The sequence below is a fragment of the Dama dama genome, chromosome X (assembly GCF_033118175.1).
Source record: "Dama dama isolate Ldn47 chromosome X, ASM3311817v1, whole genome shotgun sequence".
In the NCBI taxonomy this organism is placed as follows: domain Eukaryota; kingdom Metazoa; phylum Chordata; class Mammalia; order Artiodactyla; family Cervidae; genus Dama; species Dama dama.
In genome coordinates, this window is record NC_083714.1 from 47,707,046 (window position 1) to 47,778,713 (window position 71,668).

At 40.5% G+C, this 71,668-nt stretch overlaps 6 protein-coding genes across 6 annotated transcripts; all 6 read right to left on the minus strand.

Annotated features, from left to right (window-relative positions):
- Positions 1 to 2,737: 2,737 nt before the first annotated feature.
- Positions 2,738 to 3,251, minus strand: LOC133052075 (spermatid nuclear transition protein 3-like). The gene is made up of 2 exons (XM_061136848.1): positions 3,135 to 3,251; positions 2,738 to 2,953 (listed from the first exon to the last, which is right to left on the minus strand). Exons 1-2 carry the CDS (start codon positions 3,249 to 3,251, stop codon positions 2,738 to 2,740), a joined length of 333 nt encoding a protein of 110 aa, XP_060992831.1.
- Positions 3,252 to 17,654: 14,403 nt separating this feature from the next.
- Positions 17,655 to 18,168, minus strand: LOC133052079 (spermatid nuclear transition protein 3-like). Its single transcript, XM_061136851.1, has 2 exons — positions 18,052 to 18,168; positions 17,655 to 17,870 (listed from the first exon to the last, which is right to left on the minus strand). Exons 1-2 carry the CDS (start codon positions 18,166 to 18,168, stop codon positions 17,655 to 17,657), a joined length of 333 nt encoding a protein of 110 aa, XP_060992834.1.
- A 10,553-nt stretch (positions 18,169 to 28,721) lies between these two features.
- Positions 28,722 to 29,235, minus strand: LOC133052080 (spermatid nuclear transition protein 3-like). Its single transcript, XM_061136852.1, has 2 exons — positions 29,119 to 29,235; positions 28,722 to 28,937 (listed from the first exon to the last, which is right to left on the minus strand). Exons 1-2 carry the CDS (start codon positions 29,233 to 29,235, stop codon positions 28,722 to 28,724), a joined length of 333 nt encoding a protein of 110 aa, XP_060992835.1.
- Positions 29,236 to 39,780: 10,545 nt separating this feature from the next.
- On the minus strand, positions 39,781 to 40,294 carry LOC133052073 (spermatid nuclear transition protein 3-like). The gene is made up of 2 exons (XM_061136846.1): positions 40,178 to 40,294; positions 39,781 to 39,996 (listed from the first exon to the last, which is right to left on the minus strand). The coding sequence occupies exons 1-2, from the start codon at positions 40,292 to 40,294 to the stop codon at positions 39,781 to 39,783; spliced, it is 333 nt and encodes a 110-aa protein (XP_060992829.1).
- Positions 40,295 to 50,846: 10,552 nt separating this feature from the next.
- On the minus strand, positions 50,847 to 51,360 carry LOC133052074 (spermatid nuclear transition protein 3-like). The gene is made up of 2 exons (XM_061136847.1): positions 51,244 to 51,360; positions 50,847 to 51,062 (listed from the first exon to the last, which is right to left on the minus strand). The coding sequence occupies exons 1-2, from the start codon at positions 51,358 to 51,360 to the stop codon at positions 50,847 to 50,849; spliced, it is 333 nt and encodes a 110-aa protein (XP_060992830.1).
- A 17,321-nt stretch (positions 51,361 to 68,681) lies between these two features.
- Positions 68,682 to 69,195, minus strand: LOC133052081 (spermatid nuclear transition protein 3-like). The gene is made up of 2 exons (XM_061136853.1): positions 69,079 to 69,195; positions 68,682 to 68,897 (listed from the first exon to the last, which is right to left on the minus strand). Exons 1-2 carry the CDS (start codon positions 69,193 to 69,195, stop codon positions 68,682 to 68,684), a joined length of 333 nt encoding a protein of 110 aa, XP_060992836.1.
- Between the last annotated feature and the right edge of the window lie 2,473 nt (positions 69,196 to 71,668).

The window sequence follows — 71,668 nt, forward strand, 5'->3', positions numbered from 1 at the left end:
TAAAACTCCTAGAGGAGAACATAGGCAAAACACTCTCCAACATAAATCAAAGCAAGATCCTCTATGACCCACCTCCCAGAATATTGGAAATAAAAGCAAAACTAAACAAATGGGACCTAATGAAACTTAAAAGCTTTTGCACTACAAAGGAAACTATAAGTAAGGTGAAAAGACAGCCCTCAGATTGGGAGAAAATAATAGCAAATGAAGAAACAGACAAAGGATTAATCTCAAAAATATACAAGCAACTCCTGCAGCTCAATTCCTGAAAAATAAATGACCCAATCAAAAAATGGGCCAAAGAACTAAACAGACATTTCTCCAAAGAAGACATACAGATGGCTAACAAACACATGAAAAGATGCTCAACATCACTCATTATTAGAGAAATGCAAATCAAAACCACAATGAGGTACCATTACACGCCAGTCAGGATGGCTGCTATCCAAAAGTCTACAAGCAATAAATGCTGGAGAGGGTGTGGAGAAAAGGGAACCCTCTTACACTGTTGGTGGGAATGCAAACTAGTACAGCCGCTATGGAAAACAGTGTGGAGATTTCTTAAAAAACTGGACATAGAACTGCCATATGACCCAGCAATCCCACTTCTGGGCATACACACTAGGGACACCAGAATTGAAAGAGACGCGTGTACCCCAACATTCATCACAATACTGTGTATAATAGCCAGGACATGGAAGCAACCTAGACATCCATGGGCAGACGAATGGATAAGCAAGCCGTGCTACATATGCACAATGGAATATTACTCAGCTATTAAAAAGAATGCATTTGCATCAGTTCTAATGAGGTGGATGAAGCTGGAGCCTATTACAGAGTGAAGGAAGTCAGAAAGAAAAACACCAATACAGTATATTAACGCATATAAATGGAATTTATAAAGATGGTAACAATGACCCTATATGTGAGACAGCAACAGAGACACAAAGGTAAAAACAGACTCTTGGACTCTGTGAGAGAAGGCGAGAGTGGAACGATTTGAGCAAATAGCATTGAAACATGTATGTGAAAGAGATTTCCAGTCCAGCTTGGATGCATGAGGCAGGATGCTCAGGGCTGTTGTGGTGGGACGATCCTGAGGGATGGGATGGGGAGGGAGGTGGGAGGGGGGTACAGGATGGGGAACACATGTACACCCATGGCTTACTCATGACAATGTATGGCAAAACCACTATCATATTGTACAGTAATTAGCCTCCAATTGAAATAAATCAATTAAAATAAAAGAACTTTAAAAAAAAATAAAGGGCAGCACACCCAGGGGGGCTTTCACTCTTATAGATTTTAAATCACATTCAGTGACTGACTTTGTATCATCACTGGGGTCTCCCAGGCGTTACAGTGCCAGAAAGATTGAGTTAGGCAGCTGCAGTCCAGGTCAAAGATAACATATCTTTGAGTTAAAATTTGAACTCAACTCTTTGGATGCTGTTGGTGAAACTCTGTGTTTTGGTTGCTTCTAAAAAGTTTTCTGAAGACACACAGGATCCTCATCATCAGAGCCTCTGCCTTATATGTCTCCATATTTGTTTATTCTCCTTGGAATTTTTAAAACCTTTCAAAATGAAAGTTAACACCAAATTAAATATTTCATACTCTTTCTTTTAAACCATGATAAACTTGTAGAAGTTGGACTAACAAAAGACTTTATTGGGGAAGAATGTTTTACGACTGTAGTTGTTTAGAAATCCTAGGATATGGTGATAATTACAAGACCAATTTTCACTCAGTCTTATATTAGTATTTATGTGAAAATTCTCTGTACAGACTTCCATGTCTGTCCAATGGATAGAACTCTATGGTACGCTAGAATGGTGCAGATTCAACCCTTGTTCAGGGAACTACTTCTTCATAACCTACCTAGTGCAACCCCCCATACCAAAAAAAAAAAAAAAAAAAAATTCTGTTTGCAGGGTGATCCCGTTTGTAATGTGCACCGACATTGGGCCACCACCACTGCCCTTCTTTGGGAATATAATGCTCCCAAAAACTTCTTAGCAAATATGTGGCCTAAACAATATTTTGTTAGTTCCCTCCAAATATTATTTGAGTCCCTGGGAGTACTAGTTGTGGGTTTTAGGTGTATTAGCACTTTGTGCCTTCTGAGCCCCTTTAGCTGACAGCATAGGTGAGTGATGCAACAAACCCCATTATGAGGTAGGTGGCCAGGAGGTGATTTCTGCCTGCCTTTCTCAGGGGGAGTTTCACATTCTCCACCCCCGTGTGAAAACCCCTTCCCATCTGGGTCTGGCATCTAGACCCTAATGTCTTTCCACACCCCAGACAAAGGGAGGAACACCACACCACTACTCCTTGCCCTTGAAATCAAGTGTTAAGCAGAGTTCTCCATCATCAGTGCAGACTCCTGACCCACTCCACACCTCTACTCTCTGGCTAACTGGGGACCCGAGGGTCTGTTCCCCAACCTCTCAGGACCACATATCCCTCCCGTCTCCAGTGCCCACCTCTTCTCTTCTCTCCCTCCTTTCCATCAGAAAATTCACACACACACAAGTATCATCTTTTCACCATTTGGTGTTTCTTTTATTTGCAGCCATCTGCTTACTATGTTAGTGTGAGAGTCTTTTCTTGGTTGGCCATTGCTAACAAAGCAGACCTCTGGAGACACAATTCTAAAGGGTCTGACATTTGTTATTCACTTACTGGCTGCCCACGTTGTACTTCTCCAGGGTCTCTTCTTTGGCGGCGGCTGAGCTTATTTTCTCTTTGGATTCTGCCTCCTTCCTTGACTCTGCCTCACAGTTTGGTACCTTTTTGGGCTTCGATTCGATTTCTTACGTCCACAGCGAGAGAAGAAACAGTTTGCTTTTCTTGTCTTCTTCAGCTTTGTCGATTGAGTAGCATATGATCGGATTTTCTTTCTGAAGGTACCTTGTAGAGGTCTTCTGACCCTCATGGTCATATTTCGTGCCTGGAAGACAAGACAAGGGTATTAGTTTTGAAGAAAGGACATAAAAACTGAGGTGGAAGGGAGATTTCATGAGAAAGGGATGTGGGCTAATGAGGGCTTTTGTGGCAGGCATGGGCAGGGTAGAGGTCTTGGGCAGCAAAGTCAATGGAGAACATGGGAAGCTTAGTTGGAATCATCTTACCTTGACACCGCCTCTGCCCCTCCTTTGACAAACGGTCTTCTTTGTTCCATTCTTCCTTGAAGCAAACCGCATTGCAACTCCTCTTGACTGCTGTGGCTTCCTGGTTGCGTTAGTCATGATGGTGCCAAGAAGTGGCCTAACCCAGACTTTCAGCCTCTGACCTCCCTATTTATACCCTTTGAGGACAATGAGGAGCCACACCCTTCAATCTGATTGGTCCGTTAGGCACTGCGCCAGCCAATAGTAGTTTGGGGGGCTTAGACATCACAGTGCACCACTGTGCCCATCAACATGGGCTAGTGGATGCTGAGGGAGGCTGTGATATAACTTTCCCACTGCTGACATGTCTGTGTGTCTGATTCTGGGGAGTGGTGATTCAGGGGCATGGTGCTCCTCCTCATGACTTTCAAACTTCTTTTCCCTTCCCTTTATCCTTTGACTTATATGTGCCACTTCAACACTCATGCCTCTTACATCCCTCCATGAACATCTGCCGAACCCTTTCTGTCCCACTTCATCCCTTCAGAGTCCTCTAAGCACTTCATCTCTAGATCACCTTCTGCCTGTTGGGGGTTCTGGAAGGGCTTAAGGAACTTAAGAGAAAGCACTTTAAGTGGACAAAGGTAATTAAGAACAGGTTGGATATTTTATCTACTGTGATGAGCTTCAGCGACCCCCAGACTTGGAGAATCCTCAGTCTGTTGCCCAAAGTTCAATACACAGTCTCCATAAGATTACACATCAGAGCAAAGACAGTTTTAAATGTCTCCTCCACTAAAATTTTAGGGACACTTCAACTCTCATATTGAGTAGGGAAACTTAGCTGGCCCCATCTAGCAGAAATCAATTCCTGATTTTTGCTTTTTGAAAAAGGAAGGTGCTCAAAGTCAAGAGTCAGTTCACCAGTGCACCACTGACTCTTGACTGGATCAATTCCCCAGTCACCCCTCCTTGACCGTTATCAGTAGGTAGGGCCCATGGCAGTGCTGACCAATAGCTGAGCAGGGCAAGGACATGTAGGTAGCTCACTGATGGTTGGTTGCTTGTGGGTGGGGCCAGTGAGGCACAGACCAATGGCTGAGCAAGTCCTGTTGCCTAGTAACAGGAGGCGGAGTAATACGGCACAGCAAGGGCTACCTGCGAAGGGCTCTGCCCATGTTGCTCTGTTACATAAGGACACTTTGGGTCCAGTGTGCCGGCATCTGTTTCACTCACTCCTTTCCAACCTCAGATTTTTATTTCACATACTTATTTAACTTTTGCCTATCATTCTTTTCATTATATTCCCAGGCGTTCCTGTCACCAGCACTTATCTCTGTGCCCCTCCAACCGCTGCCACTTGATCACATATTCAGCATATAATATAAATAGTTCAAAGCCAACAAGAATGTGCAGGCCCGCCCACGTTGAAAACTACTTTCACAAACCTTAAATTCACAGTGATTCTTTTTCTATTTACAGTGTAACAGAGCAGGATGAGCACAGCCTTAACAGGTAGCCATTGGTGTGTTCCATTTCAACCTACCCTATTCCTAGGCAACAGGTGTTGCCCAACCCTTGCTTGGTGCCTCAGAGTGCCCCCGCCACAAGCAAACAGTTGTAAATGAGTGACTGTTAGCTGTCCTGCTTAGCTATTGGGCAGCACTGTAGTGGGCAATGCCCACAGGTTACTGTCAGTGAGGGACCATTGGGGAAGTGATTAAGTCAAGGGTGGTGTGGTGGCAATCAGGAGGAGACTGAGATTAGAGGCAGATTCAGGCCTTTTTCCAGAGGCCCTGGAGCTCATGCAGACTTGGGCCGGTGGGTGAGCTGAAGGGCCCACGGAATAGCCTGGGGAATACATGCTGTAGTGCCCTTTAAGTGCTCTTTGTTTCTGCCTTAAGGGAGGGGCCACCTGCATATCTGAGGTTATAGATAGTTCTCCCGGCAGTCTTCCAGCTTGTGCTTCATCCAGGTTTGCATTTCTCATGATGTACTCTGCATATAAGTTAAATAAGCAGGATGACAATATACAGCCTTAACATACCCCTTTCCCATTTTGGAACCAGTCTGAGGTTTCATGTCTGGTTCTAACTAGTGCTGCTTTCCCTGCATACAGAGTTCTCAGGAGGTAGGTAAGAGGGTCTGGTATTCCCATCTCTTTAAGGATTTCCCAGAATTTGTTGTGATCCACACAGGACAGTGCTTGAGCCTAGTCAGTGAAGCAGATGCTTTTCTGGAATTGCCTTGCTTTTTCTATGATCCAGCGGATGCTGTCCATCTGATCTCTTGTTCCTCTGCCTTTTCTTAGTCAAGCTTGAACATCTGGAAATTCTTGGTTCATGTATGGTTGAAGCCTAGCTTGGAGAATTCTCAGCATTTTTTAGGTAGTGTGTGAGTCGACCCTATCGCCATAGTCATCTCAAATCCAGTTCCTTCTTTATGTTAGTCTGGATTTGTTTTATTTAATTGCAAAAATGGACATAAATTCTTTGGTGTAATGCTTATTTCCCACTTCACAGGGATTAATTCACCCCCTGCGGTATTTCAGGCACTGTTGTGGGTGCTAGGTGCACAACGGGAGCCAATACACAGGACCCTGGTTTCAAGGGGCTTACATTCTAGTCAGTGAGGATGGAAGGTTAATACTAACCACAAATAGTCAATTATACGCTATAGAAAGAACCATAGGAGTTATGAGAAATGGGGTGTTTTTCCTCCCCAGAGAATAATGACAGAAGGCCTTATGAATCCAGGACATCTGAGCAAAGACTTAATTAAAGAAAAGAGGGAGTGACTTTGTGGCTATCATGGGCAATAAAGACTGGGGAAAGGAAATGGCCTGGGCAAAAGCCCCCAAAAGGCATTGTCTATGTCCTTTCAATAAAACAAGAGGCTGGTGCAAGTGGGACCAGGTGAGTGAGGACGAGACCAAAAAGTGATGAGCTGCTGATGAGAGAGAACAGGGCAGGAAAAGGAGGAATGTAATAGTAAACTTATCTTTCCATTTACATGATGAGTTGGTTCAGCGTACACAAACCACACAGGGCTGTGGTGGTAAAGAAGAGAGGCATTTGTCATAGCCTGATGGCAAGGAGGTGGGGGAGGGGTCCTTTTCAGTAAAGACACCCGAGATGAATCCTGAGCCACCTAAAGTAGATAGATCACCAAGTGGAAAGCTGTGAAAGTGTTTCCCAGACAGTGGGGCAGAACCTGCAAAGGCACCGAGACCCAAGAAAGCTGGTTATACATGCCTTGCATATAACTGGCATCTAAGGTATGATGGGGAAATTGTGAAGAAACATGGCCTTGGAGGAAGAGGGAAGAACTTGAAGGGGCACCTGGGCATATGTTAATTTAATGTCTGGGTTACCCTGCTTCGAAAGAGCATTATTAATGTTTTTTAATCGTAAATATATACTCGAGGCAAAGCAGTATGGAAACTGCAAAAAGGACTATACAAATGAAATTAGAGAACACCAATAAGTGTGTCAGTAGGCATATATACTGTTCATATTCTGTCTTTGTTGTTCTACCTAAATGTTTATAACATATATATTGTATATGTTATATAATGCTAAATGTATACATATGATACACATATTTTTGGATGAGCATATGTACATCAGTGATTTTTTTTTTTAATTTATACAGATTGAATCAATCTATATGCTATATTGTAGCCTTCCTTTTCTATACCATATGCTGGGAGAATGTTTCCACCTCAACAAACATGTAACTACCAGTATTTCTGAGGATTACTGTGGTGTTCAAATGCTTGCTTATCTCATACTCCAGGCAAGTGCTATGAGGACAGGAACCATGTGCATCTTGCTCACTGGTTGCCTCCATATCTTTTCTATTGTAAACAAGGCTGTAATAAACTTTGGGGTTCATGTATCTTTTCAAATTAGTGTTCATTTTCTTCTGATGTATAGCTAGGCGTGGAATAGCTGGGTCACATGGTAGTTCTATTTTTAGTGTTTTTAAGAAACTCCCACGTTGTGTTCCAGGGTGAGTGCACAAATTTACATTCCCACCAATTATGTACAAGGGCTTCCTTTTGTCCACATCCTTGCCGCCATATGTTATTTTCAGACTTTTTGACTTGATGATAGCCATTCTGACAGCTGTGAGGTGATATCTCCTAGTGATTTTGATTTCTATTTCTCTAATTATTAGTGATGGTCAGTGTTTTTCCATGTGCCTATTACCTCATCCTGTCAGTAGTCTTTCTGATCTGCTTCTTGTTAAGTTGAAAAACTTTCAAGTTCTTACAATCATCAATAGCATGTCCCTTTTCCTTGTTGAATAGTATTCCATCGGATGGATGCACCATTTGTATATTGGCTTACCAGTTGAATAACATTTGAGTTATTGCCAGTTTGGGGCTATTATTAATAGAGCCACAATAAACATTGGCATGAAGGGTTTTATGTGGACAGAAATTCATGTTTTATGTGGGAGTTATTTAGGAATGGGATTACACAGTTTTCCAGTGTGCAGATATTTATGAGTAATGAAAAACATTTCCCAAAGTGTCTTTATCATTTTGCATTCTTATGAGTCACTGAGGAGAGTTTAAGTTTCTCTCTTTTCCTGAGAGTTGTTTATGTTCTCAGTTATTTTATTCCTTTTATCCAAGATACAATTTGCAAACTTAATATGCATTCACTACTAATTATTAATTATTTTAATAAATTGTATGTCTTTATGAGTCATTGTACAACTTATGTCATATCTGATGTCAACCAATTGCTATTCAAATGTTTTCCCACATTTTAATTGGTTTATTTGTTCTCTTATTAGTGAGTTTGAGAGCTCTTATGTATTATGGTTATAATATCTTTTATATGAATATTGATGTATATGTGTGTGTATATGTATATATATATATATATATATATGAAAAATATATGTGTATTTGCATAACCACCTCAAGATAGAGAACTGTTCCGTAACCTTAAAGGCATTCCCTAATACCACAGTCTTATATTCTTATTCCATAATCCCTTGTGACTACTGATTTCTTTTCCATGTCTCTAATTTTGTCATTTTGAGAATAATATGTACATGGATTCATAAAGTACATGTCTTTTTGAGATTGGCCTCTGTTTTACTTTGGCATGCACTTGAGATTCATCCACGTTGTAACGTGTATTAATATTTTCTTCCATTTTATTGATGAGGAGTGCTACTGGTATGGTTGACTGTTACTGGTATGGTGGTATGGTTATGTAACTATGGTTACACCACAGGTGAACGAGTCACTCATTGAAGGACCTCTAGCCTGTCTACATTTTTAGCTATTACAAACAAAGTTTCAGTGAAAATTCATGTGAAAGGTTTTATGTTCATTTCTCTAGAATAAATATGCAGGAATACAACTTCTGGGTCAAATTATACTTGAATGTTTACAGCATGTTGTTTAATCAAGTGTCAAACTGTTTTCCAGGATAGCTGTACCATTTTATACTCTCACAAGAAATGTATGAATAATCCAGTTTCTCTGCATCCTTGCCACCTTATTGTGTGGTCACCTTTTAAAAATGTGTAGCCACTTTGATAGATATAGAGCGGTTAGAACTCTTTTTAGTTTTAATTTGCATTTCCGTCATAGCCAATATGCTCAGCATCTTTTCCTGCGCTTATTTGCCATTGCTGTGACTTCTTTGGCCAAGTTTTTGTTCAAGTCTTTCAATTATCTTGATCATTTTCTATTGAGTGTCTCTTTTCACCTGATGACTTTTAGAGTTTTCAGTAAGTGTTTTTCATTCCCAATTAGTTTCCATGCAATTATATTTGTTGGGGCTTTGTACATGTAAAATTATTAATATTTTATGTTTGTGCATTCAGACACAATGGATTTAGCCTAAGTTTGAGGAACATTAGTGTCTGCATGGCTTCCTATTTTTTTTAATTTTTTTTAATTTTTTTTTTTTATTAGTTGGAGGCTAATTACTTCACAACATTTCAGTGGGTTTTGTCATACATTGATATGAATCAGCCATAAATTTACACGTATTCCCCATCCCGATCCCCCCTCCCACCTCCCTCTCCACCCGATTCCTCTGGGTCTTCCCAGTGCACCAGGCCCGAGCACTTGTCTCATGCATCCCACCTGGTCTGGTGATCTGTTTCACCACAGATAGTATACATGCTATTCTTTTGAAACATCCCACCCTCACCTTCTCCCACAGAGTTCAAAAGTCTATTCTGTATTTCTGTGTCTCTTTTTCTGTTTTGCATATGGGGTTATCGTTACCATCTTTCTAAATTCCATATATATGTGTTAGTATGCTGTAATGTTCTTTATCTTTCTGGCTTACTTCACTCTGTATAATGGGCTCCAGTTTCATCCATCTCATTAGGACTGGTTCAAATGAATTCTTTTTAACGGCTGAGTAACATTCCATGATGTATATGTACCACAGCTTCCTTATCCATTCATCTGCTGATGAGCTTCTAGGTTGCTTCCATGTCCTGGCTATTATAAACAGTGTTGCGATGAACATTGGGGTGCACGTGTCTCTTTCAGATCTGGTTTCCTCAGTGTGTGTGCCCAGAAGTGGGATTGCTTGGTCATATGGCAGTTCTACTTCCAGGTTTTTAAGAAATTTCCACACTGTTTTCCATAGCGGCTATACTAGTTTGCATTCCCACCAACAGTGTAAGAGGATTCCCTTTTCTCCACACCCTCTCCAGCATTTATTACTTGTAGACTTTTGGATAGCATTGGCTTCCATTAGTTTACATTACATTAGTTTCTGCATGGCTTTCTTCTAGAACTATATGATATTTTTCTTTTTCTATGTACGTTTGGTTTTCCATATATATGCCAATATATACATTTATAAGTATCTCTGTGTAAGTCAAGATAGTATACATAGGCCTTATCCTATATATAGGATACATCTATAGAAAATATTCTGCTTGTTTTGCTCTTTGAAGAAGACCCTCTCTCTGAAAAATAATTTTCATAAAGAAATGCATGGAATCCAACTACTGATTTACAGAATAGACAGGGTTTCTTGGTAAGACAGCCAGCCAAACGTCTGTCAAGTACTGGTACGGTTGTACAGCTGAATGTAAGCATTTTATAAATCTAAAGCTTTTTTTTTTTTTAATTAATGCTTAGGTATGGAGCTTCTGTAAATAGGAAAGTGTTATCACATATTAAATTCCTATATTAAGAGCTTTGGAGAAATGTTCAATCAGAAAATCATGGAATATACTGATGATATTGGTGTAACTGCAGGTTGGAGCAGACTTTCATCAATATTGTATAGAACTGCAGTGTTTAAAAGGTTGGGGATGAGATTGTGTAAAGGATCCATATCATTCTTAGTATTGATCTACATACAAAAATAAATTATTCATCATTAGTTGTATCAGTATAATTAAAAATAGATTGAAGTCTGCAGGAAAAAAATAGAAATTGATGTCTACATTATATATCACAAACAAGAAATCTGTCTTCCATTTTAGCCATGATAGCTCTTCAGAAATGAATAGCCTTTTAATGACAAATGGAATTGAGGACTAGTAAGAAGGGAAAGTATTTCATCCTTTCACTTGCTCCGTCATGACTGAGGACAAATTCTGAAAGTTCTATAGAGATCACAGAACTAGAACAAACAATTTCATAATTTGTATGGAAAACCAAAAAACCTTGGATAGCCAAAGCAATTTTGTGAAGGAAGAATGGAATTGGAAGAACCAACGTGCCTGACTTCAGGCTATACTACAAAGCTACAGTCATCAAGACAGTATAGTACCAGCACAAAGACAGAAATACAGATCAATGGAACAAAATGGAAAGCCCTGAGATAAATGCACCCACCTATGGACACCTTATCTTTGACAAAGGAGGCAAGAACATACAATGGAGAAAAGACAATCTCTTTAACAAGTGGTGCTGGGAAAGCTGGTGAGCTCCTTGTAAAGAATGAAACTAGAACATTTTCTAACCCCATGTACAAGAATAAAATCAAAACGGATTAAAGATCTAAATGTAAGACGAGAAACTATAAAACTCCAAGAGGAAAACATAGGCAAAACACTCTCTGACATAAATCCCAGCAGGATCCTCTATGACCCACCTCCCAGAGGAATGGAAATAAAAGCAAAAAATAAATGAATAGGACATAAGTTAACTTAAAAGCTTTTGCACAACAAAGAAAGTATAAGCAAGGTGAAAAGACAGCCTTCAGAATGGGAGAAAATAATAGCAAATGAAGCAATGAACAAGGAATTAATCTAAAAAATATGCAAGCAGCTCCTGCAGCTCAGTTCCAGAAAAATAAACGATCCATTCAAGAAACGGGCCAAAGAACTAAACAGACATTTCTCCAAAGAAGACATACAGATGCCTAACAAACACATATAAAGATGCTCAACATCACTCATTATCAGAGAAATGCAAATCAAATCCACGGTGAGGGACCATCTCACGTTGGTCAGAACGGCTCCTCTCAAAAAGTCTACAAAGAATAAATGCTGGAGAGAAACAGTGTGGAGATTCCTCAGAAATTTGAACTGGAACTTCCCTATGACCCAGGAATCCCACCGCTGGGCATACACACTAGGGAAACCAGAATTGAAAGAGACGCGTGTACCCCAATATTCATCACAATACTGTTTATAATAGCCAGGACATGGAAGCAACCTAGACATCCATGGGCAGACGAATGGATAAGCAAGCCGTGCTACATATGCACAATGGAATATTACTCAGCTATTAAAAAGAATGCATTTGCATCAGTTCTAATGAGGTGGATGAAGCTGGAGCCTATTACAGAGTGAAGGAAGTCAGAAAGAAAAACACCAATACAGTATATTAACGCATATAAATGGAATTTAGAAAGATGGTAACAATGACCCTATATGTGAGACAGCAACAGAGACACAAAGGTAAAAACAGACTCTTGGACTCTGTGAGAGAAGGCGAGAGTGGAACGATTTGAGCAAATAGCATTGAAACATGTATGTGAAAGAGATTTCCAGTCCAGCTTGGATGCATGAGGCAGGATGCTCAGGGCTGTTGTGGTGGGACGATCCTGAGGGATGGGATGGGGAGGGAGGTGGGAGGGGGGTACAGGATGGGGAACACATGTACACCCATGGCTTACTCATGACAATGTATGGCAAAACCACTATCATATTGTACAGTAATTAGCCTCCAATTGAAATAAATCAATTAAAATAAAAGAACTTTAAAAAAAAATAAAGGGCAGCACACCCAGGGGGGCTTTCACTCTTATAGATTTTAAATCACGTTCAGTGACTGACTTTGTATCATCAGTGGGGTCTCCCAGGCGTTACAGTGCCAGAAAGATTGAGTTAGGCAGCTGCAGTCCAGATCAAAGATAACATATCTTTGAGTTAAAATTTGAACTCAACTCTTTGGATGCTGTTGGTGAAACTCTGTGTTTTGGTTGCTTCTAAAAAGTTTTCTGAAGACACACAGGATCCTCATCATCAGAGCCTCTGCCTTATATGTCTCCATATTTGTTTATTCTCCTTGGAATTTTTAAAACCTTTCAAAATGAAAGTTAACACCAAATTAAATATTTCATACTCTTTCTTTTAAACCATGATAAACTTGTAGAAGTTGGACTAACAAAAGACTTTATTGGGGAAGAATGTTTTACGACTGTAGTTGTTTAGAAATCCTAGGATATGGTGATAATTACAAGACCAATTTTCACTCAGTCTTATATTAGTATTTATGTGAAAATTCTCTGTACAGACTTCCATGTCTGTCCAATGGATAGAACTCTATGGTACGCGAGAATGGTGCAGATTCAACCCCTGTTCAGGGAACTACTTCTTCATAACCTACCTAGTGCCACCCCCCATACCAAAAAAAAAAAAAAAAATTCTGTGAGCAGGGTGATCCCGTTTGTAATGTGCACCGACATTGGGCCACCACCACTGCCCTTCTTTGGGAATACAATGCTCCCTAAAACTTCTTAGCAAATATGTGGCCTAAACAATATTTTGTTAGTTCCCTCCAAATATTATTTGAGTCCCTGGGAGTACTAGTTGTGGGTTTTAGGTGTATTAGCACTTTGTGCCTTCTGAGCCCCTTTAGCTGACAGCATAGGTGAGTGATGCAACAAACCCCATTATGAGGTAGGTGGCCAGGAGGTGATTTCTGCCTGCCTTTCTCAGGGGGAGTTTCACAATCTCCACCCCCATGTGAAAACCCCTTCCCATCTGGGTCTGGCATCTAGACCCTAATGTCTTTCCACACCCCAGACAAAGGGAGGAACACCACACCACTACTCCTTGCCCTTGAAATCAAGTGTTAAGCAGAGTTCTCCATCATCAGTGCAGACTCCTGACCCACTCCACACCTCTACTCTCTGGCTAACTGGGGACCCGAGGGTCTGTTCCCCAACCTCTCAGGACCACATATCCCTCCCGTCTCCAGTGCCCACCTCTTCTCTTCTCTCCCTCCTTTCCATCAGAAAATTCACACACACACAAGTATCATCTTTTCACCATTTGGTGTTTCTTTTATTTGCAGCCATCTGCTTACTATGTTAGTGTGAGAGTCTTTTCTTGGTTGGCCATTGCTAACAAAGCAGACCTCTGGAGACACAATTCTAAAGGGTCTGACATTTGTTATTCACTTACTGGCTGCCCACGTTGTACTTCTCCAGGGTCTCTTCTTTGGCGGCGGCTGAGCTTATTTTCTCTTTGGATTCTGCCTCCTTCCTTGACTCTGCCTCACAGTTTGGTACCTTTTTGGGCTTTGATTAGATTCCTTACGTCCACAGCAAGAGAAGAAACAGTTTGCTTTTCTTGTCTTCTTCAGCTTTGTCGATTGAGTAGCATATGATCGGATTTTCTTTCTGAAGGTACCTTGTAGAGGTCTTCTGACCCTCATGGTCATATTTCGTGCCTGGAAGACAAGACAAGGGTATTAGTTTTGAAGAAAGGACATAAAAACTGAGGTGGAATTCTTTGGTCTAGTTCTGTGAAAAATACCGTTGGTAGCTTGATAGGGATTGCATTGAATCTATAGACTGCTTTGGGTAGAATAGCCATTTTGACAATATTAATTCTTCCAATCCATGAACACGGTATGTTTCTCCATCTGTTTGTGTCCTCTTTGATTTCTTTCATCAGTGTTTTATAGTTTTCTATGTATAGGTCCTTTGTTTCTTTAGGTAGATATACTCCTAAGTATTTTATTCTTTTTGTTGCAATGGTGAATGGTATTGTTTCCTTAATTTCTCTTTCTGTTTTTTCATTGTTAGTATATAGGAATGCAAGGGATTTCTGTGTGTTAATTTTATATCCTGCAACTTACTATATTCATTGATTAGCTCTAGTAATTTTCTGGTAGAATCTTTAGGGTTTTCTATGTAGAGGATCATGTCATCTGCAAACAGTGAGAGTTTAAGAATTTCACAATTTGTATGGAAATACAAAAAACCTCGAATAGCCAAAGTAATCTTGAGAAAGAAGAATGGAACTGGAGGAATCAACCTGCCTGACTTCAGACTCTACTACAAAGCCACAGTCATCAAGACAGTATGGTACTGGCACAAAGACAGAAATATAGATCAATGGAACAGAATAGAAAGCCCAGAGATAAATCCAGGAACCTATGGACACCTTATCTTTGACAAAGGAGGCAAGGATATACAATGGAAAAAAGACAACCTCTTTAACAAGTGGTGCTGGGAAAACTGGTCAACCACTTGTAAAAGAATGAAACTAGAACACTTTCTAACACCATACACAAAAATAAACTCCAAATGGATTAAAGATCTAAATGTAAGACCAGAAACTATAAAACTCCTAGAGGAGAACATAGGCAAAACACTCTCCAACATAAATCAAAGCAAGATCCTCTATGACCCACCTCCCAGAATATTGGAAATAAAAGCAAAACTAAACAAATGGGACCTAATGAAACTTAAAAGCTTTTGCACTACAAAGGAAACTAAAAGTAAGGTGAAAAGACAGCCCTCAGATTGCGAGAAAATAATAGCAAATGAAGAAACAGACAAAGGATTAATCTCAAAAATATACAAGCAACTCCTGCAGCTCAATTCCTGAAAAATAAATGACCCAATCAAAAAATGGGCCAAAGAACTAAACAGACATTTCTCCAAAGAAGACATACAGATGGCTAACAAACACATGAAAAGATGCTCAACATCACTCATTATTAGAGAAATGCAAATCAAAACCACAATGAGGTACCATTACACGCCAGTCAGGATGGCTGCTATCCAAAAGTCTACAAGCAATAAATGCTGGAGAGGGTGTGGAGAAAAGGGAACCCTCTTACACTGTTGGTGGGAATGCAAACTAGTACAGCCGCTATGGAAAACAGTGTGGAGATTTCTTAAAAAACTGGACATAGAACTGCCATATGACCCAGCAATCCCACTTCTGGGCATACACACTAGGGAAACCAGAATTGAAAGAGACGCGTGTACCCCAACATTCATCACAATACTGTGTATAATAGCCAGGACATGGAAGCAACCTAGACATCCATGGGCAGACGAATGGATAAGCAAGCCGTGCTACATATGCACAATGGAATATTACTCAGCTATTAAAAAGAATGCATTTGCATCAGTTCTAATGAGGTGGATGAAGCTGGAGCCTATTACAGAGTGAAGGAAGTCAGAAAGAAAAACACCAATACAGTATATTAACGCATATAAATGGAATTTAGAAAGATGGTAACAATGACCCTATATGTGAGACAGCAACAGAGACACAAAGGTAAAAACAGACTCTTGGACTCTGTGAGAGAAGGCGAGAGTGGAACGATTTGAGCAAATAGCATTGAAACATGTATGTGAAAGAGATTTCCAGTCCAGCTTGGATGCATGAGGCAGGATGCTCAGGGCTGTTGTGGTGGGACGATCCTGAGGGATGGGATGGGGAGGGAGGTGGGAGGGGGGTACAGGATGGGGAACACATGTACACCCATGGCTTACTCATGACAATGTATGGCAAAACCACTATCATATTGTACAGTAATTAGCCTCCAATTGAAATAAATCAATTAAAATAAAAGAACTTTAAAAAAAAATAAAGGGCAGCACACCCAGGGGGGCTTTCACTCTTATAGATTTTAAATCACATTCAGTGACTGACTTTGTATCATCACTGGGGTCTCCCAGGCGTTACAGTGCCAGAAAGATTGAGTTAGGCAGCTGCAGTCCAGGTCAAAGATAACATATCTTTGAGTTAAAATTTGAACTCAACTCTTTGGATGCTGTTGGTGAAACTCTGTGTTTTGGTTGCTTCTAAAAAGTTTTCTGAAGACACACAGGATCCTCATCATCAGAGCCTCTGCCTTATATGTCTCCATATTTGTTTATTCTCCTTGGAATTTTTAAAACCTTTCAAAATGAAAGTTAACACCAAATTAAATATTTCATACTCTTTCTTTTAAACCATGATAAACTTGTAGAAGTTGGACTAACAAAAGACTTTATTGGGGAAGAATGTTTTACGACTGTAGTTGTTTAGAAATCCTAGGATATGGTGATAATTACAAGACCAATTTTCACTCAGTCTTATATTAGTATTTATGTGAAAATTCTCTGTACAGACTTCCATGTCTGTCCAATGGATAGAACTCTATGGTACGCGAGAATGGTGCAGATTCAACCCCTGTTCAGGGAACTACTTCTTCATAACCTACCTAGTGCCACCCCCCATACCAAAAAAAAAAAAAAAATTCTGTTTGCAGGGTGATCCCGTTTGTAATGTGCACCGACATTGTGCCACCACCACTGCCCTTCTTTGGGAATACAATGCTCCCTAAAACTTCTTAGCAAATATGTGGCCTAAACAATATTTTGTTAGTTCCCTCCAAATATTATTTGAGTCCCTGGGAGTACTAGTTGTGGGTTTTAGGTGTATTAGCACTTTGTGCCTTCTGAGCCCCTTTAGCTGACAGCATAGGTGAGTGATGCAACAAACCCCATTATGAGGTAGGTGGCCAGGAGGTGATTTCTGCCTGCCTTTCTCAGGGGGAGTTTCACATTCTCCACCCCCGTGTGAAAACCCCTTCCCATCTGGGTCTGGCATCTAGACCCTAATGTCTTTCCACACCCCAGACAAAGGGAGGAACACCACACCACTACTCCTTGCCCTTGAAATCAAGTGTTAAGCAGAGTTCTCCATCATCAGTGCAGACTCCTGACCCACTCCACACCTCTACTCTCTGGCTAACTGGGGACCCGAGGGTCTGTTCCCCAACCTCTCAGGACCACATATCCCTCCCGTCTCCAGTGCCCACCTCCTCTCTTCTCTCCCTCCTTTCCATCAGAAAATTCACACACACACAAGTATCATCTTTTCACCATTTGGTGTTTCTTTTATTTGCAGCCATCTGCTTACTATGTTAGTGTGAGAGTCTTTTCTTGGTTGGCCATTGCTAACAAAGCAGACCTCTGGAGACACAATTCTAAAGGGTCTGACATTTGCTATTCACTTACTGGCTGCCCACGTTGTACTTCTCCAGGGTCTCTTCTTTGGCGGCGGCTGAGCTTATTTTCTCTTTGGATTCTGCCTCCTTCCTTGACTCTGCCTCACAGTTTGGTACCTTTTTGGGCTTCGATTCGATTTCTTACGTCCACAGCGAGAGAAGAAACAGTTTGCTTTTCTTGTCTTCTTCAGCTTTGTCGATTGAGTAGCATATGATCGGATTTTCTTTCTGAAGGTACCTTGTAGAGGTCTTCTGACCCTCATGGTCATATTTCGTGCCTGGAAGACAAGACAAGGGTATTAGTTTTGAAGAAAGGACATAAAAACTGAGGTGGAAGGGAGATTTCATGAGAAAGGGATGTGGGCTAATGAGGGCTTTTGTGGCAGGCATGGGCAGGGTAGAGGTCTTGGGCAGCAAAGTCAATGGAGAACATGGGAAGCTTAGTTGGAATCATCTTACCTTGACACCGCCTCTGCCCCTCCTTTGACAAACGGTCTTCTTTGTTCCATTCTTCCTTGAAGCAAACCGCATTGTAACTCCTCTTGACTGCTGTGGCTTCCTGGTTGCGTTAGTCATGATGGTGCCAAGAAGTGGCCTAACCCAGACTTTCAGCCTCTGACCTCCCTATTTATACCCTTTGAGGACAATGAGGAGCCACACCCTTCAATCTGATTGGTCCGTTAGGCACTGCGCCAGCCAATAGTAGTTTGGGGGGCTTAGACATCACAGTGCACCACTGTGCCCATCAACATGGGCTAGTGGATGCTGAGGGAGGCTGTGATATAACTTTCCCACTGCTGACATGTCTGTGTGTCTGATTCTGGGGAGTGGTGATTCAGGGGCATGGTGCTCCTCCTCATGACTTTCAAACTTCTTTTCCCTTCCCTTTATCCTTTGACTTATATGTGCCACTTCAACACTCATGCCTCTTACATCCCTCCATGAACATCTGCCGAACCCTTTCTGTCCCACTTCATCCCTTCAGAGTCCTCTAAGCACTTCATCTCTAGATCACCTTCTGCCTGTTGGGGGTTCTGGAAGGGCTTAAGGAACTTAATAGAAAGCACTTTAAGTGGACAAAGGTAATTAAGAACAGGTTGGATATTTTATCTACTGTGATGAGCTTCAGCGACCCCCAGACTTGGTGAATCCTCAGTCTGTTGCCCAAAGTTCAATACACAGTCTCCATAAGATTACACATCAGAGCAAAGACAGTTTTAAATGTCTCCTCCACTAAAATTTTAGGGACACTTCAACTCTCATATTGAGTAGGGAAACTTAGCTTGCCCCATCTAGCAGAAATCAATTCCTGATTTTTGCTTTTTGAAAAAGGAAGGTGCTCAAAGTCAAGAGTCAGTTCACCAGTGCACCACTGACTCTTGACTGGATCAATTCCCCAGTCACCCCTCCTTGACCGTTATCAGTAGGTAGGGCCCATGGCAGTGCTGACCAATAGCTGAGCAGGGCAAGGACATGAAGGTAGCTCACTGATGGTTGGTTGCTTGTGGGTAGGGCCAGTGAGGCACAGACCAATGGCTGAGCAAGTCCTGTTGCCTAGTAACAGGAGGCGGAGTAATACGGCACAGCAAGGGCTACCTGCGAAGGGCTCTGCCCATGTTGCTCTGTTACATAAGGACACTTTGGGTCCAGTGTGCCGGCATCTGTTTCACTCACTCCTTTCCAACCTCAGATTTTTATTTCACATACTTATTTAACTTTTGCCTATCATTCTTTTCATTATATTCCCAGGCGTTCCTGTCACCAGCACTTATCTCTGTGCCCCTCCAACCGCTGCCACTTGATCACATGTTCAGCATATAATATAAATAGTTCAAAGCCAACAAGAATGTGCAGGCCCGCCCACGTTGAAAACTACTTTCACAAACCTTAAATTCACAGTGATTCTTTTTCTATTTACAGTGTAACAGAGCAGGAAGAGCACAGCCTTAACAGGTAGACATTGGTGTGTTCCATTTCAACCTACCCTATTCCTAGGCAACAGGTGTTGCCCAACCCTTGCTTGGTGCCTCAGAGTGCCCCCGCCACAAGCAAACAGTTGTAAATGAGTGACTGTTAGCTGTCCTGCTTAGCTATTGGGCAGCACTGTAGTGGGCAATGCCCACAGGTTACTGTCAGTGAGGGACCATTGGGGAAGTGATTAAGTCAAGGGTGGTGTGGTGGCAATCAGGAGGAGACTGAGATTAGAGGCAGATTCAGGCCTTTTTCCAGAGGCCCTGGAGCTCATGCAGACTTGGGCCGGTGGGTGAGCTGAAGGGCCCACGGAATAGCCTGGGGAATACATGCTGTAGTGCTCTTTAAGTGCTCTTTGTGTCTTCTTTAAGGGAGGGGTCACCTGCATATCTGAGGTTATAGATAGTTCTCCCGGCAGTCTTCCAGCTTGTGCTTCATCCAGGTTTGCATTTCTCATGATGTACTCTGCATATAAGTTAAATAAGCAGGATGACAATATACAGCCTTAACATACCCCTTTCCCATTTTGGAACCAGTCTGAGGTTTCATGTCTGGTTCTAACTAGTGCTGCTTTCCCTGCATACAGAGTTCTCAGGAGGTAGGTAAGAGGGTCTGGTATTCCCATCTCTTTAAGGATTTCCCAGAATTTGTTGTGATCCACACAGGACAGTGCTTGAGCCTAGTCAGTGAAGCAGATGCTTTTCTGGAATTGCCTTGCTTTTTCTATGATCCAGCGGATGCTGTCCATCTGATCTCTTGTTCCTCTGCCTTTTCTTAGTCAAGCTTGAACATCTGGAAATTCTTGGTTCATGTATGGTTGAAGCCTAGCTTGGAGAATTCTCAGCAATTTTTAGGTAGTGTGTGAGTCGACCCTATCGCCATAGTCATCTCAAATCCAGTTCCTTCTTTACGTTAGTCTGGATTTGTTTTATTTAATTGCAAAAATGGACATAAATTCTTTGGTGTAATGCTTATTTCCCACTTCACAGGGATTAATTCACCCCCTGCGGTATTTCAGGCACTGTTGTGGGTGCTAGGTGCACAACGGGAGCCAATACACAGGACCCTGGTTTCAAGGGGCTTACATTCTAGTCAGTGAGGATGGAAGGTTAATACTAACCACAAATAGTCAATTATACGCTATAGAAAGAACCATAGGAGTTATGAGAAATGGGGTGTTTTTCCTCCCCAGAGAATAATGACAGAAGGCCTTATGAATCCAGGACATCTGAGCAAAGACTTAATTAAAGAAAAGAGGGAGTGACTTTGTGGCTATCATGGGCAATAAAGACTGGGGAAAGGAAATGGCCTGGGCAAAAGCCCCCAAAAGGCATTGTCTATGTCCTTTCAATAAAACAAGAGGCTGGTGCAAGTGGGACCAGGTGAGTGAGGACGAGACCAAAAAGTGATGAGCTGCTGATGAGAGAGAACAGGGCAGGAAAAGGAGGAATGTAATAGTAAACTTATCTTTCCATTTACATGATGAGTTGGTTCAGCATACACAAACCACACAGGGCTGTGGTGGTAAAGAAGAGAGGCATTTGTCATAGCCTGATGGCAAGGAGGTGGGGGAGGGGTCCTTTTCAGTAAAGACACCCGAGATGAATCCTGAGCCACCTAAAGTAGATAGATCACCAAGTGGAAAGCTGTGAAAGTGTTTCCCAGACAGTGGGGCAGAACCTGCAAAGGCACCGAGACCCAAGAAAGCTGGTTATACATGCCTTGCATATAACTGGCATCTAAGGTATGATGGGGAAATTGTGAAGAAACATGGCCTTGGAGGAAGAGGGAAGAACTTGATGGGGCACCTGGGCATATGTTAATTTAATGTCTGGGTTACCCTGCTTCGAAAGAGCATTATTAATGTTTTCTAATTGTAAATATATACTCGAGGCAAAGCAGTATGGAAACTGCAAAAAGGACTATACAAATGAAATTAGAGAACACCAATAAGTGTGTCAGTAGGCATATATACTGTTCATATTCTGTCTTTGTTGTTCTACCTAAATGTTTATAACATATATATTGTATATGTTATATAATGCTAAATGTATACATATGATACACATATTTTTGGATGAGCATATGTACATCAGTGATTTTTTTTTTTAATTTATACAGATTGAATCAATCTATATGCTATATTGTAGCCTTCCTTTTCTATATCATATGCTGGGAGAATGTTTCCACCTCAACAAACATGTAACTACCAGTATTTCTGAGGATTACTGTGGTGTTCAAATGCTTGCTTATCTCATACTCCAGGCAAGTGCTATGAGGACAGGAACCATGTGCATCTTGCTCACTGGTTGCCTCCATATCTTTTCTATTGTAAACAAGGCTGTAATAAACTTTGGGGTTCATGTATCTTTTCAAATTAGTGTTCATTTTCTTCTGATGTATAGCTAGGCGTGGAATAGCTGGGTCACATGGTAGTTCTATTTTTAGTGTTTTTAAGAAACTCCCACGTTGTGTTCCAGGGTGAGTGCACAAATTTACATTCCCACCAATTATGTACAAGGGCTTCCTTTTGTCCACATCCTTGCCGCCATATGTTATTTTCAGACTTTTTGACTTGATGATAGCCATTCTGACAGCTGTGAGGTGATATCTCCTAGTGATTTTGATTTCTATTTCTCTAATTATTAGTGATGGTCAGTGTTTTTCCATGTGCCTATTACCTCATCCTGTCAGTAGTCTTTCTGATCTGCTTCTTGTTAAGTTGAAAAACTTTCAAGTTCTTACAATCATCAATAGCATGTCCCTTTTCCTTGTTGAATAGTATTCCATCGGATGGATGCACCATTTGTATATTGGCTTACCAGTTGAATAACATTTGAGTTATTGCCAGTTTGGGGCTATTATTAATAGAGCCACAATAAACATTGGCATGAAGGGTTTTATGTGGACAGAAATTCATGTTTTACTTGGGAGTTATTTAGGAATGGGATTACACAGTTTTCCAGTGTGCAGATATTTATGAGTAATGAAAAACATTTCCCAAAGTGTCTTTATCATTTTGCATTCTTATGAGTCACTGAGGAGAGTTTAAGTTTCTCTCTTTTCCTGAGAGTTGTTTATGTTCTCAGTTATTTTATTCCTTTTATCCAAGATACAATTTGCAAACTTAATATGCATTCACTACTAATTATTAGTTATTTTAATAAATTGTATGTCTTTATGAGTCATTGTACAACTTATGTCATATCTGATGTCAACCAATTGCTATTCAAATGTTTTCCCACATTTTAATTGGTTTATTTGTTCTCTTATTAGTGAGTTTGAGAGCTCTTATGTATTATGGTTATAATATCTTTTATATGAATATTGATGTATATATGTGTGTATATGTATATATATATATATATATGAAAAATATATGTGTATTTGCATAACCACCTCAAGATAGAGAACTGTTCCGTAACCTTAAAGGCATTCCCTAATACCACAGTCTTATATTCTTATTCCATAATCCCTTGTGACTACTGATTTTTTTTCCATGTCTCTAATTTTGTCATTTTGAGAATAATATGTACATGGATTAATAAAGTACATGTCTTTTTGAGATTGGCCTCTGTTTTACTTTGGCATGCACTTGAGATTCATCCACGTTGTAACGTGTATTAATATTTTCTTCCATTTTATTGATGAGGAGTGCTACTGGTATGGTTGACTGTTACTGGTATGGTGGTATGGTTATGTAACTATGGTTACACCACAGGTGAACGAGTCACTCATTGAAGGACCTCTAGCCTGTCTACATTTTTAGCTATTACAAACAAAGTTTCAGTGAAAATTCATGTGAAAGGTTTTATGTTCATTTCTCTGGAATAAATATGCAGGAATACAACTTCTGGGTCAAATTATACTTGAATGTTTACAGCATGTTGTTTAATCAAGTGTCATACTGTTTTCCAGGATAGCTGTACCATTTTATACTCTCACAAGAAATGTATGAATAATCCAGTTTCTCTGCATCCTTGCCACCTTATTGTGTGGTCACCTTTTAAAAATGTGTAGCCACTTTGATAGATATAGAGCGGTTAGAACTCTTTTTAGTTTTAATTTGCATTTCCGTCATAGCCAATATGCTCAGCATCTTTTCCTGCGCTTATTTGCCATTGCTGTGACTTCTTTGGCCAAGTTTTTGTTCAAGTCTTTCAATTATCTTGATCATTTTCTATTGAGTGTCTCTTTTCACCTGATGACTTTTAGAGTTTTCAGTAAGTGTTTTTCATTCCCAATTAGTTTCCATGCAATTATATTTGTTGGGGCTTTGTACATGTAAAATTATTAATATTTTATGTTTGTGCATTCAGACACAATGGATTTAGCCTAAGTTTGAGGAACATTAGTGTCTGCATGGCTTCCTATTTTTTTTAATTTTTTTTAATTTTTTTTTTTTATTAGTTGGAGGCTAATTACTTCACAACATTTCAGTGGGTTTTGTCATACATTGATATGAATCAGCCATAAATTTACACGTATTCCCCATCCCGATCCCCCCTCCCACCTCCCTCTCCACCCGATTCCTCTGGGTCTTCCCAGTGCACCAGGCCCGAGCACTTGTCTCATGCATCCCACCTGGTCTGGTGATCTGTTTCACCACAGATAGTATACATGCTATTCTTTTGAAACATCCCACCCTCACCTTCTCCCACAGAGTTCAAAAGTCTATTCTGTATTTCTGTGTCTCTTTTTCTGTTTTGCATATGGGGTTATCGTTACCATCTTTCTAAATTCCATATATATGTGTTAGTATGCTGTAATGTTCTTTATCTTTCTGGCTTACTTCACTCTGTATAATGGGCTCCAGTTTCATCCATCTCATTAGGACTGGTTCAAATGAATTCTTTTTAACGGCTGAGTAACATTCCATGATGTATATGTACCACAGCTTCCTTATCCATTCATCTGCTGATGAGCTTCTAGGTTGCTTCCATGTCCTGGCTATTATAAACAGTGTTGCGATGAACATTGGGGTGCACGTGTCTCTTTCAGATCTGGTTTCCTCAGTGTGTGTGCCCAGAAGTGGGATTGCTTGGTCATATGGCAGTTCTACTTCCAGGTTTTTAAGAAATTTCCACACTGTTTTCCATAGCGGCTATACTAGTTTGCATTCCCACCAACAGTGTAAGAGGATTCCCTTTTCTCCACACCCTCTCCAGCATTTATTACTTGTAGACTTTTGGATAGCATTGGCTTCCATTAGTTTACATTACATTAGTTTCTGCATGGCTTTCTTCTAGAACTATATGATATTTTTCTTTTTCTATGTACGTTTGGTTTTCCATATATATGCCAATATATACATTTATAAGTATCTCTGTGTAAGTCAAGATAGTATACATAGGCCTTATCCTATATATAGGATACATCTATAGAAAATATTCTGCTTGTTTTGCTCTTTGAAGAAGACCCTCTCTCTGAAAAATAATTTTCATAAAGAAATGCATGGAATCCAACTACTGATTTACAGAATAGACAGGGTTTCTTGGTAAGACAGCCAGCCAAACGTCTGTCAAGTACTGGTACGGTTGTACAGCTGAATGTAAGCATTTTATAAATCTAAAGCTTTTTTTTTTTTTAATTAATGCTTAGGTATGGAGCTTCTGTAAATAGGAAAGTGTTATCACATATTAAATTCCTATATTAAGAGCTTTGGAGAAATGTTCAATCAGAAAATCATGGAATATACTGATGATATTGGTGTAACTGCAGGTTGGAGCAGACTTTCATCAATATTGTATAGAACTGCAGTGTTTCAAAGGTTGGGGATGAGATTGTGGAAAGGATCCATATCATTCTTAGTATTGATCTACATACAAAAATAAATTATTCATCATTAGTTGTATCAGTATAATTAAAAATAGATTGAAGTCTGCAGGAAAAAAATAGAAATTGATGTCTACATTATATATCACAAACAAGAAATCTGTCTTCCATTTTAGCCATGATAGCTCTTCAGAAATGAATAGCCTTTTAATGACAAATGGGGTTGAGGACTAGTAAGAAGGGAAAGTATTTCATCCTTTCACTTGCTCCGTCATGACTGAGGACAAATTCTGAAAGTTCTATAGAGATCACAGAACTAGAACAAACAATTTCATAATTTGTATGGAAAACCAAAAAACCTTGGATAGCCAAAGCAATTTTGTGAAGGAAGAATGGAATTGGAAGAACCAACGTGCCTGACTTCAGGCTATACTACAAAGCTACAGTCATCAAGACAGTATAGTACCAGCACAAAGACAGAAATACAGATCAATGGAACAAAATGGAAAGCCCTGAGATAAATGCACCCACCTATGGACACCTTATCTTTGACAAAGGAGGCAAGAACATACAATGGAGAAAAGACAATCTCTTTAACAAGTGGTGCTGGGAAAGCTGGTGAGCTCCTTGTAAAGAATGAAACTAGAACATTTTCTAACCCCATGTACAAGAATAAAATCAAAACGGATTAAAGATCTAAATGTAAGACGAGAAACTATAAAACTCCAAGAGGAAAACATAGGCAAAACACTCTCTGACATAAATCCCAGCAGGATCCTCTATGACACACCTCCCAGAGGAATGGAAATAAAAGCAAAAAATAAATGAATAGGACATAAGTTAACTTAAAAGCTTTTGCACAACAAAGAAAGTATAAGCAAGGTGAAAAGACAGCCTTCAGAATGGGAGAAAATAATAGCAAATGAAGCAATGAACAAGGAATTAATCTAAAAAATATGCAAGCAGCTCCTGCAGCTCAGTTCCAGAAAAATAAACGATCCATTCAAGAAACGGGCCAAAGAACTAAACAGACATTTCTCCAAAGAAGACATACAGATGCCTAACAAACACATATAAAGATGCTCAACATTACTCATTATCAGAGAAATGCAAATCAAATCCACGGTGAGGGACCATCTCACGTTGGTCAGAACAGCTCCTCTCAAAAAGTCTACAAAGAATAAATGCTGGAGAGAAACAGTGTGGAGATTCCTCAGAAATTTGAATTGGAACTTCCCTATGACCCAGGAATCCCACCGCTGGGCATACACACTAGGGACACCAGAATTGAAAGAGACGCATGTACCCCAATATTCATCACAATACTGTTTATAATAGCCAGGACATGGAAGCAACCTAGACATCCATGGGCAGACGAATGGATAAGCAAGCCGTGCTACATATGCACAATGGAATATTACTCAGCTATTAAAAAGAATGCATTTGCATCAGGTCTAATGAGGTGGATGAAGCTGGAGCCTATTACAGAGTGAAGGAAGTCAGAAAGAAAAACACCAATACAGTATATTAACGCATATAAATGGAATTTAGAAAGATGGTAACAATGACCCTATATGTGAGACAGCAACAGAGACACAAAGGTAAAAACAGACTCTTGGACTCTGTGAGAGAAGGCAAGAGTGGAACGATTTGAGCAAATAGCATTGAAACATGTATGTGAAACAGATTTCCAGTCCAGCTTGGATGCATGAGGCAGGATGCTCAGGGCTGTTGTGGTGGGACGATCCTAAGGGATGGGATGGGGAGGGAGGTGGGAGTGGGGTACAGGATGGGGAACACATGTATACCCATGGCTTACTCATGACAATGTATGGCAAAACCACTATCATATTGTACAGTAATTAGCCTCCAATTGAAATAAATCAATTAAAATAAAAGAACTTTAAAAAAAAATAAAGGGCAGCACACCCAGGGGGGCTTTCACTCTTATAGATTTTAAATCACGTTCAGTGACTGACTTTGTATCATCACTGGGGTCTCCCAGGCGTTACAGTGCCAGAAAGATTGAGTTAGGCAGCTGCAGTCCAGATCAAAGATAACATATCTTTGAGTTAAAATTTGAACTCAACTCTTTGGATGCTGTTGGTGAAACTCTGTGTTTTGGTTGCTTCTAAAAAGTTTTCTGAAGACACACAGGATCCTCATCATCAGAGCCTCTGCCTTATATGTCTCCATATTTGTTTATTCTCCTTGGAATTTTTAAAACCTTTCAAAATGAAAGTTAACACCAAATTAAATATTTCATACTCTTTCTTTTAAACCATGATAAACTTGTAGAAGTTGGACTAACAAAAGACTTTATTGGGGAAGAATGTTTTACGACTGTAGTTGTTTAGAAATCCTAGGATATGGTGATAATTACAAGAAAAATTTTCACTCAGTCTTATATTAGTATTTATGTGAAAATTCTCTGTAGAGACTTCCATGTCTGTCCAATGGATAGAACTCTATGGTACGCTAGAATGGTGCAGATTCAACCCCTGTTCTGGGAACTACTTCTTCATAACCTACCTAGTGCCACCCCCCATACCAAAAAAAAAAAAAAAATTCTGTGTGCAGGGTGATCCCGTTTGTAATGTGCACCGACATTGGGCCACCACCACTGCCCTTCTTTGGGAATACAATGCTCCCAAAAACTTCTTAGCAAATATGTGGCCTAAACAATATTTTGTTAGTTCCCTCCAAATATTATTTGAGTCCCTGGGAGTACTAGTTGTGGGTTTTAGGTGTATTAGCACTTTGTGCCTTCTGAGCCCCTTTAGCTGACAGCATAGGTGAGTGATGCAACAAACCCCATTATGAGGTAGGTGGCCAGGAGGTGATTTCTGCCTGCCTTTCTCAGGGGGAGTTTCACATTCTCCACCCCCGTGTGAAAACCCCTTCCCATCTGGGTCTGGCATCTAGACCCTAATGTCTTTCCACACCCCAGACAAAGGGAGGAACACCACACCACTACTCCTTGCCCTTGAAATCAAGTGTTAAGCAGAGTTCTCCATCATCAGTGCAGACTCCTGACCCACTCCACACCTCTACTCTCTGGCTAACTGGGGACCCGAGGGTCTGTTCCCCAACCTCTCAGGACCACATATCCCTCCCGTCTCCAGTGCCCACCTCTTCTCTTCTCTCCCTCCTTTCCATCAGAAAATTCACACACACACAAGTATCATCTTTTCACCATTTGGTGTTTCTTTTATTTGCAGCCATCTGCTTACTATGTTAGTGTGAGAGTCTTTTCTTGGTTGGCCATTGCTAACAAAGCAGACCTCTGGAGACACAATTCTAAAGGGTCTGACATTTGCTATTCACTTACTGGCTGCCCACGTTGTACTTCTCCAGGGTCTCTTCTTTGGCGGCGGCTGAGCTTATTTTCTCTTTGGATTCTGCCTCCTTCCTTGACTCTGCCTCACAGTTTGGTACCTTTTTGGGCTTCGATTCGATTTCTTACGTCCACAGCGAGAGAAGAAACAGTTTGCTTTTCTTGTCTTCTTCAGCTTTGTCGATTGAGTAGCATATGATCGGATTTTCTTTCTGAAGGTACCTTGTAGAGGTCTTCTGACCCTCATGGTCATATTTCGTGCCTGGAAGACAAGACAAGGGTATTAGTTTTGAAGAAAGGACATAAAAACTGAGGTGGAAGGGAGATTTCATGAGAAAGGGATGTGGGCTAATGAGGGCTTTTGTGGCAGGCATGGGCAGGGTAGAGGTCTTGGGCAGCAAAGTCAATGGAGAACATGGGAAGCTTAGTTGGAATCATCTTACCTTGACACCGCCTCTGCCCCTCCTTTGACAAACGGTCTTCTTTGTTCCATTCTTCCTTGAAGCAAACCGCATTGCAACTCCTCTTGACTGCTGTGGCTTCCTGGTTGCGTTAGTCATGATGGTGCCAAGAAGTGGCCTAACCCAGACTTTCAGCCTCTGACCTCCCTATTTATACCCTTTGAGGACAATGAGGAGCCACACCCTTCAATCTGATTGGTCCGTTAGGCACTGCGCCAGCCAATAGTAGTTTGGGGGGCTTAGACATCACAGTGCACCACTGTGCCCATCAACATGGGCTAGTGGATGCTGAGGGAGGCTGTGATATAACTTTCCCACTGCTGACATGTCTGTGTGTCTGATTCTGGGGAGTGGTGATTCAGGGGCATGGTGCTCCTCCTCATGACTTTCAAACTTCTTTTCCCTTCCCTTTATCCTTTGACTTATATGTGCCACTTCAACACTCATGCCTCTTTCATCCCTCCATGAACATCTGCCGAACCCTTTCTGTCCCACTTCATCCCTTCAGAGTCCTCTAAGCACTTCATCTCTAGATCACCTTCTGCCTGTTGGGGGTTCTGGAAGGGCTTAAGGAACTTAAGAGAAAGCACTTTAAGTGGACAAAGGTAATTAAGAACAGGTTGGATATTTTATCTACTGTGATGAGCTTCAGCGACCCCCAGACTTGGTGAATCCTCAGTCTGTTGCCCAAAGTTCAATACACAGTCTCCATAAGATTACACATCAGAGCAAAGACAGTTTTAAATGTCTCCTCCACTAAAATTTTAGGGACACTTCAACTCTCATATTGAGTAGGGAAACTTAGCTTGCCCCATCTAGCAGAAATCAATTCCTGATTTTTGCTTTTTGAAAAAGGAAGGTGCTCAAAGTCAAGAGTCAGTTCACCAGTGCACCACTGACTCTTGACTGGATCAATTCCCCAGTCACCCCTCCTTGACCGTTATCAGTAGGTAGGGCCCATGGCAGTGCTGACCAATAGCTGAGCAGGGCAAGGACATGAAGGTAGCTCACTGATGGTTGGTTGCTTGTGGGTGGGGCCAGTGAGGCACAGACCAATGGCTGAGCAAGTCCTGTTGCCTAGTAACAGGAGGCGGAGTAATACGGCACAGCAAGGGCTACCTGCGAAGGGCTCTGCCCATGTTGCTCTGTTACATAAGGACACTTTGGGTCCAGTGTGCCGGCATCTGTTTCACTCACTCCTTTCCAACCTCAGATTTTTATTTCACATACTTATTTAACTTTTGCCTATCATTCTTTTCATTATATTCCCAGGCGTTCCTGTCACCAGCACTTATCTCTGTGCCCCTCCAACCGCTGCCACTTGATCACATGTTCAGCATATAATATAAATAGTTCAAAGCCAACAAGAATGTGCAGGCCCGCCCACGTTGAAAACTACTTTCACAAACCTTAAATTCACAGTGATTCTTTTTCTATTTACAGTGTAACAGAGCAGGAAGAGCACAGCCTTAACAGGTAGACATTGGTGTGTTCCATTTCAACCTACCCTATTCCTAGGCAACAGGTGTTGCCCAACCCTTGCTTGGTGCCTCAGAGTGCCCCCGCCACAAGCAAACAGTTGTAAATGAGTGACTGTTAGCTGTCCTGCTTAGCTATTGGGCAGCACTGTAGTGGGCAATGCCCACAGGTTACTGTCAGTGAGGGACCATTGGGGAAGTGATTAAGTCAAGGGTGGTGTGGTGGCAATCAGGAGGAGACTGAGATTAGAGGCAGATTCAGGCCTTTTTCCAGAGGCCCTGGAGCTCATGCAGACTTGGGCCGGTGGGTGAGCTGAAGGGCCCACGGAATAGCCTGGGGAATACATGCTGTAGCGCTCTTTAAGTGCTCTTTGTGTCTGCCTTAAGGGAGGGGTCACCTGCATATCTGAGGTTATAGATAGTTCTCCCGGCAGTCTTCCAGCTTGTGCTTCATCCAGGTTTGCATTTCTCATGATGTACTCTGCATATAAGTTAAATAAGCAGGATGACAATATACAGCCTTAACATACCCCTTTCCCATTTTGGAACCAGTCTGAGGTTTCATGTCTGGTTCTAACTAGTGCTGCTTTCCCTGCATACAGAGTTCTCAGGAGGTAGGTAAGAGGGTCTGGTATTCCCATCTCTTTAAGGATTTCCCAGAATTTGTTGTGATCCACACAGGACAGTGCTTGAGCCTAGTCAGTGAAGCAGATGCTTTTCTGGAATTGCCTTGCTTTTTCTATGATCCAGCGGATGCTGTCCATCTGATCTCTTGTTCCTCTGCCTTTTCTTAGTCAAGCTTGAACATCTGGAAATTCTTGGTTCATGTATGGTTGAAGCCTAGCTTGGAGAATTCTCAGCATTTTTTAGGTAGTGTGTGAGTCGACCCTATCGCCATAGTCATCTCAAATCCAGTTCCTTCTTTATGTTAGTCTGGATTTGTTTTATTTAATTGCAAAAATGGACATAAATTCTTTGGTGTAATGCTTATTTCCCACTTCACAGGGATTAATTCACCCCCTGCGGTATTTCAGGCACTGTTGTGGGTGCTAGGTGCACAACGGGAGCCAATACACAGGACCCTGGTTTCAAGGGGCTTACATTCTAGTCAGTGAGGATGGAAGGTTAATACTAACCACAAATAGTCAATTATACGCTATAGAAAGAACCATAGGAGTTATGAGAAATGGGGTGTTTTTCCTCCCCAGAGAATAATGGCAGAAGGACTTATGAATCCAGGACATCTGAGCAAAGACTTAATTAAAGAAAAGAGGGAGTGACTTTGTGGCTATCATGGGCAATAAAGACTGGGGAAAGGAAATGGCCTGGGCAAAAGCCCCCAAAAGGCATTGTCTATGTCCTTTCAATAAAACAAGAGGCTGGTGCAAGTGGGACCAGGTGAGTGAGGACGAGACCAAAAAGTGATGAGCTGCTGATGAGAGAGAACAGGGCAGGAAAAGGAGGAATGTAATAGTAAACTTATCTTTCCATTTACATGATGAGTTGGTTCAGCGTACACAAACCACACAGGGCTGTGGTGGTAAAGAAGAGAGGCATTTGTCATAGCCTGATGGCAAGGAGGTGGGGGAGGGGTCCTTTTCAGTAAAGACACCCGAGATGAATCCTGAGCCACCTAAAGTAGATAGATCACCAAGTGGAAAGCTGTGAAAGTGTTTCCCAGACAGTGGGGCAGAACCTGCAAAGGCACCGAGACCCAAGAAAGCTGGTTATACATGCCTTGCATATAACTGGCATCTAAGGTATGATGGGGAAATTGTGAAGAAACATGGCCTTGGAGGAAGAGGGAAGAACTTGAAGGGGCACCTGGGCATATGTTAATTTAATGTCTGGGTTACCCTGCTTCGAAAGAGCATTATTAATGTTTTCTAATTGTAAATATATACTCGAGGCAAAGCAGTATGGAAACTGCAAAAAGGACTATACAAATGAAATTAGAGAACACCAATAAGTGTGTCAGTAGGCATATATACTGTTCATATTCTGTCTTTGTTGTTCTACCTAAATGTTTATAACATATATATTGTATATGTTATATAATGCTAAATGTATACATATGATACACATATTTTTGGATGAGCATATGTACATCAGTGATTTTTTTTTTTAATTTATACAGATTGAATCAATCTATATGCTATATTGTAGCCTTCCTTTTCTATACCATATGCTGGGAGAATGTTTCCACCTCAACAAACATGTAACTACCAGTATTTCTGAGGATTACTGTGGTGTTCAAATGCTTGCTTATCTCATACTCCAGGCAAGTGCTATGAGGACAGGAACCATGTGCATCTTGCTCACTGGTTGCCTCCATATCTTTTCTATTGTAAACAAGGCTGTAATAAACTTTGGGGTTCATGTATCTTTTCAAATTAGTGTTCATTTTCTTCTGATGTATAGCTAGGCGTGGAATAGCTGGGTCACATGGTAGTTCTATTTTTAGTGTTTTTAAGAAACTCCCACGTTGTGTTCCAGGGTGAGTGCACAAATTTACATTCCCACCAATTATGTACAAGGGCTTCCTTTTGTCCACATCCTTGCCGCCATATGTTATTTTCAGACTTTTTGACTTGATGATAGCCATTCTGACAGCTGTGAGGTGATATCTCCTAGTGATTTTGATTTCTATTTCTCTAATTATTAGTGATGGTCAGTGTTTTTCCATGTGCCTATTACCTCATCCTGTCAGTAGTCTTTCTGATCTGCTTCTTGTTAAGTTGAAAAACTTTCAAGTTCTTACAATCATCAATAGCATGTCCCTTTTCCTTGTTGAATAGTATTCCATTGGATGGATGCACCATTTGTATATTGGCTTACCAGTTGAATAACATTTGAGTTATTGCCAGTTTGGGGCTATTATTAATAGAGCCACAATAAACATTGGCATGAAGGGTTTTATGTGGACAGAAATTCATGTTTTATGTGGGAGTTATTTAGGAATGGGATTACACAGTTTTCCAGTGTGCAGATATTTATGAGTAATGAAAAACATTTCCCAAAGTGTCTTTATCATTTTGCATTCTTATGAGTCACTGAGGAGAGTTTAAGTTTCTCTCTTTTCCTGAGAGTTGTTTATGTTCTCAGTTATTTTATTCCTTTTATCCAAGATACAATTTGCAACCTTAATATGCATTCACTACTAATTATTAATTATTTTAATAAATTGTATGTCTTTATGAGTCATCTGTACAACTATGTCATATCTGATGTCAACCAATTGCTATTCAAGTTTTCCCACATTTTAATTGGTTTATTTGTTCTCTTATTAGTGAGTTTGAGAGCTCTTATGTATTATGGTTATCATATCTTTTATATGAATATTGATGTATATGTGTGTGTATATGTATATATATATATATGAAAAATATATGTGTATTTGCATAACCACCTCAAGATAGAGAACTGTTCCGTAACCTTAAAGGCATTCCCTAATACCACAGTCTTATATTCTTATTCCATAATCCCTTGTGACTACTGATTTCTTTTCCATGTCTCTAATTTTGTCATTTTGAGAATAATATGTACATGGAATCATAAAGTACATGTCTTTTTGAGATTGGCCTCTGTTTTACTTTGGCATGCACTTGAGATTCATCCACGTTGTTACGTGTATTAATATTTTCTTCCATTTTATTGATGAGGAGTGCTACTGGTATGGTTGACTGTTACTGGTATGGTGGTATGGTTATGTAACTATGGTTACACCACAGGTGAACAAGTCACTCATTGAAGGACCTCTAGCCTGTCTACATTTTTAGCTATTACAAACAAAGTTTCAATGAAAATTCATGTGAAAGGTTTTATGTTCATTTCTCTGGAATAAATATGCAGGAATACAACTTCTGGGTCAAATTATACTTGAATGTTTACAGCATGTTGTTTAATCAAGTGTCAAACTGTTTTACAGGATAGCTGTACCATTTTATACTCTCACAAGAAATGTATGAATAATCCAGTTTCTCTGCATCCTTGCCACCTTATTGTGTGGTCACCTTTTAAAAATGTGTAGCCACTTTGATAGATATAGAGCGGTTAGAACTCTTTTTAGTTTTAATTTGCATTTCCGTCATAGCCAATATGCTCAGCATCTTTTCCTGCGCTTATTTGCCATTGCTGTGACTTCTTTGGCCAAGTTTTTGTCCAAGTCTTTCAATTATCTTGATCATTTTCTATTGAGTGTCTCTTTTCACCTGATGACTTTTAGAGTTTTCAGTAAGTGTTTTTCATTCCCAATTAGTTTCCATGCAATTATATTTGTTGGAGCTTTGTACATGTAAAATTATTAATATTTTATGTTTGTGCATTCAGACACAATGGATTTAGCCTAAGTTTGAGGAACATTAGTTTCTGCATGGCTTCCTATTTTTTTTAAATTTTTTTTAATTTTTTTTTATTAGTTGGAGGCTAATTACTTCACAACATTTCAGTGGGTTTTGTCATACATTGATATGAATCAGCCATAAATTGACACGTATTCCCCATCCCAATTCCCTCTCCCACCTCCCTCTCCACCCGATTCCTCTGGGTCTTCCCAGTGCACCAGGCCCGAGCACTTGCCTCATGCATCCCACCTGGGCTGGTGATCTGTTTCACCACAGATAGTATACATGCTATTCTTTAGAAACATCCCACCCTCACCTTCTCCCACAGAGTTCAAAAGTCTATTCTGTATTTCTCTGTCTCTTTTTCTGTTTTGCATATAGGGTTATCGTTACCATCTTTCTAAATTCCATATATATGTGTTAGTATGCTGTAAAGTTCTTTATCTTTCTGGCTTACTTCACTCTGTAAAATGGGCTCCAGTTTCATCCATCTCATTAGGACTGGTTCAAATGAATTCTTTTTAACGGCTGAGTAATATTCCATGGTGTATATGTACCACAGCTTCCTTATCCATTCATCTGCTGATGGGCTTCTAGGTTGCTTCCATGTCCTGGCTATTATAAACAGTGTTGCGATGAACATTGGGGTGCACGTGTCTCTTTCAGATCTGGTTTCCTCAGTGTGTGTGCCCAGAAGTGGGATTGCTTGGTCATATGGCAGTTCTACTTCCAGGTTTTTAAGAAATCTCCACACTGTTTTCCATAGCGGCTATACTAGTTTGCATTCCCACCAACAGTGTAAGAGGGTTCCCTTTTCTCCACATCCTCTCCAGCATTTATTACTTGTAGACTTTTGGATAGCATTGGCTTCCATTAGTTTACATTACATTAGTTTCTGCATGGCTTTCTTCTAGAACTATATGATATTTTTACTTTTTCTATGTACGTTTGGTTTTCCATATATATGCCAATATATACATTTATAAGTATCTCTGTGTAAGTCAAGATAGTATACATAGGCCTTATCCTATATATAGGATACATCTATAGAAAATATTCTACTTGTTTTGCTCTTTGAAAAAGACCCTATCTCTGAAAAATAATTTTCATAAAGAAATGCATGGAATCCGACTACTGATTTACAGAATAGACAGGGTTTCTTGGTAAGACAGCCAGCCAAATGTCTGTCAAGTACTGGTACGGTTGTACAGCTGAATGTAAGCATTTTATAAATCTAAAGCTTTTTTTTTTTTTTAAATTAATGCTTCGGTATGGAGCTTCTATAAATAGGAAAGTGTTATCACATATTAAATTCCTATATTAATAGCTTTGGAGAAATATTCAATCAGAAAATCATGGAATATACTGATGATATTGGTGTAACTGCAGGTTGGAGCAGACTTTCATCAATATTGTATAGAACTGCAGTGTTTAGAAGGTTGGGGATGAGATTGTGGAAAGGATCCATATCATTCTTAGTATTGATCTACATACAAAAATTAATTATTCATCAGTAGTTGTATCAGTATAATTAAAAATAGATTGCAGTCTGCAGGAAAAAAAAATTGATGTCTACATTATATATCACAAACAAGAAATCTGTCTTCCATTTTAGCCATGATAGCTCTTCAGAAATGAATAGCCTTTTAATGACAAATGGGATTGAGGACTAGTAAGAAGGGAAAGTATTTCATCCTTTCACTTGCTCCGTCATGACTGAGGACAAATTCTGAAAGTTCTATAGAGATCACAGAACTAGAACAAACAATTTCATAATTTGTATGGAAAACCAAAAAACCTTGGATAGCCAAAGCAATTTTGTGAAGGAAGAATGGAATTGGAAGAACCAACATGCCTGACTTCAGGCTATACTACAAAGCTACAGTCATTAAGACAGTATAGTACCAGCACAAAGACAGAAATACAGATCAATGGAACAAAATGGAAAGCCCTGAGATAAATGCACCCACCTATGGACACCTTATCTTTGACAAAGGAGGCAAGAACATACAATGGAGAAAAGACAATCTCTTTAACAAGTGGTGCTGGGAAAGCTGGTGAGCTCCTTGTAAAGAATGAAACTAGAACATTTTCTAACCCCATGTACAAGAATAAAATCAAAACGGATTAAAGATCTAAATGTAAGACGAGAAACTATAAAACTCCAAGAGGAAAACATAGGCAAAACACTCTCTGACATAAATCCCAGCAGGATCCTCTATGACCCACCTCCCAGAGGAATGGAAATAAAAGCAAAAAATAAATGAATAGGACATAAGTTAACTTAAAAGCTTTTGCACAACAAAGAAAGTATAAGCAAGGTGAAAAGACAGCCTTCAGAATGGGAGAAAATAATAGCAAATGAAGCAATGAACAAGGAATTAATCTAAAAAATATGCAAGCAGCTCCTGCAGCTCAGTTCCAGAAAAATAAACGATCCATTCAAGAAACGGGCCAAAGAACTAAACAGACATTTCTCCAAAGAAGACATACAGATGCCTAACAAACACATATAAAGATGCTCAACATCACTCATTATCAGAGAGATGCAAATCAAATCCACGGTGAGGGACCATCTCACGTTGGTCAGAACGGCTCCTCTCAAAAAGTCTACAAAGAATAAATGCTGGAGAGAAACAGTGTGGAGATTCCTCAGAAATTTGAATTGGAACTTCCCTACGACCCAGGAATCCCACCGCTGGGCATACACACTAGGGACACCAGAATTGAAAGAGACGCATGTACCCCAACATTCATCACAATACTGTGTATAATAGCCAGGACATGGAAGCAACCTAGACATCCATGGGCAGACGAATGGATAAGCAAGCCGTGCTACATATGCACAATGGAATATTACTCAGCTATTAAAAAGAATGCATTTGCATCAGTTCTAATGAGGTGGATGAAGCTGGAGCCTATTACAGAGTGAAGGAAGTCAGAAAGAAAAACACCAATACAGTATATTAACGCATATAAATGGAATTTAGAAAGATGGTAACAATGACCCTATATGTGAGACAGCAACAGGGACACAAAGGTAAAAACAGGCTCTTGGACTCTGTGAGAGAAGGCGAGAGTGGAACGATTTGAGCAAATAGCATTGAAACATGTATGTGAAACAGATTTCCAGTCCAGCTTGGATGCATGAGGCAGGATGCTCAGGGCTGTTGTGGTGGGACGATCCTGAGGGATGGGATGGGGAGGGAGGTGGGAGGGGGGTACAGGATGGGGAACACATGTATACCCATGGCTTACTCATGACAATGTATGGCAAAACCACTATCATATTGTACAGTAATTAGCCTCCAATTGAAATAAATCAATTAAAATAAAAGAACTTTAAAAAAAATAAAGGGCAGCACACCCAGGGGGGCTTTCACTCTTATAGATTTTAAATCACATTCAGTGACTGACTTTGTATCATCACTGGGGTCTCCCAGGCGTTACAGTGCCAGAAAGATTGAGTTAGGCAGCTGCAGTCCAGATCAAAGATAACATATCTTTGAGTTAAAATTTGAACTCAACTCTTTGGATGCTGTTGGTGAAACTCTGTGTTTTGGTTGCTTCTAAAAAGTTTTCTGAAGACACACAGGATCCTCATCATCAGAGCCTCTGCCTTATATGTCTCCATATTTGTTTATTCTCCTTGGAATTTTTAAAACCTTTCAAAATGAAAGTTAACACCAAATTAAATATTTCATACTCTTTCTTTTAAACCATGATAAACTTGTAGAAGTTGGACTAACAAAAGACTTTATTGGGGAAGAATGTTTTACGACTGTAGTTGTTTAGAAATCCTAGGATATGGTGATAATTACAAGACCAATTTTCACTCAGTCTTATATTAGTATTTATGTGAAAATTCTCTGTACAGACTTCCATGTCTGTCCAATGGATAGAACTCTATGGTACGCTAGAATGGTGCAGATTCAACCCCTGTTCAGGGAACTACTTCTTCATAACCTACCTAGTGCCACCCCCCATACCAAAAAAAAAAAAAAAAAATTCTGTGAGCAGGGTGATCCCGTTTGTAATGTGCACCGACATTGGGCCACCACCACTGCCCTTCTTTGGGAATACAATGCTCCCAAAAACTTCTTAGCAAATATGTGGCCTAAACAATATTTTGTTAGTTCCCTCCAAATATTATTTGAGTCCCTGGGAGTACTAGTTGTGGGTTTTAGGTGTATTAGCACTTTGTGCCTTCTGAGCCCCTTTAGCTGACAGCATAGGTGAGTGATGCAACAAACCCCATTATGAGGTAGGTGGCCAGGAGGTGATTTCTGCCTGCCTTTCTCAGGGGGAGTTTCACATTCTCCACCCCCGTGTGAAAACCCCTTCCCATCTGGGTCTGGCATCTAGACCCTAATGTCTTTCCACACCCCAGACAAAGGGAGGAACACCACACCACTACTCCTTGCCCTTGAAATCAAGTGTTAAGCAGAGTTCTCCATCATCAGTGCAGACTCCTGACCCACTCCACACCTCTACTCTCTGGCTAACTGGGGACCCGAGGGTCTGTTCCCCAACCTCTCAGGACCACATATCCCTCCCGTCTCCAGTGCCCACCTCTTCTCTTCTCTCCCTCCTTTCCATCAGAAAATTCACACACACACAAGTATCATCTTTTCACCATTTGGTGTTTCTTTTATTTGCAGCCATCTGCTTACTATGTTAGTGTGAGAGTCTTTTCTTGGTTGGCCATTGCTAACAAAGCAGACCTCTGGAGACACAATTCTAAAGGGTCTGACATTTGCTATTCACTTACTGGCTGCCCACGTTGTACTTCTCCAGGGTCTCTTCTTTGGCGGCGGCTGAGCTTATTTTCTCTTTGGATTCTGCCTCCTTCCTTGACTCTGCCTCACAGTTTGGTACCTTTTTGGGCTTCGATTCGATTTCTTACGTCCACAGCGAGAGAAGAAACAGTTTGCTTTTCTTGTCTTCTTCAGCTTTGTCGATTGAGTAGCATATGATCGGATTTTCTTTCTGAAGGTACCTTGTAGAGGTCTTCTGACCCTCATGGTCATATTTCGTGCCTGGAAGACAAGACAAGGTTATTAGTTTTGAGGAAAGGACATAAAAACTGAGGTGGAAGGGAGATTTCATGAGAAAGGGATGTGGGCTAATGAGGGCTTTTGTGGCAGGCATGGGCAGGGTAGAGGTCTTGGGCAGCAAAGTCAATGGAGCACATGGGAAGCTTAGTTGGAATCATCTTACCTTGACACCGCCTCTGCCCCTCCTTTGACAAACGGTCTTCTTTGTTCCATTCTTCCTTGAAGCAAACCGCATTGCAACTCCTCTTGACTGCTGTGGCTTCCTGGTTGCGTTAGTCATGATGGTGCCAAGAAGTGGCCTAACCCAGACTTTCAGCCTCTGACCTCCCTATTTATACCCTTTGAGGACAATGAGGAGCCACACCCTTCAATCTGATTGGTCCGTTAGGCACTGCGCCAGCCAATAGTAGTTTGGGGGGCTTAGACATCACAGTGCACCACTGTGCCCATCAACATGGGCTAGTGGATGCTGAGGGAGGCTGTGATATAACTTTCCCACTGCTGACATGTCTGTGTGTCTGATTCTGGGGAGTGGTGATTCAGGGGCATGGTGCTCCTCCTCATGACTTTCAAACTTCTTTTCCCTTCCCTTTATCCTTTGACTTATATGGGCCACTTCAACACTCATGCCTCTTTCATCCCTCTATGAACATCTGCCGAACCCTTTCTGTCCCACTTCATCCCTTCAGAGTCCTCTAAGCACTTCATCTCTAGATCACCTTCTGCCTGTTGGGGATTCTGGAAGGGCTTAAGGAACTTAAGAGAAAGCACTTTAAGTGGACAAAGGTAATTAAGAACAGGTTGGATATTTTATCTACTGTGATGAGCTTCAGCGACCCCCAGACTTGGTGAATCCTCAGTCTGTTGCCCAAAGTTCAATACACAGTCTCCATAAGATTACACATCAGAGCAAAGACAGTTTTAAATGTCTCCTCCACTAAAATTTTTGGGGATACTTCAACTCTCATATTGAGTAGGGAAACTCAACTGGCCCCATCTAGCAGAAATCAATTCCTGATTTTTGCTTTTTGAAAAAGGAAGGTGCTCAAAGTCAAGAGTCAGTTCACCAGTGCACCACTGACTCTTGACTGGATCAATTCCCCAGTCACCCCTCCTTGACCGTTATCAGTAGGTAGGGCCCATGGCAGTGCTGACCAATAGCTGAGCAGGGCAAGGACCTGTAGGTAGCTCATTGATGGTTGGTTGCTTGTGGGTGGGGCCAGTGAGGCACAGACCAATGGCTGAGCAAGTCCTGTTGCCTAGTAACAGGAGGCGGAGTAATACGGCACAGCAAGGGCTACCTGCGAAGGGCTCTGCCCATGTTGCTCTGTTACATAAGGACACTTTGGGTCCAGTGTGCTGGCATCTTTTTCACTCACTCCTTTCCAACCTCAGATTTTTATTTCACATACTTATTTAACTTTTGCCTATCATTCTTTTCATTATATTCCCAGGCGTTCCTGTCACCAGCACTTATCTCTGTGCCCCTCCAACCGCTGCCACTTGATCACATGTTCAGCATATAGTATAAATAGTTCAAGGCCAACAAGAATGTGCAAGCCCGCCCACGTTGAAAACTACTTTCACAAACCTTAAATTCACAGTGATTCTTTTTCTATTTACAGTGTAACAGAGCAGGATGAGCACAGCCTTAACAGGTAGCCATTGGTTTGTTCCATTTCAACTTACCCTATTCCTAGGCAACAGGTGTTGCCCAACCATTGCTTGGTGCCTCAGAGTGCCCCCGCCACAAGCAAAGAGTTCTAAATGAGTGACTGTTAGCTGTCCTGCTTAGCTATTGGGCAGCACTGTAGTGGGCAATGCCCACAGGTTACTGTCAGTGAGGGACCATTGGGGAAGTGATTAAGTCAAGGGTGGTGTGGTGGCAATCAGGAGGAGACTGAGATTAGAGGCAGATTCAGGCCTTTTTCCAGAGGCCCTGGATCTCATGCAGACTTGGGCCGTTGGGTGAGCTGAAGGGCCCACGGAATAGCCTGGGGAATACATGCTGTAGCGCTCTTTAAGTGCTCTTTGTGTCTGCCTTAAGGGAGGTGTCACCTGCATATCTGAGGTTATAGATATTTCTCCCGGCAGTCTTCCACCTTGTGCTTCATCCAGTCTTGCATTTCTCATGATGTACTCTGCATATAAGTTAAATAAGCAGGATGACAATATACAGCCTTAACCTACCCCTTTCCCATTTTGGAACCAGTCTGAGGTTTCATGTCTGGTTCTAACTAGTGCTGCTTTCCCTGCATACAGAGTTCTCAGGAGGTAGGTAAGAGGGTCTGGTATTCCCATCTCTTTAAGGATTTCCCAGAATTTGTTGTGATCCACACAGGACAGTGCTTGAGCCTAGTCAGCGAAGCAGATGCTTTTCTGGAATTGCTTTGCTTTTTCTATGATCCAGCGGATGCTGTCCATCTGATCTCTTGTTCCTCTGCCTTTTCTTAGTCAAGCTTGAACATCTGGAAATTCTTGGTTCATGTATGGTTGAAGCCTAGCTTGGAGAATTCTCAGCATTTTTTAGGTAGTGTGTGAGTCGAACCTATCGCCATAGACATCTCAAATCCAGTTCCTTCTTTACGTTAGTCTGGATTTGTTTTATTTAATTGCAAAAATGGACATAAATTCTTTGGTGTAATGCTTATTTCCCACTTCACAGGGATTAATTCACCCCCTGCAGTATTTCGGGCACTGTTGTGGGTACTAGGTGCACAACGGGAGCCAATACACAGGACCCTGGTTTCAAGGGGCTTACATTCTAGTCAGTGAGGATGGAAGGTTAATACTAACCACAAATAGTCAATTATACGCTATAGAAAGAACCATAGGAGTTATGAGAAATGGGGTGTTTTTCCTCCCCAGAGAATAATGGCAGAAGGACTTATGAATCCAGGACATCTGAGCAAAGACTTAATTAAAGAAAAGAGGGAGTGACTTTGTGGCTATCATGGGCAATAAAGACTGGGGAAAGGAAATGGCCTGGGCAAAAGCCCCCAAAAGGCATTGTCTATGTCCTTTCAATAAAACAAGAGGCTGGTGCAAGTGGGACCAGGTGAGTGAGGACGAGACCAAAAAGTGATGAGCTGCTGATGAGAGAGAACAGGGCAGGAAAAGGAGGAATGTAATAGTAAACTTATCTTTCCATTTACATGATGAGTTGGTTCAGCGTACACAAACCACACAGGGCTGTGGTGGTAAAGAAGAGAGGCATTTGTCATAGCCTGATGGCAAGGAGGTGGGGGAGGGGTCCTTTTCAGTAAAGACACCCGAGATGAATCCTGAGCCACCTAAAGTAGATAGATCACCAAGTGGAAAGCTGTGAAAGTGTTTCCCAGACAGTGGGGCAGAACCTGCAAAGGCACCGAGACCCAAGAAAGCTGGTTGTACATGCCTTGCATATAACTGGCATCTAAGGTATGATGGGGAAATTGTGAAGAAACATGGCCTTGGAGGAAGAGGGAAGAACTTGAAGGGGCACCTGGGCATATGTTAATTTAATGTCTGGGTTACCCTGCTTCGAAAGAGCATTATTAATGTTTTTTAATTGTAAATATATACTCAAGGCAAAGCAGTATGGAAACTGCAAAAAGGACTATACAAATGAAATTAGAGAACACCAATAAGTGTGTCAGTAGGCATATATACTGTTCATATTCTGTCTTTGTTGTTCTACCTAAATGTTTATAACATATATATTGTATATGTTATATAATGCTAAATGTATACATATGATACACATATTTTTGGATGAGCATATGTACATCAGTGATTTTTTTTTTAATTTATACAGATTGAATCAATCTATATGCTATATTGTAGCCTTCCTTTTCTATACCATATGCTGGGAGAATGTTTCCACCTCAACAAACATGTAACTACCAGTATTTCTGAGGATTACTGTGGTGTTCAAATGCTTGCTTATCTCATACTCCAGGCAAGTGCTATGAGGACAGGAACCATGTGCATCTTGCTCACTGGTTGCCTCCATATCTTTTCTATTGTAAACAAGGCTGTAATAAACTTTGGGGTTCATGTATCTTTTCAAATTAGTGTTCATTTTCTTCTGATGTATAGCTAGGCGTGGAATAGCTGGGTCACATGGTAGTTCTATTTTTAGTGTTTTTAAGAAACTCCCACGTTGTGTTCCAGGGTGAGTGCACAAATTTACATTCCCACCAATTATGTACAAGGGCTTCCTTTTGTCCACATCCTTGCCGCCATATGTTATTTTCAGACTTTTTGACTTGATGATAGCCATTCTGACAGCTGTGAGGTGATATCTCCTAGTGATTTTGATTTCTATTTCTCTAATTATTAGTGATGGTCAGTGTTTTTCCATGTGCCTATTACCTCATCCTGTCAGTAGTCTTTCTGATCTGCTTCTTGTTAAGTTGAAAAACTTTCAAGTTCTTACAATCATCAATAGCATGTCCCTTTTCCTTGTTGAATAGTATTCCATCAGATGGATGCACCATTTGTATATTGGCTTACCAGTTGAATAACATTTGAGTTATTGCCAGTTTGGGGCTATTATTAATAGAGCCACAATAAACATTGGCATGAAGGGTTTTATGTGGACAGAAATTCATGTTTTACTTGGGAGTTATTTAGGAATGGGATTACACAGTTTTCCAGTGTGCAGATATTTATGAGTAATGAAAAACATTTCCCAAAGTGTCTTTATCATTTTGCATTCTTATGAGTCACTGAGGAGAGTTTAAGTTTCTCTCTTTTCCTGAGAGTTGTTTATGTTCTCAGTTATTTTATTCCTTTTATCCAAGATACAATTTGCAAACTTAATATGCATTCACTACTAATTATTAGTTATTTTAATAAATTGTATGTCTTTATGAGTCATTGTACAACTTATGTCATATCTGATGTCAACCAATTGCTATTCAAATGTTTTCCCACATTTTAATTGGTTTATTTGTTCTCTTATTAGTGAGTTTGAGAGCTCTTATGTATTATGGTTATAATATATTTTATATGAATATTGATGTATATATGTGTGTATATGTATATATATATATATATATATATGAAAAATATATGTGTATTTGCATAACCACCTCAAGATAGAGAACTGTTCCGTAACCTTAAAGGCATTCCCTAATACCACAGTCTTATATTCTTATTCCATAATCCCTTGTGACTACTGATTTCTTTTCCATGTCTCTAATTTTGTCATTTTGAGAATAATATGTACATGGAATCATAAAGTACATGTCTTTTTGAGATTGGCCTCTGTTTTACTTTGGCATGCACTTGAGATTCATCCACGTTGTTACATGTATTAATATTTTCTTCCATTTTATTGATGAGGAGTGCTACTGGTATGGTTGACTGTTACTGGTATGGTGGTATGGTTATGTAACTATGGTTACACCACAGGTGAACGAGTCACTCATTGAAGGACCTCTAGCCTGTCTACATTTTTAGCTATTACAAACAAAGTTTCAGTGAAAATTCATGTGAAAGGTTTTATGTTCATTTCTCTAGAATAAATATGCAGGAATACAACTTCTGGGTCAAATTATACTTGAATGTTTACAGCATGTTGTTTAATCAAGTGTCAAACTGTTTTCCAGGATAGCTGTACCATTTTATACTCTCACAAGAAATGTATGAATAATCCAGTTTCTCTGCATCCTTGCCACCTTATTGTGTGGTCACCTTTTAAAAATGTCTAGCCACTTTGATAGATATAGAGCGGTTAGAACTCTTTTTAGTTTTAATTTGCATTTCCGTCATAGCCAATATGCTCAGCATCTTTTCCTGCGCTTATTTGCCATTGCTGTGACTTCTTTGGCCAAGTTTTTGTTCAAGTCTTTCAATTATCTTGATCATTTTCTATTGAGTGTCTCTTTTCACCTGATGACTTTTAGAGTTTTCAGTAAGTGTTTTTCATTCCCAATTAGTTTCCATGCAATTATATTTGTTGGAGCTTTGTACATGTAAAATTATTAATATTTTATGTTTGTGCATTCAGACACAATGGATTTAGCCTAAGTTTGAGGAACATTAGTTTCTGCATGGCTTCCTATTTTTTTTAAATTTTTTTTAATTTTTTTTTATTAGTTGGAGGCTAATTACTTCACAACATTTCAGTGGGTTTTGTCATACATTGATATGAATCAGCCATAAATTTACACGTATTCCCCATCCCGATCCCCCCTCCCACCTCCCTCTCCACCCGATTCCTCTGGGTCTTCCCAGTGCACCAGGCCCGAGCACTTGTCTCATGCATCCCACCTGGTCTGGTGATCTGTTTCACCACAGATAGTATACATGCTATTCTTTTGAAACATCCCACCCTCACCTTCTCCCACAGAGTTCAAAAGTCTATTCTGTATTTCTGTGTCTCTTTTTCTGTTTTGCATATGGGGTTATCGTTACCATCTTTCTAAATTCCATATATATGTGTTAGTATGCTTTAATGTTCTTTATCTTTCTGGCTTACTTCACTCTGTATAATGGGCTCCAGTTTCATCCATCTCATTAGGACTTGTTCAAATGAATTCTTTTTAATGGCTGAGTAATATTCCATGGTGTATATGTACCACAGCTTCCTTATCCATTCATCTGCTGATGGGCTTCTAGGTTGCTTCCATGTCCTGGCTATTATAAACAGTGTTGCGATGAACATTGGGGTGCACGTGTCTCTTTCAGATCTGGTTTCCTCAGTGTGTGTGCCCAGAAGTGGGATTGCTTGGTCATATGGCAGTTCTACTTCCAGGTTTTTAAGAAATCTCCACACTGTTTTCCATAGCGGCTATACTAGTTTGCATTCCCACCAACAGTGTAAGAGGATTCCCTTTTCTCCACACCCTCTCCAGCATTTATTACTTGTAGACTTTTGGATAGCATTGGCTTCCATTAGTTTACATTACATTAGTTTCTGCATGGCTTTCTTCTAGAACTATATGATATTTTTACTTTTTCTATGTACGTTTGGTTTTCCATATATATGCCAATATATACATTAATAAGTATATCTGTGTAAGTCAAGATTGTATACATAGGCCTTATCCTATATATAGGATACATCTATAGAAAATATTCTACTTGTTTTGCTCTTTGAAGAAGACCCTCTCTCTGAAAAATAATTTTCATAAAGAAATGCATGGAATCCGACTACTGATTTACAGAATAGACAGGGTTTCTTGGTAAGACAGCCAGCCAAACGTCTGTCAAGTACTGGTACGGTTGTACAGCTGAATGTAAGCATTTTATAAATCTAAAGCTTTTTTTTTTTTTTTAATTAATGCTTAGGTATGGAGCTTCTATAAATAGGAAAGTGTTATCACATATTAAATTCCTATATTAAGAGCTTTGGAGAAATGTTCAATCAGAAAATCATGGAATATACTGATGATATTGGTGTAACTGCAGGTTGGAGCAGACTTTCATCAATACTGTATAGAACTGCAGTGTTTAAAAGGTTGGGGATGAGATTGTGGAAAGGATCCATATCATTCTTAGTACTGATCTACATACAAAAATAAATTATTCATCAGTAGTTGTATCAGTATAATTAGAAATAGATTGAAGTCTCAGGAAAAAAATAATTGATGTCTACATAATATATCACAAACAAGAAATCTGTCTTCCATTTTAGCCATGATAGCTCTTCAGAAATGAATAGCCTTTTAATGACAAATGGAATTGAGGACTAGTAAGAAGGGAAAGTATTTCATCCTTTCACTTGCTCCATCATGACTGAGGACAAATTCTGAAAGTTCTATAGAGATCACAGAACTAGAACAAACAATTTCATAATTTGTATGGAAAACCAAAAAACCTTGGATAGCCAAAGCAATTTTGTGAAGGAAGAATGGAATTGGAAGAACCAACGTGCCTGACTTCAGGCTATACTACAAAGCTACAGTCATCAAGACAGTATAGTACCAGCACAAAGACAGAAATACAGATCAATGGAACAAAATGGAAAGCCCTGAGATAAATGCACCCACCTATGGACACCTTATCTTTGACAAAGGAGGCAAGAACATACAATGGAGAAAAGACAATCTCTTTAACAAGTGGTGCTGGGAAAGCTGGTGAGCTCCTTGTAAAGAATGAAACTAGAACATTTTCTAACCCCATGTACAAGAATAAAATCAAAACGGATTAAAGATCTAAATGTAAGACGAGAAACTATAAAACTCCAAGAGGAAAACATAGGCAAAACACTCTCTGACATAAATCCCAGCAGGATCCTCTATGACCCACCTCCCAGAGGAATGGAAATAAAAGCAAAAAATAAATGAATAGGACATAAGTTAACTTAAAAGCTTTTGCACAACAAAGAAAGTATAAGCAAGGTGAAAAGACAGCCTTCAGAATGGGAGAAAATAATAGCAAATGAAGCAATGAACAAGGAATTAATCTAAAAAATATGCAAGCAGCTCCTGCAGCTCAGTTCCAGAAAAATAAACGATCCATTCAAGAAACGGGCCAAAGAACTAAACAGACATTTCTCCAAAGAAGACATACAGATGCCTAACAAACACATATAAAGATGCTCAACATCACTCATTATCAGAGAGATGAAAATCAAATCCACGGTGAGGGACCATCTCACGTTGGTCAGAACGGCTCCTCTCAAAAAGTCTACAAAGAATAAATGCTGGAGAGAAACAGTGTGGAGATTCCTCAGAAATTTGAATTGGAAATTCCCTACGACCCAGGAATCCCACCGCTGGGCATACACACTAGGGACACCAGAATTGAAAGAGACGCGTGTACCCCAACATTCATCACAATACTGTGTATAATAGCCAGGACATGGAAGCAACCTAGACATCCCTGGGCAGACGAATGGATAAGCAAGCCGTGCTACATATGCACAATGGAATATTACTCAGCTATTAAAAAGAATGCATTTGCATCAGTTCTAATGAGGTGGATGAAGCTGGAGCCTATTACAGAGTGAAGGAAGTCAGAAAGAAAAACACCAATACAGTATATTAACGCATATAAATGGAATTTAGAAAGATGGTAACAATGACCCTATATGTGAGACAGCAACAGAGACACAAAGGTAAAAACAGACTCTTGGACTCTGTGAGAGAAGGCGAGAGTGGAACGATTTGAGCAAATAGCATTGAAACATGTATGTGAAACAGATTTCCAGTCCAGCTTGGATGCATGAGGCAGGATGCTCAGGGCTGTTGTGGTGGGACGATCCTAAGGGATGGGATGGGGAGGGAGGTGGGAGTGGGGTACAGGATGGGGAACACATGTATACCCATGGCTTACTCATGACAATGTATGGCAAAACCACTATCATATTGTAAAGTAATTAGCCTCCAATTGAAATAAATCAATTAAAATAAAAGAACGTTTAAAAAAAATAAAGGGCAGCACACTCAGGGGGGCATTCACTCTTATAGATTTTAAATCACGTTCAGTGACTGACTTTGTATCATCAGTGGGGTCTCCCAGGCGTTACAGTGCCAGAAAGATTGAGTTAGGCAGCTGCAGTCCAGATCAAAGATAACATATCTTTGAGTTAAAATTTGAACTCAACTCTTTGGATGCTGTTGGTGAAACTCTGTGTTTTGGTTGCTTCTAAAAAGTTTTCTGAAGACACACAGGATCCTCATCATCAGAGCCTCTGCCTTATATGTCTCCATATTTGTTTATTCTCCTTGGAATTTTTAAAACCTTTCAAAATGAAAGTTAACACCAAATTAAATATTTCATACTCTTTCTTTTAAACCATGATAAACTTGTAGAAGTTGGACTAACAAAAGACTTTATTGGGGAAGAATGTTTTACGACTGTAGTTGTTTAGAAATCCTAGGATATGGTGATAATTACAAGACCAATTTTCACTCAGTCTTATATTAGTATTTATGTGAAAATTCTCTGTAGAGACTTCCATGTCTGTCCAATGGATAGAACTCTATGGTACGCTAGAATGGTGCAGATTCAACCCCTGTTCAGGGAACTACTTCTTCATAACCTACCTAGTGCCACCCCCCATACCAAAAAAAAAAAAAATTCTGTGAGCACGGTGATCCCATTTGTAATGTGCACCGACATTGGGCCACCACCACTGCCCTTCTTTGGGAATACAATGCTCCCAAAAACTTCTTAGCAAATATGTGGCCTAAACAATATTTTGTTAGTTCCCTCCAAATATTATTTGAGTCCCTGGGAGTACTAGTTGTGGGTTTTAGGTGTATTAGCACTTTGTGCCTTCTGAGCCCCTTTAGCTGACAGCATAGGTGAGTGATGCAACAAACCCCATTATGAGGTAGGTGGCCAGGAGGTGATTTCTGCCTGCCTTTCTCAGGGGGAGTTTCACATTCTCCACCCCCGTGTGAAAACCCCTTCCCATCTGGGTCTGGCATCTAGACCCTAATGTCTTTCCACACCCCAGACAAAGGGAGGAACACCACACCACTACTCCTTGCCCTTGAAATCAAGTGTTAAGCAGAGTTCTCCATCATCAGTGCAGACTCCTGACCCACTCCACACCTCTACTCTCTGGCTAACTGGGGACCCGAGGGTCTGTTCCCCAACCTCTCAGGACCACATATCCCTCCCGTCTCCAGTGCCCACCTCTTCTCTTCTCTCCCTCCTTTCCATCAGAAAATTCACACACACACAAGTATCATCTTTTCACCATTTGGTGTTTCTTTTATTTGCAGCCATCTGCTTACTATGTTAGTGTGAGAGTCTTTTCTTGGTTGGCCATTGCTAACAAAGCAGACCTCTGGAGACACAATTCTAAAGGGTCTGACATTTGCTATTCACTTACTGGCTGCCCACGTTGTACTTCTCCAGGGTCTCTTCTTTGGCGGCGGCTGAGCTTATTTTCTCTTTGGATTCTGCCTCCTTCCTTGACTCTGCCTCACAGTTTGGTACCTTTTTGGGCTTCGATTCGATTTCTTACGTCCACAGCGAGAGAAGAAACAGTTTGCTTTTCTTGTCTTCTTCAGCTTTGTCGATTGAGTAGCATATGATCGGATTTTCTTTCTGAAGGTACCTTGTAGAGGTCTTCTGACCCTCATGGTCATATTTCGTGCCTGGAAGACAAGACAAGGGTATTAGTTTTGAAGAAAGGACATAAAAACTGAGGTGGAAGGGAGATTTCATGAGAAAGGGATGTGGGCTAATGAGGGCTTTTGTGGCAGGCATGGGCAGGGTAGAGGTCTTGGGCAGCAAAGTCAATGGAGAACATGGGAAGCTTAGTTGGAATCATCTTACCTTGACACCGCCTCTGCCCCTCCTTTGACAAACGGTCTTCTTTGTTCCATTCTTCCTTGAAGCAAACCGCATTGCAACTCCTCTTGACTGCTGTGGCTTCCTGGTTGCGTTAGTCATGATGGTGCCAAGAAGTGGCCTAACCCAGACTTTCAGCCTCTGACCTCCCTATTTATACCCTTTGAGGACAATGAGGAGCCACACCCTTCAATCTGATTGGTCCGTTAGGCACTGCGCCAGCCAATAGTAGTTTGGGGGGCTTAGACATCACAGTGCACCACTGTGCCCATCAACATGGGCTAGTGGATGCTGAGGGAGGCTGTGATATAACTTTCCCACTGCTGACATGTCTGTGTGTCTGATTCTGGGGAGTGGTGATTCAGGGGCATGGTGCTCCTCCTCATGACTTTCAAACTTCTTTTCCCTTCCCTTTATCCTTTGACTTATATGTGCCACTTCAACACTCATGCCTCTTTCATCCCTCCATGAACATCTGCCGAACCCTTTCTGTCCCACTTCATCCCTTCAGAGTCCTCTAAGCACTTCATCTCTAGATCACCTTCTGCCTGTTGGGGGTTCTGGAAGGGCTTAAGGAACTTAAGAGAAAGCACTTTAAGTGGACAAAGGTAATTAAGAACAGGTTGGATATTTTATCTACTGTGATGAGCTTCAGCGACCCCCAGACTTGGTGAATCCTCAGTCTGTTGCCCAAAGTTCAATACACAGTCTCCATAAGATTACACATCAGAGCAAAGACAGTTTTAAATGTCTCCTCCACTAAAATTTTAGGGACACTTCAACTCTCATATTGAGTAGGGAAACTTAGCTTGCCCCATCTAGCAGAAATCAATTCCTGATTTTTGCTTTTTGAAAAAGGAAGGTGCTCAAAGTCAAGAGTCAGTTCACCAGTGCACCACTGACTCTTGACTGGATCAATTCCCCAGTCACCCCTCCTTGACCGTTATCAGTAGGTAGGGCCCATGGCAGTGCTGACCAATAGCTGAGCAGGGCAAGGACATGAAGGTAGCTCACTGATGGTTGGTTGCTTGTGGGTGGGGCCAGTGAGGCACAGACCAATGGCTGAGCAAGTCCTGTTGCCTAGTAACAGGAGGCGGAGTAATACGGCACAGCAAGGGCTACCTGCGAAGGGCTCTGCCCATGTTGCTCTGTTACATAAGGACACTTTGGGTCCATTGTGCCGGCATCTGTTTCACTCACTCCTTTCCAACCTCAGATTTTTATTTCACATACTTATTTAACTTTTGCCTATCATTCTTTTCATTATATTCCCAGGCGTTCCTGTCACCAGCACTTATCTCTGTGCCCCTCCAACCGCTGCCACTTGATCACATGTTCAGCATATAATATAAATAGTTCAAAGCCAACAAGAATGTGCAGGCCCGCCCACGTTGAAAACTACTTTCACAAACCTTAAATTCACAGTGATTCTTTTTCTATTTACAGTGTAACAGAGCAGGATGAGCACGGCCTTAACAGGTAGCCATTGGTGTGTTCCATTTCAACCTACCCTATTCCTAGGCAACAGGTGTTGCCCAACCCTTGCTTGGTGCCTAAGAGTGCCCCCACCACAAGCAAACAGTTGTAAATGAGTGACTGTTAGCTGTCCTGCTTAGCTATTGGGCAGCACTGTAGTGGGCAATGCCCACAGGTTACTGTCAGTGAGGGACCATTGGGGAAGTGATTAAGTCAAGGGTGGTGTGGTGGCAATCAGGAGGAGACTGAGATTAGAGGCAGATTCAGGCCTTTTTCCAGAGGCCCTGGAGCTCATGCAGACTTGGGCCGGTGGGTGAGCTGAAGGGCCCACGGAATAGCCTGGGGAATACATGCTGTAGTGCTCTTTAAGTGCTCTTTGTGTCTGCCTTAAGGGAGGTGTCACCTGCATATCTGAGGTTATAGATAGTTCTCCCGGCAGTCTTCCAGCTTGTGCTTCATCCAGGTTTGCATTTCTCATGATGTACTCTGCATATAAGTTAAATAAGCAGGATGACAATATACAGCCTTAACATACCCCTTTCCCATTTTGGAACCAGTCTGAGGTTTCATGTCTGGTTCTAACTAGTGCTGCTTTCCCTGCATACAGAGTTCTCAGGAGGTAGGTAAGAGGGTCTGGTATTCCCATCTCTTTAAGGATTTCCCAGAATTTGTTGTGATCCACACAGGACAGTGCTTGAGCCTAGTCAGTGAAGCAGATGCTTTTCTGGAATTGCCTTGCTTTTTCTATGATCCAGCGGATGCTGTCCATCTGATCTCTTGTTCCTCTGCCTTTTCTTAGTCAAGCTTGAACATCTGGAAATTCTTGGTTCATGTATGGTTGAAGCCTAGCTTGGAGAATTCTCAGCATTTTTTAGGTAGTGTGTGAGTCGACCCTATCACCATAGTCATCTCAAATCCAGTTCCTTCTTTATGTTAGTCTGGATTTGTTTTATTTAATTGCAAAAATGGACATAAATTCTTTGGTGTAATGCTTATTTCCCACTTCACAGGGATTAATTCACCCCCTGCGGTATTTCAGGCACTGTTGTGGGTGCTAGGTGCACAACGGGAGCCAATACACAGGACCCTGGTTTCAAGGGGCTTACATTCTAGTCAGTGAGGATGGAAGGTTAATACTAACCACAAATAGTCAATTATACGCTATAGAAAGAACCATAGGAGTTATGAGAAATGGGGTGTTTTTCCTCCCCAGAGAATAATGGCAGAAGGACTTATGAATCCAGGACATCTGAGCAAAGACTTAATTAAAGAAAAGAGGGAGTGACTTTGTGGCTATCATGGGCAATAAAGACTGGGGAAAGGAAATGGCCTGGGCAAAAGCCCCCAAAAGGCATTGTCTATGTCCTTTCAATAAAACAAGAGGCTGGTGCAAGTGGGACCAGGTGAGTGAGGACGAGACCAAAAAGTGATGAGCTGCTGATGAGAGAGAACAGGGCAGGAAAAGGAGGAATGTAATAGTAAACTTATCTTTCCATTTACATGATGAGTTGGTTCAGCGTACACAAACCACACAGGGCTGTGGTGGTAAAGAAGAGAGGCATTTGTCATAGCCTGATGGCAAGGAGGTGGGGGAGGGGTCCTTTTCAGTAAAGACACCCGAGATGAATCCTGAGCCACCTAAAGTAGATAGATCACCAAGTGGAAAGCTGTGAAAGTGTTTCCCAGACAGTGGGGCAGAACCTGCAAAGGCACCGAGACCCAAGAAAGCTGGTTATACATGCCTTGCATATAACTGGCATCTAAGGTATGATGGGGAAATTGTGAAGAAACATGGCCTTGGAGGAAGAGGGAAGAACTTGAAGGGGCACCTGGGCATATGTTAATTTAATGTCTGGGTTACCCTGCTTCGAAAGAGCATTATTAATGTTTTCTAATTGTAAATATATACTCGAGGCAAAGCAGTATGGAAACTGCAAAAAGGACTATACAAATGAAATTAGAGAACACCAATAAGTGTGTCAGTAGGCATATATACTGTTCATATTCTGTCTTTGTTGTTCTACCTAAATGTTTATAACATATATATTGTATATGTTATATAATGCTAAATGTATACATATGATACACATATTTTTGGATGAGCATATGTACATCAGTGATTTTTTTTTTTAATTTATACAGATTGAATCAATCTATATGCTATATTGTAGCCTTCCTTTTCTATACCATATGCTGGGAGAATGTTTCCACCTCAACAAACATGTAACTACCAGTATTTCTGAGGATTACTGTGGTGTTCAAATGCTTGCTTATCTCATACTCCAGGCAAGTGCTATGAGGACAGGAACCATGTGCATCTTGCTCACTGGTTGCCTCCATATCTTTTCTATTGTAAACAAGGCTGTAATAAACTTTGGGGTTCATGTATCTTTTCAAATTAGTGTTCATTTTCTTCTGATGTATAGCTAGGCGTGGAATAGCTGGGTCACATGGTAGTTCTATTTTTAGTGTTTTTAAGAAACTCCCACGTTGTGTTCCAGGGTGAGTGCACAAATTTACATTCCCACCAATTATGTACAAGGGCTTCCTTTTGTCCACATCCTTGCCGCCATATGTTATTTTCAGACTTTTTGACTTGATGATAGCCATTCTGACAGCTGTGAGGTGATATCTCCTAGTGATTTTGATTTCTATTTCTCTAATTATTAGTGATGGTCAGTGTTTTTCCATGTGCCTATTACCTCATCCTGTCAGTAGTCTTTCTGATCTGCTTCTTGTTAAGTTGAAAAACTTTCAAGTTCTTACAATCATCAATAGCATGTCCCTTTTCCTTGTTGAATAGTATTCCATCGGATGGATGCACCATTTGTATATTGGCTTACCAGTTGAATAACATTTGAGTTATTGCCAGTTTGGGGCTATTATTAATAGAGCCACAATAAACATTGGCATGAAGGGTTTTATGTGGACAGAAATTCATGTTTTACTTGGGAGTTATTTAGGAATGGGATTACACAGTTTTCCAGTGTGCAGATATTTATGAGTAATGAAAAACATTTCCCAAAGTGTCTTTATCATTTTGCATTCTTATGAGTCACTGAGGAGAGTTTAAGTTTCTCTCTTTTCCTGAGAGTTGTTTATGTTCTCAGTTATTTTATTCCTTTTATCCAAGATACAATTTGCAAACTTAATATGCATTCACTACTAATTATTAATTATTTTAATAAATTGTATGTCTTTATGAGTCATTGTACAACTTATGTCATATCTGATGTCAACCAATTGCTATTCAAATGTTTTCCCACATTTTAATTGGTTTATTTGTTCTCTTATTAGTGAGTTTGAGAGCTCTTATGTATTATGGTTATAATATCTTTTATATGAATATTGATGTATATGTGTGTGTATATGCATATATATATATGTGTATATATATATATATATATATGAAAAATATATGTGTATTTGCATAACCACCTCAAGATAGAGAACTGTTCCGTAACCTTAAAGGCATTCCCTAATACCACAGTCTTATATTCTTATTCCATAATCCCTTGTGACTACTGATTTCTTTTCCATGTCTCTAATTTTGTCCTTTTGAGAATAATATGTACATGGAATCATAAAGTACATGTCTTTTTGAGATTGGCCTCTGTTTTACTTTGGCATGCACTTGAGATTCATCCACGTTGTAACGTGTATTAATATTTTCTTCCATTTTATTGATGAGGAGTGCTACTGGTATGGTTGACTGTTACTGGTATGGTGGTATGGTTATGTAACTATGGTTACACCACAGGTGAACGAGTCACTCATTGAAGGACCTCTAGCCTGTCTACATTTTTAGCTATTACAAACAAAGTTTCAATGAAAATTCATGTGAAAGGTTTTATGTTCATTTCTCTAGAATAAATATGCAGGAATACAACTTCTGGGTCAAATTATACTTGAATGTTTACAGCATGTTGTTTAATCAAGTGTCAAACTGTTTTCCAGGATAGCTGTACCATTTTATACTCTCACAAGAAATGTATGAATAATCCAGTTTCTCTGCATCCTTGCCACCTTATTGTGTGGTCACCTTTTAAAAATGTGTAGCCACTTTTTGTGGAACACCCGAGGGCTGGAACCTCGCGCAGCGCGGGGCGCGCTCCATATAGAACAGCCGGGAGCCTGAGCAGCGCAGAGGAGAGAGCAGCGTCAGCCCCTCCTGGCAGCCCCAGCCCATCCCCGCGGCGCAAGCCCCTCCCCGCAGAGCTACGGAACTAGCTGCCTGAATAAGAGTCCACCTCCGCCCGCCTGTGTCAGGGCGGAAATGAGGCTCTGAAGAGACCGGCAAACAGAAGCCAAATAAACAAAGGGAACCGCTTCAGAAGGGACTGGTGCAACAGATTAAAATCCCTCTAGGAAACATTGTCTACACCGGAGGAGCCTGTAGATATCGAGAAGCGTAAGCTGGAACGAGGAGCTATCTGAAATTGAGCCGAACCCACACTGACCGCAACAGCTCCAGAGAAACTCCTAGATATAATTTTACTTTTTTCTCTTTTTTTTATTTTTTTATTTTTTTCTTTTTTATTTTTTTCTCTTTTATTTTCCTTTAAAATCCCCTATTACTCCCCCATTACTCCTTAACTTTCATTTCCATAGACTTTTACGATTTTTTAATTAGGGGGAAAAAAAAAAAATTTTTTTCCTTTTTTTTTTTTTTTCTTTTTTTTCTTTTTTTTTCTTCTTCTTTCTTTTTTTCTTTCCTTTCTCTCTTCTATTTTCTATTTTTCTTTTTATCTTATTTCTTTTAAAGTCCTCTAGTACTCCTCTACTACTCCTTAATTTTCATTTTCAATACACTATAACCTTACAAAAAAAAAAAAAGAAGAGAAGCCCTATTTTTAAACCGAAGATTATTCTCTCCCAATCTTGACTCTCTGTTTTCTACCTCAGAACACCTCTATTTCCTCCTTTCCCCTTCTCTTCCCAATCCAATTCTGTGAATCTTTGTAGGTGACTGGGCTACGGAGAACACTCTGGGAACAGACAGCTGTGTAGATCTGTCTCTCTCCTCTTGAGTCCCCCTTTTTCTCCTCTTGTTCATCTCTATCTCCCTCCTCCCTCTCCTCTTCTTCATGTGACTCTGTGAACCTCTCTGGGTGTCCCTAACTGGGGAGAATCTTTTAGCCATTAACCTAGAAGTTTTCTTATCAGGGCTGCATAGTTGGAGAAGTCCTGAGACTACAGGAAGAATAAAACTGAAATCCAGAGGCAGGAGACTTAAGCCCAAAACCTGAGAACACCAGAAAACTCCTGACTACAAGGAACTTTAAGTAATAAGTGACTGTCCAAAAGCCTCCATACCTACACTGAAACCAACCACCACACAAGAGCCAATAAGTTTCAGAGCAAGACATACCACGCAAATTCTCCAGCAACGCAGGAACATAGCCCTGAACATCAACATACAGGCTGCCCAAGGTCACACCTAACACATAGACCCATCTCAAAACTCATTACTGGGCACTCCATTGCTCTCCAAAGAGTAGAAATCAAGTTCCACGCACCAGAACACTGATGCAAGCTTCCCTAACCAGGAAACCTTGACAAGCCAATCGTCTAACCCCACCCACTGGGTTAATCCTCCACAACAAAAAGGAACCACAGACCTCCAGAATACAGAAAGCCCACTCCAGATACAGCAATCTAAACAAGATGAAAAGGCAAAGAAATACCCAACAGGTAAAGGAACATGAAAAATGCCCACCAAGTCAAACAAAAGAGGAGGAGATAGGGAATCTACCTGAAAAAGAATTTAGAATAATGATAATAAAAATGATCCAAAATCTTGAAAACAAAATGGAGTTACAGATAAATAGCCTGGAAACAAAGATTGAAAAGATTCAAGAACTGTTTAATAAAGACCTAGAAGAAATAAAAAAGAGTCAATTACAAATGAATAATGCAATGAATGAGATCAAAAACACTTTGGAGGGAACCAAGAGTAGAATAACGGAGGCAGAAGATAGGATAAGTGAGGTAGAAGATAAAATGGTGGAAATAAATGAAGCAGAGAGGAAAAAAGAAAAAAGGATCAAAAGAAATGAGGACAACCTCAGGGACCTCTGGGACACTGTGAAACGCCCCAACATTCGAATCATAGGAGTTCCAGAAGAAGAAGACAAAAAGAAGGGCCATGAGAAAATACTCGAGGAGATAATAGCTGAAAACTTCCCTAAAATGGGGAAGGAAATAGCCACCCAAATCCAAGAAACCCAGAGAGTCCCAAACAGGATAAACCCAAGGCGAAACACCCCAAGACACATATTAATCAAATTAACAAAGATCAAACACAAAGAACAAATATTAAAAGCAGCAAGGGAAAAACAACAAATAACACACAAAGGGATTCCCATAAGGATAACAGCTGATCTATCAATAGAAACCCTCCAGGCCAGAAGGGAATGGCAGGACGTACTGAAAGTAATGAAAGAGAATAACCTACAACCTAGATTACTGTATCCAGCAAGGATCTCATTCAGATATGAAGGAGAATTCAAAAGCTTTACAGATAAGCAAAAGCTGAGAGAATTCAGCACCACCAAACCAGCTCTTCAACAAATGCTAAAGGATCTTCTCTAGACAGGAAATGCAGAAAGGTTTTATAAATGTGAACCCAAAAGAACAAAGTAAATGGCAACGAGACCACACCTATCAATAATTACCCTAAATGTAAATGGGTTGAATGCCCCAACCAAAAGACAAAGATTGGCTGAATGGATACAAAAACAAGACCCCTATATATGCTGTCTACAAGAGACCCACCTCAAAACAAGAGACACATACAGACTAAAAGTGAAGGGCTGGAAAAAAATATTTCATGCAAACGGAGACCAAAAGAAAGCAGGAGTCGCAATACTCATATCAGATAAAATAGACTTTCAAATAAAAGAAGTGAAAAGAGACAAAGAAGGACACTACATAATGATCAAAGGATCAATCAAAAAAGAAGATATAACAATTATAAATATATATGCACCCAACATAGGAGCACCGCAATATGTACGGCAAACGCTAACGAGTATGAAAGAGGAAATTAATAGTAACACAATAATAGTGGGAGACTTTAATACCCCACTCACAACTATGGATAGATCAACTAAACAGAAAATTAACAAGGAAACACAAACCTTAAATGACACAATGGACCAGCTAGACCTAATTGATATCTATAGGGCATTTCACCCCAAAACAATCAACTTCACCTTTTTCTCAAGTGCACACGGAACATTCTCCAGAATAGATCACATCCTGGGCCATAAATCTGGTCTTGGAAAATTCAAAAAAATTGAAATCATTCCAGTCATCTTTTCTGACCACAGTGCAGTAAGATTAGATCTCAATTACAGGGAAAAAATTGTTAAAACTTCAAACATATGGAGGCTAAATAACACGCTTCTGAATAACCAACAAATCATAGAAGAAATCAAAAAAGAAATCAAAATATGTATAGAAATGAATGAAAATGAAAACACAACAACCCAAAACCTATGGGACACTGTAAAAGCAGTGCTAAGGGGAAGGTTCATAGCATTACAGGCTTACATCAAGAAACAGGAAAAAAACCAATTAAATAACCTAACTCTACACCTAAAGCAATTAGAGAAGGAAGAAATGAAGAACCCCAGAGTTAGCAGAAGGAAAGAAATCTTAAAAATCAGGGCAGAAATAAATGCAAAAGAAACTAAAGAGACCATAGCAAACATCAACAAAGCTAAAAGCTGGTTTTTTGAAAAAATAAACAAAATTGACAAACCATTAGCAAGACTCATTAAGAAACAAAGAGAGAAAAACCAAATTAACAAAATTAGAAATGAAAATGGAGAGATCACAACAGACAACACTGAAATACAAAGGATCATAAGAGACTACTACCAGCAGCTCTATGCCAATAAAATGGACAACTTGGATGAAATGGACAAATTCTTAGAAAAGTATAACTTTCCAAAACTGAACCAGGAAGAAATAGAAGATCTTAACAGACCCATCACAAGCAAGGAAATCGAAACTGTCATCAAAAATCTTCCAGCAAACAAAAGCCCAGGACCAGATGGCTTCATAGCTGAATTCTACCAAAAATTTAGAGAAGAGCTAACACCTATCTTACTCAAACTCCTCCAGAAAATTGCAGAAGAAGGTAAGCTTCCAAACTCATTCTATGAGGCCACCATCACCCTAATTCCAAAACCAGACAAAGATGCCACAAAAAAAAGAAAACTACAGGCCAATATCACTGATGAACATAGATGCAAAAATCCTTAACAAAATTCTAGCAAATAGAATCCAACAACATATTAAAAAAATCATACACCATGGCCAAGTGGGCTTTATCCCAGGAATGCAAGGATTCTTTAATATCCGCAAATCAATCAATGTAATACACCACATTAACAAATTGAAAGATAAAAACCATATGATTATCTCAATAGATGCAGAGAAAGCCTTTGACAAAATTCAACACTCATTTATGATTAAAACTCTCCAAAAAGCAGGAATAGAAGGAACATACCTCAACATAATAAAAGCTATATATGACAAACCCACAGCAAGCATCACCCTCAATGGTGAAAAATTGAAGGCATTTCCCCTGAAATCAGGAACAAGACAAGGGTGCCCACTCTCACCACTACTATTCAACATAGTGTTGGAAGTGCTGGCCACAGCAATCAGAGCAGAAAAAGAAGTAAAAGGAATCCAGATAGGAAAAGAAGAAGTAAAACTCTCACTGTTTGCAGATGACATGATCCTCTACATAGAAAACCCTAAAGATTCTACCAGAAAATTACTAGAGCTAATCAATGAATATAGTAAAGTTGCAGGATATAAAATTAACACACAGAAATCCCTTGCATTCCTATATACTAACAATGAAAAAACAGACAGAGAAATTAAGGAAACAATACCATTCACCATTGCAACAAAAAGAATAAAATACTTAGGAGTATATCTACCTAAAGAAACAAAGGACCTATACATAGAAAACTATAAAACACTGATGAAAGAAATCAAAGAGGACACAAACAGATGGAGAAACATACCGTGTTCATGGATTGGAAGAATTAATATTGTCAAAATGGCTATTCTACCCAAAGCAGTCTATAGATTCAATGCAATCCCTATCAAGCTACCAACGGTATTTTTCACAGAACTAGACCAAAGAATTTCACAATTTGTATGGAAATACAAAAAACCTCGAATAGCCAAAGTAATGTTGAGAAAGAAGAATGGAACTGGAGGAATCAACCTGCCTGACTTCAGACTCTACTACAAAGCCACAGTCATCAAGACAGTATGGTACTGGCACAAAGACAGAAATATAGATCAATGGAACAGAATAGAAAGCCCAGAGATAAATCCACGAACCTATGGACACCTTATCTTTGACAAAGAAGGCAAGGATATACAATGGAAAAAAGACAACCTCTTTAACAAGTGGTGCTGGGAAAACTGGTCAACCACTTGTAAAAGAATGAAACTAGAACACTTTCTAACACCATACACAAAAATAAACTCAAAATGGATTAAAGATCTAAATGTAAGACCAGAAACTATAAAACTCCTAGAGGAGAACATAGGCAAAACACTCTCCAACATAAATCAAAGCAAGATCCTCTATGACCCACCTCCCAGAATATTGGAAATAAAAGCAAAACTAAACAAATGGGACCTAATGAAACTTAAAAGCTTTTGCACTACAAAGGAAACTATAAGTAAGGTGAAAAGACAGCCCTCAGATTGGGAGAAAATAATAGCAAATGAAGAAACAGACAAAGGATTAATCTCAAAAATATACAAGCAATTCCTGCAGCTCAATTTCAGAAAAATAAATGACCCAATCAAAAAATGGGCCAAAGAACTAAACAGACACTTCTCCAAAGAAGACATACAGATGGCTAACAAACACATGAAAAGATGCTCAACATCACTCATTATTAGAGAAATGCAAATCAAAACCACAATGAGGTACCATTACACGCCAGCCAGGATGGCTGCTATCCAAAAGTCTACAAGCAATAAATGCTGGAGAGGGTGTGGAGAAAAGGGAACCCTCTTACACTGTTGGTGGGAATGCAAACTAGTACAGCCGCTATGGAAAACAGTGTGGAGATTTCTTAAAAAACTGGACATAGAACTGCCATATGACCCAGCAATCCCACTTCTGGGCATACACACTGAGGAAACCAGATCTGAAAGAGACACGTTCACCCCAATGTTCATCGCAGCACTGTTCATAATAGCCAGGGCATGGAAGCAACCTAGATGCCCATCAGCAGATGAATGGATAAGGAAGCTGTGGTACATATACACCATGGAATATTACTCAGCCATTAAAAAGAATTCATTTGAACCAGTCCTAATGAGATGGATGAAGCTGGAGCCCATTATACAGAGTGAAGTAAGCCAGAAAGATAAAGAACATTACAGCATACTGACACATGTATATGGAATTTAGAAAGGTGATAACGATAACCCTATATGCAGAACAGAAAAAGAGACACAGAAATACAGAACAGACTTTTGAACTTTGTGGGAGAATGTGAGGGTGGGATATTTCAAAAGAACAGCATGTATACTATCTATGGTAAAACAGATCACCAGCCCAGGAGGGATGCACGAGACAAGTGCTCCGGCCTGGTGCACTGGGAAGACCCAGAGGAATCGGGTGGAGAGGGAGGTGGGAGGGGGGATCAGGATTGGGAATACATGTAAATCCATGGCTGATTCATATCAATGTATGACAAAACCCACTGGAAAAAAATAATAAAAAAAAAAAATAAAAATAAAAATGTGTAGCCACTTTGATAGATATAGAGCGGTTAGAACTCTTTTTAGTTTTAATTTGCATTTCCGTCATAGCCAATATGCTCAGCATCTTTTCCTGCGCTTATTTGCCATTGCTGTGACTTCTTTGGCCAAGTTTTTGTTCAAGTCTTTCAATTATCTTGATCATTTTCTATTGAGTGTCTCTTTTCACCTGATGACTTTTAGAGTTTTCAGTAAGTGTTTTTCATTCCCAATTAGTTTCCATGCAATTATATTTGTTGGAGCTTTGTACATGTAAAATTATTAATATTTTATGTTTGTGCATTCAGACACAATGGATTTAGCCTAAGTTTGAGGAACATTAGTTTCTGCATGGCTTCCTATTTTTTTTTAATTTTTTTTAAATTTTTTTTTTTATTAGTTGGAGGCTAATTACTTCACAACATTTCAGTGGGTTTTGTCATACATTGATATGAATCAGCCATAAATTTACACGTATTCCCCATCCCGATCCCCCCTCCCACCTCCCTCTCCACCCGATTCCTCTGGGTCTTCCCAGTGCACCAGGCCCGAGCACTTGTCTCATGCATCCCACCTGGTCTGGTGATCTGTTTCACCACAGATAGTATACATGCTATTCTTTTGAAACATCCCACCCTCACCTTCTCCCACAGAGTTCAAAAGTCTATTCTGTATTTCTGTGTCTCTTTTTCTGTTTTGCATATAGGGTTATCGTTACCATCTTTCTAAATTCCATATATATGTGTTAGTATGCTGTAATGTTCTTTATCTTTCTGGCTTACTTCACTCTGTATAATGGGCTCCAGTTTCATCCATCTCATTAGGACTGGTTCAAATGAATTCTTTTTAACGGGTGAGTAATATTCCATGGTGTATATGTACCACAGCTTCCTTATCCATTCATCTGCTGATGGGCTTCTAGGTTGCTTCCATATCCTGGCTATTATAAACAGTGTTGCGATGAACATTGGGGTGCACGTGTCTCTTTCAGATCTGGTTTCCTCAGTGTGTGTGCCCAGAAGTGGGATTGCTTGGTCATATGGCAGTTCTACTTCCAGGTTTTTAAGAAATCTCCACACTGTTTTCCATAGCGGCTATCCTAGTTTGCATTCCCACCAACAGTGTAAGAGGATTCCCTTTTCTCCACACCCTCTCCAGCATTTATTACTTGTAGACTTTTGGATAGCATTGGCTTCCATTAGTTTACATTACATTAGTTTCTGCATGGCTTTCTTCTAGAACTATATGATATTTTTACTTTTTCTATGTACGTTTGGTTTTCCATATATATGCCAATATATACATTTATAAGTATATCTGTGTAAGTCAAGATAGTATACATAGGCCTTATCCTATATATAGGATACATCTATAGAAAATATTCTACTTGTTTTGCTCTTTGAAGAAGACCCTATCTCTGAAAAATAATTTTCATAAAGAAGGGCATGGAATCCGACTACTGATTTACAGAATAGACAGGGTTTCTTGGTAAGACAGCCAGCCAAACGTCTGTCAAGTACTGGTACGGTTGTACAGCTGAATGTAAGCATTTTCTAAATCTAAAGCTTTTTTTTTTTTAAATTAATGCTTAGGTATGGAGCTTCTATAAATAGGAAAGTGTTATCACATATTAAATTCCTATATTAAGAGCTTTGGAGAAATATTCAATCAGAAATTCATGGAATATACTGATGATATTGGTGTAACTGCAGGTTGGAGCAGACTTTCATCAATATTGTATAGAACTGCAGTGTTTAAAAGGTTGGGGATGAGATTGTGGAAAGGATCCATATCATTCTTAGTATTGATCTACATACAAAAATAAATTATTCATCAGTAGTTGTATCAGTATAATTAGAAATAGATTGAAGTCTGCAGGAAAAAAAAGAAATTGATGTCTACATTATATATCACAAACAAGAAATCTGTCTTCCATTTTAGCCATGATAGCTCTTCAGAAATGAATAGCCTTTTAATGACAAATGGAATTGAGGACTAGTAAGAAGGGAAAGTATTTCATCCTTTCACTTGCTCCGTCATGACTGAGGACAAATTCTGAAAGTTCTATAGAGATCACAGAACTAGAACAAACAATTTCATAATTTGTATGGAAAACCAAAAAACCTTGGATAGCCAAAGCAATTTTGTGAAGGAAGAATGGAATTGGAAGAACCAACGTGCCTGACTTCAGGCTATACTACAAAGCTACAGTCATCAAGACAGTATAGTACCAGCACAAAGACAGAAATACAGATCAATGGAACAAAATGGAAAGCCCTGAGATAAATGCACCCACCTATGGACACCTTATCTTTGACAAAGGAGGCAAGAACATACAATGGAGAAAAGACAATCTCTTTAACAAGTGGTGCTGGGAAAGCTGGTGAGCTCCTTGTAAAGAATGAAACTAGAACATTTTCTAACCCCATGTACAAGAATAAAATCAAAACGGATTAAAGATCTAAATGTAAGACGAGAAACTATAAAACTCCAAGAGGAAAACATAGGCAAAACACTCTCTGACATAAATCCCAGCAGGATCCTCTATGACCCACCTCCCAGAGGAATGGAAATAAAAGCAAAAAATAAATGAATAGGACATAAGTTAACTTAAAAGCTTTTGCACAACAAAGAAAGTATAAGCAAGGTGAAAAGACAGCCTTCAGAATGGGAGAAAATAATAGCAAATGAAGCAATGAACAAGGAATTAATCTAAAAAATATGCAAGCAGCTCCTGCAGCTCAGTTCCAGAAAAATAAACGATCCATTCAAGAAACGGGCCAAAGAACCAAACAGACATTTCTCCAAAGAAGACATACAGATGCCTAACAAACACATATAAAGATGCTCAACATCACTCATTATCAGAGAGATGAAAATCAAATCCACGGTGAGGGACCATCTCACGTTGGTCAGAACGGCTCCTCTCAAAAAGTCTACAAAGAATAAATGCTGGAGAGAAACAGTGTGGAGATTCCTCAGAAATTTGAATTGGAAATTCCCTACGACCCAGGAATCCCACCGCTGGGCATACACACTAGGGACACCAGAATTGAAAGAGACGCATGTACCCCAATATTCATCACAATACTGTTTATAATAGCCAGGACATGGAAGCAACCTAGACATCCCTGGGCAGACGAATGGATAAGCAAGCCGTGCTACATATGCACAATGGAATATTACTCAGCTATTAAAAAGAATGCATTTGCATCAGTTCTAATGAGGTGGATGAAGCTGGAGCCTATTACAGAGTGAAGGAAGTCAGAAAGAAAAACACCAATACAGTATATTAACGCATATAAATGGAATTTAGAAAGATGGTAACAATGACCCTATATGTGAGACAGCAACAGAGACACAAAGGTAAAAACAGACTCTTGGACTCTGTGAGAGAAGGCGAGAGTGGAACGATTTGAGCAAATAGCATTGAAACATGTATGTGAAACAGATTTCCAGTCCAGCTTGGATGCATGAGGCAGGATGCTCAGGGCTGTTGTGGTGGGACGATCCTGAGGGATGGGATGGGGAGGGAGGTGGGAGGGGGGTACAGGATGAGGAACACATGTACACCCATGGCTTACTCATGACAATGTATGGCAAAACCACTATCATATTGTACAGTAATTAGCCTCCAATTGAAATAAATCAAGTAAAATAAAAGAACTTTAAAAAAAAATAAAGGGCAGCACACCCAGGGGGGCTTTCACTCTTATAGATTTTAAATCACGTTCAGTGACTGACTTTGTATCATCAGTGGGGTCTCCCAGGCGTTACAGTGCCAGAAAGATTGAGTTAGGCAGCTGCAGTCCAGATCAAAGATAACATATCTTTGAGTTAAAATTTGAACTCAACTCTTTGGATGCTGTTGGTGAAACTCTGTGTTTTGGTTGCTTCTAAAAAGTTTTCTGAAGACACACAGGATCCTCATCATCAGAGCCTCTGCCTTATATGTCTCCATATTTGTTTATTCTCCTTGGAATTTTTAAAACCTTTCAAAATGAAAGTTAACACCAAATTAAATATTTCATACTCTTTCTTTTAAACCATGATAAACTTGTAGAAGTTGGACTAACAAAAGACTTTATTGGGGAAGAATGTTTTACGACTGTAGTTGTTTAGAAATCCTAGGATATGGTGATAATTACAAGACCAATTTTCACTCAGTCTTATATTAGTATTTATGTGAAAATTCTCTGTAGAGACTTCCATGTCTGTCCAATGGATAGAACTCTATGGTACGCTAGAATGGTGCAGATTCAACCCCTGTTCAGGGAACTACTTCTTCATAACCTACCTAGTGCCACCCCCCATACCAAAAAAAAAAAAAAAAAATTCTGTGTGCAGGGTGATCCCGTTTGTAATGTGCACCGACATTGGGCCACCACCACTGCCCTTCTTTGGGAATACAATGCTCCCAAAAACTTCTTAGCAAATATGTGGCCTAAACAATATTTTGTTAGTTCCCTCCAAATATTATTTGAGTCCCTGGGAGTACTAGTTGTGGGTTTTAGGTGTATTAGCACTTTGTGCCTTCTGAGCCCCTTTAGCTGACAGCATAGGTGAGTGATGCAACAAACCCCATTATGAGGTAGGTGGCCAGGAGGTGATTTCTGCCTGCCTTTCTCAGGGGGAGTTTCACATTCTCCACCCCCGTGTGAAAACCCCTTCCCATCTGGGTCTGGCATCTAGACCCTAATGTCTTTCCACACCCCAGACAAAGGGAGGAACACCACACCACTACTCCTTGCCCTTGAAATCAAGTGTTAAGCAGAGTTCTCCATCATCAGTGCAGACTCCTGACCCACTCCACACCTCTACTCTCTGGCTAACTGGGGACCCGAGGGTCTGTTCCCCAACCTCTCAGGACCACATATCCCTCCCGTCTCCAGTGCCCACCTCTTCTCTTCTCTCCCTCCTTTCCATCAGAAAATTCACACACACACAAGTATCATCTTTTCACCATTTGGTGTTTCTTTTATTTGCAGCCATCTGCTTACTATGTTAGTGTGAGAGTCTTTTCTTGGTTGGCCATTGCTAACAAAGCAGACCTCTGGAGACACAATTCTAAAGGGTCTGACATTTGCTATTCACTTACTGGCTGCCCACGTTGTACTTCTCCAGGGTCTCTTCTTTGGCGGCGGCTGAGCTTATTTTCTCTTTGGATTCTGCCTCCTTCCTTGACTCTGCCTCACAGTTTGGTACCTTTTTGGGCTTCGATTCGATTTCTTACGTCCACAGCGAGAGAAGAAACAGTTTGCTTTTCTTGTCTTCTTCAGCTTTGTCGATTGAGTAGCATATGATCGGATTTTCTTTCTGAAGGTACCTTGTAGAGGTCTTCTGACCCTCATGGTCATATTTCGTGCCTGGAAGACAAGACAAGGGTATTAGTTTTGAAGAAAGGACATAAAAACTGAGGTGGAAGGGAGATTTCATGAGAAAGGGATGTGGGCTAATGAGGGCTTTTGTGGCAGGCATGGGCAGGGTAGAGGTCTTGGGCAGCAAAGTCAATGGAGAACATGGGAAGCTTAGTTGGAATCATCTTACCTTGACACCGCCTCTGCCCCTCCTTTGACAAACGGTCTTCTTTGTTCCATTCTTCCTTGAAGCAAACCGCATTGCAACTCCTCTTGACTGCTGTGGCTTCCTGGTTGCGTTAGTCATGATGGTGCCAAGAAGTGGCCTAACCCAGACTTTCAGCCTCTGACCTCCCTATTTATACCCTTTGAGGACAATGAGGAGCCACACCCTTCAATCTGATTGGTCCGTTAGGCACTGCGCCAGCCAATAGTAGTTTGGGGGGCTTAGACATCACAGTGCACCACTGTGCCCATCAACATGGGCTAGTGGATGCTGAGGGAGGCTGTGATATAACTTTCCCACTGCTGACATGTCTGTGTGTCTGATTCTGGGGAGTGGTGATTCAGGGGCATGGTGCTCCTCCTCATGACTTTCAAACTTCTTTTCCCTTCCCTTTATCCTTTGACTTATATGTGCCACTTCAACACTCATGCCTCTTTCATCCCTCCATGAACATCTGCCGAACCCTTTCTGTCCCACTTCATCCCTTCAGAGTCCTCTAAGCACTTCATCTCTAGATCACCTTCTGCCTGTTGGGGGTTCTGGAAGGGCTTAAGGAACTTAAGAGAAAGCACTTTAAATGGACAAAGGTAATTAAGAACAGGTTGGATATTTTATCTACTGTGATGAGCTTCAGCGACCCCCAGACTTGGTGAATCCTCAGTCTTTTGCCCAAAGTTCAATACACAGTCTCCATAAGATTACACATCAGAGCAAAGACAGTTTTAAATGTCTCCTCCACTAAAATTTTAGGGACACTTCAACTCTCATATTGAGTAGGGAAACTTAGCTGGCCCCATCTAGCAGAAATCAATTCCTGATTTTTGCTTTTTGAAAAAGAAAGGTGCTCAAAATCAAGAGTCAGTTCACCAGTGCACCACTGACTCTTGACTGGATCAATTCCCCAGTCACCCCTCCTTGACCGTTATCAGTAGGTAGGGCCCATGGCAGTGCTGACCAATAGCTGAGCAGGGCAAGGACCTGTAGGTAGCTCATTGATGGTTGGTTGCTTGTGGGTGGGGCCAGTGAGGCACAGACCAATGGCTGAGCAAGTCCTGTTGCCTAGTAACAGGAGGCGGAGTAATACGGCACAGCAAGGGCTACCTGCGAAGGGCTCTGCCCATGTTGCTCTGTTACATAAGGACACTTTGGGTCCAGTGTGCCGGCATCTGTTTCACTCACTCCTTTCCAACCTCAGATTTTTATTTCACATACTTATTTAACTTTTGCCTATCATTCTTTTCATTATATTCCCAGGCGTTCCTGTCACCAGCACTTATCTCTGTGCCCCTCCAACCGCTGCCACTTGATCACATGTTCAGCATATAGTATAAATAGTTCAAAGCCAACAAGAATGTGCAAGCCCGCCCACGTTGAAAACTACTTTCACAAACCTTAAATTCACAGTGATTCTTTTTCTATTTTCAGTGTAACAGAGCAGGAAGAGCACAGCCTTTACAGGTAGCCATTGGTGTGTTCCATTTCAACCTACCCTATTCCTAGGCAACAAGTGTTGCCCAACCCTTGCTTGGTGCCTCAGAGTGCCCCCGCCACAAGCAAACAGTTGTAAATGAGTGACTGTTAGCTGTCCTGCTTAGCTATTGGGCAGCACTGTAGTGGGCAATGCCCACAGGTTACTGTCAGTGAGGGACCATTGGGGAAGTGATTAAGTCAAGGGTGGTGTGGTGGCAATCAGGAGGAGACTGAGATTAGAGGCAGATTCAGGCGTTTTTCCAGAGGCCCTTGAGCTCTTGCAGACTTGGGCCGGTGGATGAGCTGAAGGGCCCACGGAATAGCCTGGGGAATACATGCTGTAGTGCTCTTTAAGTGCTCTTTGTGTCTGCCTTAAGGGAGGTGTCACCTGCATATCTGAGGTTATAGATAGTTCTCCCGGCAGTCTTCCAGCTTGTGCTTCATCCAGGTTTGCATTTCTCATGATGTTAAATAAGCAGGATGACAATATACAGCCTTAACATACCCCTTTCCCATTTTGGAACCAGTCTGAGGTTTCATGTCTGGTTCTAACTAGTGCTGCTTTCCCTGCATACAGAGTTCTCAGGAGGTAGGTAAGAGGGTCTGGTATTCCCATCTCTTTAAGGATTTCCCAGAATTTGTTGTGATCCACACAGGACAGTGCTTGAGCCTAGTCAGCGAAGCAGATGCTTTTCTGGAATTGCCTTGCTTTTTCTATGATCCAGCGGATGCTGTCCATCTGATCTCTTGTTCCTCTGCCTTTTCTTAGTCAAGCTTGAACATCTGGAAATTCTTGGTTCATGTATGGTTGAAGCCTAGCTTGGAGAATTCTCAGCATTTTTTAGGTAGTGTGTGAGTCGACACTATCGCCATAGACATCTCAAATCCAGTTCCTTCTTTACGTTAGTCTGGATTTGTTTTATTTAATTGCAAAAATGGACATAAATTCTTTGGTGTAATGCTTATTTCCCACTTCACAGGGATTAATTCACCCCCTGCAGTATTTCGGGCACTGTTGTGGGTACTAGGTGCACAACGGGAGCCAATACACAGGACCCTGGTTTCAAGGGGCTTACATTCTAGT

Excerpts from the sequence above, each read along its gene's own strand:
- LOC133052075 (XM_061136848.1), bottom strand. The coding sequence starts at position 3,251 with ATGACTAACGCAACCAGGAAGCCACAGCAGTCAAGAGGAGTTGCAATG. Across the intron at positions 2,954-3,134 it reads GGGGCAGAGGCGGTGTCAAG|GCACGAAATATGACCATGAG; the intron begins GTAAGATGATTC and ends CTTGTCTTCCAG.
- LOC133052079 (XM_061136851.1), bottom strand. The coding sequence starts at position 18,168 with ATGACTAACGCAACCAGGAAGCCACAGCAGTCAAGAGGAGTTACAATG. Across the intron at positions 17,871-18,051 it reads GGGGCAGAGGCGGTGTCAAG|GCACGAAATATGACCATGAG; the intron begins GTAAGATGATTC and ends CTTGTCTTCCAG.
- LOC133052080 (XM_061136852.1), bottom strand. The coding sequence starts at position 29,235 with ATGACTAACGCAACCAGGAAGCCACAGCAGTCAAGAGGAGTTGCAATG. Across the intron at positions 28,938-29,118 it reads GGGGCAGAGGCGGTGTCAAG|GCACGAAATATGACCATGAG; the intron begins GTAAGATGATTC and ends CTTGTCTTCCAG.
- LOC133052073 (XM_061136846.1), bottom strand. The coding sequence starts at position 40,294 with ATGACTAACGCAACCAGGAAGCCACAGCAGTCAAGAGGAGTTGCAATG. Across the intron at positions 39,997-40,177 it reads GGGGCAGAGGCGGTGTCAAG|GCACGAAATATGACCATGAG; the intron begins GTAAGATGATTC and ends CTTGTCTTCCAG.
- LOC133052074 (XM_061136847.1), bottom strand. The coding sequence starts at position 51,360 with ATGACTAACGCAACCAGGAAGCCACAGCAGTCAAGAGGAGTTGCAATG. Across the intron at positions 51,063-51,243 it reads GGGGCAGAGGCGGTGTCAAG|GCACGAAATATGACCATGAG; the intron begins GTAAGATGATTC and ends CTTGTCTTCCAG.
- LOC133052081 (XM_061136853.1), bottom strand. The coding sequence starts at position 69,195 with ATGACTAACGCAACCAGGAAGCCACAGCAGTCAAGAGGAGTTGCAATG. Across the intron at positions 68,898-69,078 it reads GGGGCAGAGGCGGTGTCAAG|GCACGAAATATGACCATGAG; the intron begins GTAAGATGATTC and ends CTTGTCTTCCAG.